The sequence below is a fragment of the Mytilus trossulus genome, chromosome 6 (genome assembly GCF_036588685.1).
Source record: "Mytilus trossulus isolate FHL-02 chromosome 6, PNRI_Mtr1.1.1.hap1, whole genome shotgun sequence".
Lineage (NCBI taxonomy): Eukaryota > Metazoa > Mollusca > Bivalvia > Mytilida > Mytilidae > Mytilus > Mytilus trossulus.
In genome coordinates this window covers 22,818,664-22,890,752 of record NC_086378.1, presented here as the reverse complement: position 1 = coordinate 22,890,752, position 72,089 = coordinate 22,818,664, and the positions used below count along the sequence as shown (strand labels likewise).

At 32.8% G+C, this 72,089-nt stretch overlaps 3 protein-coding genes across 10 annotated transcripts in view; 1 reads left to right on the top strand and 2 right to left on the bottom strand.

Moving 5' to 3' along the window:
• LOC134720943 (monocarboxylate transporter 12-like) overlaps positions 1-8,285 on the top strand; it is a 17,472-nt gene extending 9,187 nt beyond the window's left edge. For both annotated transcript variants that reach the window (XM_063583546.1, XM_063583545.1), the window contains 6 exons: positions 803-1,046; positions 2,309-2,452; positions 3,433-4,161; positions 5,516-5,785; positions 6,728-6,853; positions 7,989-8,285. In XM_063583546.1, the coding sequence (XP_063439616.1) occupies positions 809-1,046; positions 2,309-2,452; positions 3,433-4,161; positions 5,516-5,785; positions 6,728-6,853; positions 7,989-8,191 (1,710 nt within the window). In that variant the 5' untranslated portion in view covers positions 803-808 and the 3' untranslated portion in view covers positions 8,192-8,285. The remainder of the gene's footprint in view (positions 1-802; positions 1,047-2,308; positions 2,453-3,432; positions 4,162-5,515; positions 5,786-6,727; positions 6,854-7,988) is intronic.
• Positions 8,286-12,146: 3,861 nt separating this feature from the next.
• On the bottom strand, positions 12,147-21,540 carry LOC134720939 (monocarboxylate transporter 12-like). The gene is made up of 6 exons (XM_063583540.1): positions 21,036-21,540; positions 20,173-20,316; positions 16,274-16,921; positions 15,180-15,449; positions 14,329-14,454; positions 12,147-13,060 (listed from the first exon to the last, which is right to left on the bottom strand). The coding sequence occupies exons 1-6, from the start codon at positions 21,232-21,234 to the stop codon at positions 12,900-12,902; spliced, it is 1,548 nt and encodes a 515-aa protein (XP_063439610.1). The 5' UTR covers positions 21,235-21,540; the 3' UTR covers positions 12,147-12,899.
• A 16,039-nt stretch (positions 21,541-37,579) lies between these two features.
• LOC134720938 (monocarboxylate transporter 12-like) lies at positions 37,580-71,819 on the bottom strand. 7 transcript variants are annotated; one of them, XM_063583534.1, is made up of 9 exons: positions 71,723-71,819; positions 59,606-59,658; positions 49,215-49,327; positions 47,430-47,690; positions 46,338-46,481; positions 45,159-45,878; positions 43,762-44,031; positions 39,455-39,580; positions 37,580-38,234 (listed from the first exon to the last, which is right to left on the bottom strand). In XM_063583534.1, exons 4-9 carry the CDS (start codon positions 47,653-47,655, stop codon positions 38,050-38,052), a joined length of 1,671 nt encoding a protein of 556 aa, XP_063439604.1. In that variant the 5' UTR covers positions 47,656-47,690; positions 49,215-49,327; positions 59,606-59,658; positions 71,723-71,819; the 3' UTR covers positions 37,580-38,049. The 7 variants fall into 7 exon arrangements, with proteins under 7 accessions (XP_063439604.1, XP_063439603.1, XP_063439605.1 ...); XM_063583533.1 differs by having other exon boundaries at positions 71,727-71,807; XM_063583539.1 differs by lacking the exon at positions 37,580-38,234 and adding an exon at positions 41,403-41,445 and having other exon boundaries at positions 39,454-39,580; positions 71,727-71,813.
• Positions 71,820-72,089: the final 270 nt, after the last annotated feature.

The window sequence follows — 72,089 nt, the reverse complement described above, 5'->3', positions numbered from 1 at the left end:
AATGACAAAAAGCATTATAAACAGTATCAACAGGTCGAATTAACAAGAAAATACGATTTGAGAGTACTCGCAGTTACTGACAGCTAGTTAAAAGCCAAAACCAATTAATAGTAAAAAAATCATGCATCAGAGACTAAAATCGACTAAAACACATCACAGGGATTTAGTATTTTAACGTCATTAATAGTCAAAGAAGACATGACTTGTGCAATGCCAAAAATAAATGTATCGACAGGTAGTAGTATAGTGAAGAGCGACTTCTATAGAAATAAAAGTGAACGTGGCTGTGTCTGTATATTTTAATGCATATACAGTATATAATATACATATGTATGTGTTTGTGCTTCAATGCATATGTGATTTCATGTCCTTTGATAAAGGAAACATTTATACCTTGAATTCAAATTAAAAGAGTAAGTTTTGATTATTAATCTGTTCTACTTGGACTTCAATTTATTTCAATAACAAAGTCTATTCCTTGAATGCCAACACATCTTCAGTTGTTATAAGAGGAAGATATTTAAGTAAATGCAAGAATGTAGGCCTTCAAGAACTATAAACCTTTGTATCCTTCGGGACCATTTACCTGCTTACAAAACAGATATTCATAACTTTATAGATATTTCTGTATGCAGGTGAAAAGTCCGTGAACAGTCGTTTAGTGTTTAGTAAACTCTTGCGTAATATTTAAAATGTCTATGTTGGTAGATACAGCTGATTCTTTACATTATTTGTAGTTCCTTAAATGATTCTGAAATCAATAAGTTTGTAGTATATATCATAAAAGTTGTTCCTTTATTAGGTCAATATGCCGGAGTCCCGGAAAGAAGAGGAAGAAACAGAATGTGATTCAGACGTACCCCTACCCCCAGATGGTGGATGGGGCTGGGTTGTGACTTTTTCGTCTTTTATGATTAGTTTCCTAGTTGATGGAGTATGTTTCACATTTGGTTTGTTCCTGCCGTACTTTTTGGATCATTTTGGTGGCAGCAAAGGAAAAACAGCACTACTTGGATCCGTGATGAACGGAATGTACCTATCGTTTGGTGAGATTTTATTCATTTCCATAATTTATACGTATTTACTCATTCTTTTAGAATAAATGAATTATTTTACATATTGTAATATAAAAAAGAAGATGTGGTATGATTGCAAATGAGACAACTAGCCACAAAAGACCAAAATGACACAGACATTAACAACTATAGGTCACCGTACGACCTTTAACAATGAACAAAGCAAAGTATTTTTCTCTGTTAAATTAACAGAACGATCGACATGCTCTCGGCCTTTATCCTCCATTGTGTATCAAACTATCATGAATTCTATATCGCTGGTATAAACAACGTACATGTAGCCTGCTTAAAATAGATTAAGAAGAGATGCTAGGTCAACTCGGCATAACCTCTGTCAGTATCTTTGTGGTTCACGTTATTAATAAGGCTACGAACATAATTTCTTCACCATTTATCAAAAGATATGTCAAAATATGTACAAAGGATATGATAAAGTAGATATCACAAATGTATCAAGGCTATTGTATAAAATAAAATGAACAAACTGTTTTATTTAATGTGTAAAATTATATTGTATAGTATATGTTTTATGTTTAAACCTATCGAAATACAAGTGGATCTATAGATCAGGAAAAACGTTTTAAAAAATCAGAAGAACTCAATTGTAAATCGGTTACTAGGCAATGAATAATACATTGAAGGCTATATGTTATCTGTGTTATTCAAAAGTTGTTGGATAAACGTCAACAACACTGAAATTAAACTTGACCATCAAAATCATTATATAGTAATGCGATATTGGATTTGCTTACTGTTGAAGGTCGTAATGTGAACTATGGTGGATATAATCTACGTAATTTAGTTCCTGGTAGAAAGTTGTAGCAATTGCAATCATACCACATCTGTTTGTAAAAATGTTTATATCAAAACATGACAACAACAACCAAAACGACATCTACACAAATTAAAGCTCTATAAACGCAAAATCATCAGCAAAGAGATAAACGAATCTACAGAATAAACCTATTTGTAGAAAACAGTTTGGAAGTTTGAATTGATATGTTACTGTGTATACAAATTCGGGCCGTCCACTTAACCTCTAAATTTCAAAGTTTAGCCTGAATAATGTATTAGCCCGAGCACTGTAGTAAATATTTAAATGTATGAATATGAAATTATTGAGTCGGGCTGTTTAGATAGAGCCTTGCTATTTTGAAATGTAGAAAGGGTGTGAACGTTTCCACTTTCTCATGCCATTTTCTAAAAGTTCAAATTCTTAAATTTGATTTCAGGTCCAATTTCAAGTGCATTTGTAAAGAAATTTGGAGCACGTAGAGTAGCTGTATTTGGTAGTTTTATGGCAGCTGCTGGTTTGTTTCTGTGTACGTTTTCTACAAACTTAGATTTGATGATTTTCCTGTATGGCGGTATTGCAGGTTAGTGTTATAAGATTTCGAGACATGTATCTGAGATCCGACTCGTTTCAATTTTTTACCCTGGCATGTACGATCATATGTCATCCTTAATCAGAACGATAGTTGTATGTGTGAGTGTATGCGAGTGGGAGAGAAAGGCTTTTTATTTTTACTTTATGTGATTACATGCTTGTTATGAGCCCTATGATTACGAAATAAAATATCTTTATCTTATCTTTATCTTTATATGTCGCTGTTGTCCGATATCATATGCATTTTTCTGTTTATATTTTATTTTCCATATCTTGAAAGTACCATGCTGTTTTGTTTCAGTTTACTTAACATTATCAGAAGCGCATCAGCACAAATTATTGTATTGTATTGATATACAGATGTGAACTATAGATTTTCGGAATAAAATATTGCACATCTTAAATCAGCAGAATTAGCGATAAACTCCATTTCCACGTAATCATGCATGTATTTCTAATTCGTGTTTTGAACAGAGCATTTATTTATTTTCTTATTTTTTTATTGACAATAAAAGAGCAATTATATGGAAACATAAATAATAAAAAGTTTTCAAGATAACACATGATATAGCTATGGTATGTGGATTGACAGTTTATGCATTACCCTTTGAAGAGAAAGATGCAACATGGACCGTAATTTATTGTATACAAAAATCCCTCTTTTGGTCCACTACAGACGGAGTTGAAGGGGACTTCAGATTTGCACTCTGTCCATCCGGCAAATCAGTGTTCCAATTGCAATTTATAATTTCTAGACGTATCAATAATTGTTTTTCATATGTTGATTAAACTTTTGCGAACATTATATTTTAACATGTTTAAGAGAATAAGGTTGCAACTTTCTAGATTAAGAACTCTCGAAATAACAGAAAGTTGTACTCTGTTGGTCCAAAACCCTGTCTTCAAATACAAAGTTCACATAAACATGTATCTATAACTATGAATAATGCACAACCTTTTATCTTGTAGGAGGAGGTTTTGGTCTAGCTTACTTACCTGCTATAATAATGGTAGGATATTACTTTGAGAAAAGGCGGGCTTTCGCTACTGGTATCGCCGTGTGTGGTTCTGGAATAGGTGGCTTTGTCTTTGCTCCTTTATGTGTTTTTCTAATCAACGAATATTCTTGGCAGGGAGCTTTATGGGTAATTTCCGGTATTGTTTTAAATGGTGTAATATTTTGTTGCTTTTACCGACCTTTACCAAAACGACGTAGAACAATACCAAAGGTAATTAGTGAAACTAACGGCAAATGTGCAAATGGACACACGGATCCGCTTTTACAAACGATAAAAGTAGACTTAAAAGTGGAAAATCCAATTTACAGGTGTAAATCACAAGAAATTAAAGTAGGTCAGAACGGTGACCTAGGAAACAATGTATGCCGTTTAGCAAGGAGTCAGGACATTTATGGTGCACAAAAACTACATGTACATCACAGACATGTAGATACATTAAATCCTTTAGCTAGAAAAGATATATTCTATAGTGGTAGTTTACATCACATTCCAGAATATACCGAGTCTAAAAATGAATGTGAATATGTGAAGAAAATGACGATCAAAGATGAAGAAAAGACGAAAGAATCAAATTCTTGTATTCAATTTTTAAAATCTATTTTGTTATCATTTGACTTTTCTTTGCTGAAGAGTCCAACATTTGTAGTATATGGGATTTCATGTTTTCTCTGTATGTTTGGTAAGTACAAATTATGTAATTTATATATATATAATGTATTATAATAATTTGAGTGCACTATGTAAATGAAAGAAAACAACAACATCAGCGAATTCGTATTTAATTCATTACAATTCCAATACCATGCATGTGTCACTTGTAATCAATTTTCCAAATGGTTAACATTTACTAATAGGCGAACACATTAATAGTGTTTAAACGTGCGAAATCACAAAATCGAAGTAAATGACGTTGAACTTTGTACAAGGAAAAGTAAGCAATAATTATTGTAATTTAAGACAAAGAATATAGCCAAAAGCACGACCAGTGGCAACAGCTTTAACAATGAAATATCAAATACCACAAAAAAAATCACTGTAAATCAAAGTTTAAAAAGGTAACACGCATCCAACAAAAATGTTTAGAGAACTCAGGTGCTTCGAAAGAGGATATAGTTCTATGGCGTGTTGGTCAATTAAAGTAAGCTAGCTAAGAGTTAAGTCACTTTCGGTGAGAGTCAGTCACAAATAAACTTCTGATTTAATAACTAAACTGAGAATACTAATGAAAACGACTATATATCATGAAAAAAGTAAAATCTCAAAAATACCGAACGTCAAAGAAAATTCAAAACGGGAAATACCTAAGCAAATGGCAAAATCAAAAGCTCAAATCCATCAAACGAATGAATAACAACTGTCATATTCCTAACTTAATACAGGCATTTTCTTATGTAGAAAACAATGGATTAAATCCCAGGAATTAAAAAATACCTAAGCGATATTTGGCACATTTTTTTGGAATTTTGGGTCCTCAATGCTCTTCATCGTTGTATTTGTTTGGCTTTATTATTTTGAGCGGAGCGTCACTGATGAGTCTTATGTAGACGAAACGCGCGTCTGGCGTATTAAATTTTAATCCTAGTACAGTTGAAAACTATTCGAATAGATACATTTGTATTATATAAGTATTTTGGTATAGTATAATAGTTTTCCTGTATAAAGAAGCTACCCTTTAATTGAGCTATAACTATTTCATGCAAAGCATGAACTTTACATACCTCTCATAGAAAAAAGGCTTTAAATCCTATGACCCCTCCCATATCTTTCTTGAAGTTTGCCTTTGGTCATGTCTAACAAATCTAATGATTGCTTTAAATCACAATTTTATCTCTCTTGTAGCCGTTAGTATTTTTTTTTTAAAGATTTCATATTTGATAACAATAGCATCTGTATAAATGTACATTTTTAAGTATTGCTCGGAGTTAAAACATACTATGCAAATAATATATCCAGGTGTTGAAATCTTCACTGACCCTTCTTTGTCGTGATTTATATCTTAAACGTATCTTAACAATTATTTTTAATATTTGCAGGTTTTTTCATCCCGTTTAACTTTCTACCAGATTATGCTAAATCGGTTGGACTATCGTCGGGCGAACAGGCTCTGTTGATTTCTTTGATAGGTATCGCAAACACCGTAGCTCGATTAGCTGTAGGGTTTATATCTGATAGACCATGGGCAGATTGTCTCCTTATCAACAACATGGCTTTAATCTTAGCCGGTGGAACAACTGCATTTGTCCCATTTTATAGAATATATGGAGTTTTAATCACATATTCCATTTTGTTTGGCTCTGGAATTGGTAAATATATAATAATGATGGTTTTTAATGAATTGTCAAAGCATGAACTATTTATTTGATAGTCGTCAATAAATTGTATGAAAACTATTGAATAATCAGACATTCAAAGATAAAATTTCTTCAGATGTATAATCATACCCGATACCAGAATGGCTCATTTTGATTAAAATAGCAAGCAATTACGAAATTAATCAAGATTTTCGTTCAAAATACCCCTACACATTACAATTACGTTAGTATATGCACAGCTGGGATATATTATAGTTCGTATAATAGTCACAGACGTACAGATACCATCTGCTACATTGTGTTTGCGCAATCGTTGTCTGCCAATTGTTCGGTAATTATTGGAAAAATATTATTGTGTAGATATTCTACAAAATATTTGATGACAAGAACTCTGTTCGACATAACCGGTACAAAATTTCAGGTTACTAGTACAAACGTAACGCTTTTAAAAAAAAAAGGTTTTGATGAATACATTTAAAGTATCTGTTTGATTTGTCATGTTTGTGGTACTTAAATATCAACGTTTAAACAAAATTTATAATATGCATTGATTATCGACCTTGCATTTTTGTTTGATACTTTAAGTTAATAGGTCTTTTATGCAAGTAAAATAACTTTGTATAAAACTATTGTTTGGTCTTAAAGAAAGACAATACCACAACGACACATAGAAAAAAACAAAAAGACATTTTTAGCCTAGCATACAGTCTGAGTCTCTAACATCAAAACATTGTTTTTCACTGTGTAACTGAGATAACAGAAACACAAACTATAAATTGACTATAATCAATGACAAGATATTTTTTTTACATTCAACCACAATTTTACAAGAAGATAGACCTCACTTCATAAGATAACACATTTGTTTCGTGTTTATTTCAAAATAATAGAAACATTTCAAACGAGAGAACTAACCTTTGTGTTTTATTGTAGCTGCATTTGTATCATTACGTTCCATTATAATGGTAGAACTGATGGGTATAGAGAAGTTATCAAGTTCGTTTGGTTTGGTTGTCTTGTGTCAAGGTTTATCGTCATTCCTAGGTCCACCGGTTACAGGTAAGTATCATAAAATAGGGTTTGAATGGGGCTAATAGAGAATATGAAAAATGTTTATTTCCTCTATCATGGAGATGTGGTGTAAATGAAATATATAAATCGGAAATTAAAACAAAGATTTTAAGTTACTGATTCAAGTTTATATAAGAAAACATTCATCCGAGCATTTTCCATGCTTTATGCGGGTTGATTGCAGATAAACTAATCATAGATACCAGGATTTATATTTTATATGTACGCCAGACGCGCGTTTCGTCTACAAAAGACTGTCACTCGTCAGTGACGCTGTAATCAAAAAATGTTTAAAAGGCCAAAAAAGTAATCGAAGTTTAAGTGCAATGAATATGTCTAAAATATAAAAGTCATTATCGCATACAATTCGGTATAACTACCATATGTCTCAAGTTGCATTTTTATACCAATTTACAATAACTGACTAAAAAGTTTTTTTGATGGATAAGAACCAGTATTTGCAAAAAAACGAATCGAGAAAAATACTGTAAAAAGAATGAATAAATAAAGGACCTCCAATACAGGCCATCATTATTTTCTTTTGTTACATCTTTTGACATCGGACTCGGACTTCTCTTGAACTGAATTTTAATGTGCGTATTGTTATTCTTTTACTTTTCTACATTGGCTAGAGGTATAGGGGGAGGGTTGAGATCTCATAAACATGTTTAACCCCGCCGCATTTTTGCGCCTGTCCCAAGTCAGGAGCCTCTGGCCTTTGTTAGTCTTGTATTATTTTAAATTTTAGTTTCTTGTGTATAATTCGGAGTTTAGTATGACGTCCATTATCACTGTACTATTATGCATATTTTAGGGGCCAGCTGAAGGACACCTACGGGTGCGGGAATTCTTATTATATTATTTTCTTAAATCTACAATGTATGTTTGGGATATTTCCTTCATAAATCAATATCTGCGGTCGGAAATTGAAAATAAATGTGAAAAGACGTATTGTTATGGACTTTCTCAGTCGAAGGAATGTTATAACATTGCTACATGGTCATTGTATGCGAACAACAAACCAATCATATGTCTATTTCAAATGAATATTATACATGCTTTTTAGGGCTAGTATCTTATTAAATTAAATTCTTTAAAAACATTGTTTCCTTTTATATTTTAGGATCATTTGCAGACAAATCTGGAGATTACAGTATAACATTTTACATGGCTGGTGTTTCTCTTGCACTGGCTGGCATTATATGTATACCACTGCGTCGAATCTCAGCGTGGGAAAAAAACAAAAACAAACAAAAACTTGCACAAGAATATTTGAATCAGAATGGAAAAAGTTGTGAAGAAAAGATTCTGCTTGAAAAAAGTTGATGGATGTAAAGAAAAGTGAAAGCTAGTCAAATTAAATCGGTGCATTTATATGTTTCTAAAGTGGGTTCTGGTGAAAGGAGTTTTCAATCGATAAGATATTAAAATTGTTTTAAATTTTACATTTTCATGCATCTGTACATTGTCATTTTGAATACTCAATTAAAAAAAAAAAGACAAAAACAAAATGTGTTTTCTTGAAGAATATTAAATCTAATATAACAAGCCGACAGACATTACATACTAACTGTATGCCGTTACGTATATTTAAAGTATTCCAAGAGTCTAAAATGGTGTGGGTTTTTTCAATTTCTTTTCAAAAAGTATTGTGTGTGTGTGTGTGTAACATACATGTGTAAAAGTCCGATTGTTTTAATTCTACTTCAAGATGAAAGAGTCACAAAAGATTGTATGTACTCCATATCTTTGGAATATTTCAAGCATCCACATATCATTCACAACTACTATAATATAGGTCGCTTTACAATAACTTTTAAGCCCGGCACTGATGTATGTTAACTTTGACAACCCAGCACTATTAGTATAGTTGTCAGTAAGGACACTGGTATACTTTGGGTATCTAACGCAGTAAACTTTTCTTCATCTTCATCTTTTGTTAATATTCCAAAGGAACAGATCTTTGATTGACTGGATTTCCCTCGTAATAAGTGTCGTAGGGGTATATATCGAGTTTTCAAGTGAATTGTGAATTTCTAATATCTATCGAAAGGTTGGCAAAACATCGTGTATCAAAGAAAAAACTCATGTGTGGATGTTCTTGAACTTGAGCTTTTACAATGTCGTCCACCATGAGAAAATGTTTTTTTTTATTATTTTCCCATGACAATGAAATTCATGTCTTACCAAAGATATAGGCAGGTATTAGTGAAGCGATCATAAATTTGGGTCATCTGTAATCACTGGAGATTCACATTAAAGAGTAATTAATAAATTATCCATAACAAATTGGTAAATTTTTCAGACTTTCCAAATTTTAATTTTGTACATGTACCTAGATATTTTGACCATGTGTTATTCGTTGTTGATTATTTGTGGATACTAAAATATTTCAAAGATCTTCAGAATACGTACAGTGTAATTTATGCAATAATATTAAAACATTTGACTTTTCTACACTTTACACAAGTATATTCCATTCCAAACTAAAAGACAAATTGAAAGAGTTGGTATTGCTTTGTTTAAAAAAAAGAATGGCCAACGTAGATAATTATATCATGTCTTCGGGACGGATATATCCTACTTTGTAAAGATCACACTGATTCATACAAAAAAATGTCAGAAACTGACTTCAAGATGCTTGATTTCTTGATTGACAACATATTTGTTACGTTTGGATGACGTCTTTTTCAACAGACTGTCGGCATTACAATGAAAACCAATTATGCCCCTGTTCTTATCGACTTGTTTGTTCATAGGCTTCAAGGCTGACTCCATACATGAACTTCTAAGAATGAAAAATAAGAAGTTAGCAATATCCTTTATCTTTAATTTCTGCTTTATAGATGATGTTCTCTCACAAAATAATTCAAAATTTGGTGACTATGTTGAACGCATCTATCCCATCGAGCTATAAAAGCGGGAGGTTTGGCATGCCACAAAACCAGGTCCAACCCACCATTTTTTTTATTAAAATTTCCTGTACCAAGTCAGGAAATTAGCCATTGTTATATTATAGTTTGTTTCTGTGTGTGATGCATTTTAATGTTATGTCAGAGTTCTCCTATATTTGATGTGTTTCCCTCAGTTTTAGTTTGTAATCCGGATTTGTTTTTGTATTTATCGATTTATGAATTTGGAACAGCGGTATACTACTGTTGCCTATCTTTATCCATCGATTTAGAGATAATGAATACAACCGATACAGTTAAGTCTGTCTCATATCTTGACTTGCATCTAGAAATTGTTATTCAGGGTCGGTTGAAACCAAAACTTTACGACAAACGAGATGATTACTGTCCCAATTGCGAACTTTCCATTTCTATGTAGCAACATTCCAGCAGCGACTGCATACGGAGTGTATATCTGCCAATTGATACGATATTCCCGGGCTTCTATTTCCTATCATGATTTCCTTTATAGAGGATTGCTGCTCACAAGGAAGCTATTAAACCAAGAGATCGTTATGGCATAACCGTTTCACAGATGATATCAGATATGTTTCTTATGCGTAACTACAATCCCCATTCCCTTATCACGAATGCGAACTACCAAATTACGACTATTTGCCGAATTTGTAATAACATAAGCAATACGACGAGCACCACATGTGGAACAAGATATGCTTATATATATTTACCCATCCGAAGCACATGAGATTACCACTAGTTTTCGGTGGGGTTCGTGTTGCTCAGTCAGTCTTTAGTTTTCTATGTGTACTATTACATGTCTGTTTGTCATTTTCATTTTTAGCCATGGCGTTGTCAGTGTATTTTCGATTTATGAATTTGACTGTTCCTCTGGTATCTTTCGCCCTAATTCCAAGGGCGTCTGTTGTTTATGTTTAAGAGTTTAAGAAGTCTGCGTTAATTGGTTGTAGTTATCTGTTGTACTGTCGAATATTTTCGTGATGCTTTGATGTATCCCGATAAAACCCAGTAACAGTGATATATAAGATTGGTATTTTAGCCTCAATAAATCAAACTTTGCCACCCTCTTGATTGGTTTCACTTGATTCAAGTGAAATTCATCCAGTGAGTCCAACAATGCATCATTTATCTAATTGCAACGTCAACTACTCAAACATATTAAACGAATGGAAAACATGTCATATTTCTGACTTGGTACAGGCATTTCCTTTTAAGGAAAATGGTTGATTAACCCTGGTTTTAAAGCTAGCTAACCAACTAAAGTTAAGAAAAAAGTTCAATAATTTTATTACCGGTACCTTCTCCAAAATGTCCATCTCATGGAGATTCTTTACATATTCGTATTCAGAGTAAATACCATAGAGGAACCTTTTGTTTATTGCAAAATCCCGAAATTATAAAATGTTTAGGTTAAACAAATTATTATAGTGGACTAGACAACAAATGATTACAACTTATAGTAATCCTTTTCCTCTTTGCTGGTGCGAGTGCTACCTTGTAGCGGCAATAGCCTGCTCTTTTCCGAAATCAACAAGGGTGTCCTTTACGTGCAAGATATATTTCTCTATATCTCTCTTAACACGGGTCAGCGTTTCTATTTTGGTCTGTTCTTGCCTTAGTTGTATTATTTAGTGTGGCTGGTTTCTCTATCCTATTTTCTAATGTGCACTTGGATACAACAGTGGTGAATCCAGAATTTTTCATACGGGGATGAGCGATCTGACTGACCTAAAGGGGGACGATCCAACCATGCTTCAGCGATTCCCTATATTATCTACCAAATTCACCCACGAAAGGGGTGTCCTCCCCTGGATCGGCCTATGTACAATTGTACAATATTTACCTTAGGAAGTGCCTACAAATTCCACAACCTTGATTACATCTTTAACATCCCCTTGCTTAAAATCTGTAAGCAAATATATGAATTTTTCCTCACATGATGTTTAATTTGTTTCGTTATGAAAAATGAGCGCTAACAAGTAGCATGCCTTTGTCAAAACTATGTATTTTTTTCCGTTTTAAGAAGGAAGGAGTATTGTGCCTTTATCTTAAACAAGGATTTCTCCCCTCAGGAACAGATATATGGTAACCTACACCCGTGGGACACATAAAAGATGAATGCAACGACATTCGGATGATGCCTGGAGCGCACGCTTTCGGATGACAGAGATCAACACGCTGATATATATGGAGGTATTATTAACATATAGAGACTCAGACACACAAATCAGTCAAGGTCATTTTAATACTAGTTCAATGAACTAAAACTTTTAAAGCCCCATAGCTTTGCAAAAATGAAAAACCAAGATTGATACACTACAGTGAACAATCTGAGAAAGTTTTATGACATACGGTCTCCGAAGAATGGCGTCCACATCGTATCATTATACTACAAGAGGAAAAAAACAGTCAAAAGTTCGATAACTACCATTGAAATGTGGATGTCTGACAATATACTATTCAGAAATGATATCCCAAATGCTAATATTTAACTTTTAAACTGATAGATGTATCTCATCACTGCTTACTGTATTATGCAGTTCGTCGCTATATGTTAATATGAATAAAACGCCAAAATCAAAGTATGCCTTCGTTTGTGGTTTAATTGTTCAGAGCTCTGATCAATGTTTTATAAGCTGGTACAAAATATCGCTTACATGTAAATACGCAATACGTTTTTTTTAGTGATTAAGATTATAACACAATGTTGACTAATATACCTCTTTTTTTACATTTTTACCTATTATGTCTGTTTGTTTTGTTCACGCATCGTTGTCAATATAATGAAATATTATGCGATTGTCATACAAGTGAGGGGTTTAGCTAGCCATATATCCAGGTTCAACCCACCATTTTCTACATAAGAAAATGTCTAGGAATATGACAGTTGTTATATATCCATTCGTTTGAAGTTGCCATTTGATTAGAGACTTTCCGTTTTGAATTTTCCTCGGAGTTCAGTATTTTTGTGACTTTACTTCTTGAGAAATGACCAGTTTTGCAAGTTATTTGATATGATGCATAATATATTTCGACTTTTGACTTTAAATTCGGTATGTTCTTCCTTTTTATTTGCAATAGATTTTTTTTAATTTAATAAATAATTATGTTTCTAAAGTCTGTTCCTCCTCTGTTTGTTTCTGTTCAGTTTTACAACACTTTTTACCGAGACGTAGTGATAGACTGGTTACACAACCGCACAGATAGTATGAGGCAACCAGTAAAAATGTGTAGAAGTAAGATCCAGATGTATCATAAATGAAACCTGCAACATAAAAATAATATACAATGAATATTATTCTATTATAAACTAGTATATAGCGGATACGTTTTAATGCGTATCACTTTCGGGGGAACATAAATAAAGAGCAATACAGTGAGATAACATCAAGTGTGACCGATGATTTGTACTATTCACGTCCTTGGTGTGACCACACAACACGAGTACACTGCGAAAAAAGAAAATATGTTAGTCTGAAATGATTTGTATTATTGTTTAGGCTTTAGACTTCTAGTAACTACAAGTACTCTTAATATTGGTACTTCGTGTATTGAATTTTTGTATTACTTGTTTGTGACGAGTAAAGGTATTTCTAACTGATATTGAGAGTTTTTTTTTAAGTTGTTCTGTTTCGCAACTGTCCATGGTTAGAGAAGGATTGAGCATTATAAACAAGTTTAACCTATCTATATATGCCTGTAGTAAATAAAGAAAATGTTTGTTCTGAAAACGACGACGGACGTTAATTGGTAGGAATAAATATAAACATTTAGTCAAAGAGATGAGAAAAAAATGATTGTATATAACGAGTTCATTACTAAATCAAATTGAAAAACAACAAATCAATGGAGTGATCCTTAAAAATTTAAATATCACCCCTTTATTGTTAAGTTTATTTTTCAAATATCTATTATTTGACGTGGTTTGGTTCTTATACATCCCATCATTGTATTATTATGCTATGGTAACTTTTTGTATTCTTGTCTTCCGTTTTTTTTGCAATTAATCTGCTTTGTCTAAATGTCTTTTTATTTTTGTTGTTGACATATTTGTTTGTTTTAATAGTGATTAAGATTAAAAAACAATTTTGATTGCCGTATCCTTATTTTTGACATTTTTACCTATTGTACTGTTTGTTTTGTTCATACATTGTTGTCAATATTATGGAATTTTATGCTAGTCATACTAGTGAGAGTTTTACTATAGTATACTTTAAAACCAGGTTTAATCCATATTTTCATCGTAGGAAAGTGCCTTCCCAAGTCAGGAATACGTCGGATACTATCCATTCGTTTGATATGTATGAGCTTTTGACTTTGCCATTTGATTACGGACCTTTCCGTTTTGAATTTTCCTTGGAGTTCGGTATAATTTGTTATCTATATAACTAAACAGAACGATCACAAGTACAGATCCCTTCTGTTTACTCATGACATTATACTACCTATAAACAGATTTCGTTTATACCATAGCTTTAAATATTGGCTGGGAATGGAATCCTATCGTTCGGTAATAGGTACTAATTATCTTACCCGCTAACGGTGGTACTGGTATACATGATATTCCCTGGAAAAATGATACCCATCCATACGCATGAGACAGATAATCTATTCCTACAAAGTCCACGATCACAATAGTTCTCATTCCTGTGAAAGTTCCTACAAAACAAATACATAAGGTAACCAACTATTTTTTTTATGACATATACAATTGACAAAATCACACTAAATAGTTGCAACAAGAAAACAAAGATCAGTAATGGCGATATAAGCTGGAGATACATGAAAATGTCTTCTGAACTGTTTAAATTTGGCAGAAAAAAACCTTAGAATATAAACATTCGCAGTTACTTCCGTACTATGAGGGACGTTCAGTATGTTCAAATCATGAATATAACGCGTACGGGAGCTAAAATCAAACAAAAATACATCATTAAGGAAACCATTTAGTTTTATATTGTCAGAGGTTATTAGCTTTGTCTGTGGAAGTGCGATCTTTGAAGTCTATTCCATCAAATTAACGATACTCGCCATTCTTTTGTTTTTTATTAAATACATCTCAACGTTATTCGTCCTATAGGAAATTCGGTGTTACCTATTTGGCAACACTTTTAGGAATGTTGGTCCTCAAAGCTCTTCAACTTCGTACTTTATTTGGCTTTTTTAACTTGATTGGATTCGAGCGTCACTGATGAGTCTTTTGTAGACGAAACGCGCGTCTGGCGTATATACAAATTTTAGTCCTGGTATCTATGATGAGTTTATTTACATGATTTTTGAAGATCATTGCAAATATCATGGCTGATTTGGGATGAAATAGTAAAACGTTTTATACCAAAACCTGTATTTACTATTATACAAAAGTCTGAGACAAATGCACTTACCTACACAGAATCCTGAAATTATTGAATATGCTGCTATCTGCCAGAAACTTATACAAAAGGGTAGGAGAAATGTTCCTATAGTTATAACAACAAATGCTGTAAAATATAACGTAATACTCCTAACGTGAAGGAAATCTATAATAAATCCTGTAAATATCCGTCCTAATGTATTAGTTACTCCTATGAAAGACACTAGTAATGCACTTTCTGTTCCTGGAATTCCCTTTGAAGAAGCGAAATCAGGGATGTAAAGAGTACATATGTACTGAACTGAAACAAAACAGAAAGAGATGTAGTATTAAATACAATTTTGATACTTAGTCTATCTCATGAAATGATTATTGAAATTACAGAATCAATTTTAGACTACTTGATTGAGATTTTTTCATATTGACAAGATCAATACATGAAGAAAAAATTCTTCTACATGAAAGTTATAAAATAATAAATATTATACTATTGGAATAGCGAATTTCCTTTTATTATTATTAATACCGTGTCAAATAATTTTTTTATTCGTCTTTGTAAGTTATTACGTTACCTTTTAACTGGTCTATTTTGAAATATTTAAAATATTAGGTATATAATATAATTAATCTTGTCTGCTTTACTCATATGTTTTACGTTTTGTTCTCACATCGTTGTCCGTTTTTAGTGACTGTCATACAAGTGAGAGGTTTAGCTCGTTATATAACCATTCCACCAGTCCATTTTCTACACAGGAAAATGCTTGTAGCAAGCCATAAATATTACATCAGTTATTAGTAAGAGCTTTTGATTTTGCCATTTTATAGGGGATTTCCGTTTTGAATTTTTCTCGGGAGTTCGGTATTTTTGTTGATTTTTGTTTTTTCCATAAATGTACAAATTCACCATTCGAGTTAGAGGGTATTTTATAATTATCGTAAAACTCTGTAAATGAATTAAAAGAGATTTGGCGTATAAATAATTGAATGCGGTAGCAGGCTGGCATAATAAATCTAGTAAGGACTGTATATTCTCATGCAAATATAATTCTGATTCATTTCTAAGGAGAGCACTCCAAAATTCAAAATCCAAGATTATGAAGTAGTCTAAGATGTTAAAAATTGTACCTGACCAAAACACCATAGTAAACAATACTACGATAAAAGAAGGCTGCTTCAATACGTGGAAGTTATCTTCATAATGCCTAATATTTACACAACGAGACTTTTCTTTCTCTGGTTCACTAAATGATAAGTTCTGTTCAGATTGTATTTGTTCGCATGAAATTTGCATGAAGCTACTACTGTATATATCCTTTCTAGATAAACCGTTAAGCAAATATTTGTCAGTTATTTTCACACAATCCATGCTATTGGATTTTGCAGCAGATTCTTCGTATTGAAGACCGTTGCCATTTATATGTTGTAAAGAATGGTAACTATTTTCAGATAAAAGCTTTCTTTTTAGTGGAAGGATGAATTCGTCACGTATTTCTGTTGACACCTTGGTATCGGTATTTTCCTCTTCGGGTCCCAGAAGGGCTAGTGGTCTAAACATCGCCCCACTTACAGCACAATTCAGATAAATAGCTGCTATCAACAGAACAGTCCCTCGCCAGTCAAGCACTTGCAGAAGGATTTCTGTAGAGAACGGATATACAAACATTCCAAAACCAGCTCCACTCATGGCTAATCCCGTTGCCATTGCGCGTCTGTTGTTAAAATATCTGCCTACAGCAACGATTGCCGTCATAAAGGTCACACCCATACTTATGCCTGTAAAAAAATTTATATCAAACTTTAATGTACATTGCATTAACTTTGTTAATGAAGTGAATATGCATTTACTTTCTGTTTTCAAAACATATATTTTTAGCATATATATAAATAAAAAGATGTGGTATGGCGGCCAATGAGAAAACTTTCCACATGAGACAAAATGCCATAGAAATAAACATTTGAAGGTCGTCAGACACCCTTCATCAATGAGCAAAGCCCATTACGCTAAGTCAGCTAAAAAGACCTCGAAATGACAAATGTTAAACCATTTAAAGGAGAAAAATAACAGCCTGACGTGTGTACAAACTATGATGAACAAAAAACATATACGATATATAGCAACAAACGAAAACTTCTGAACAACAGACACAAGCATAATTAAGAGTGGTTAAACTAGTTTTAATCCATTCCCCAACCTTGGAAAGTGGAACTATAGAAGCCAGTTGAAAAGGGAAACACTCATACAAATCAGACTTGTATCTAACAAAAACACAGAGCGGACGTTGCAGGGTACTTATACATTCCCATTACAAAAAATACACTAAGTACAGATCTAAGAGTACTAGCAGTGACTAACAATTAGTTCAAAGTCAATAACAATAAATAAAAAGCCATGCATCTAAGACTAAAAAATCAATCAGTATACATTCAACCTCAAATGGATTAAGTTGTCTGCTGTTTAGTCGGGTTGTTGCCGTTTTGACACATTTCCCATTTCCGTTCCCAATTTTATTAGTGTTTTTTGTTACATACATATATATTATGCCTATATCGGTTAAGTTTGTATTTCCGCTAATTAAGAACTAAATGGGTTCATGTAGTAGGACTGGCATGTTGCAATAGCACATACAGAAATTACACGTTCAATTTTGTTACGTGTACCGTGTACGTAAAATTAATATGTATGATAGTATAAACGCACATCGGTAACATAAATGACATACAAAGGTACCAAATTCACTGCATCCGATTCGCGCTTCTACAATGTCTGAATCAAAAGAAGACTTACAAAAATATTAAACAAATTTGGAGAGTACTGTAATATATGGAGACTGAAGGTTAATGTTAACAAAACCAAAGTCATGGTGTTTTCCAGGGGAAGGCCTTGTGCAGATTTGAAATTTTCCTTAAATGGGGCAGATATAGATATAGTTCATGAATTTAACTATCTTGGTATACTATTTAGCAGGACCGGCAATTTTAGTAAAGCAATAAAAAAGCAAGCAGAGAAGGCAACAAAAGCAATGTATGAGGTTTTAAAAAGAGGGCGCATTCATAATTTAGCTATTGAATGTCAAGTAGAACTGTTTAATAAAATGGTAAAGCCCATTCTTTTGTATGGCTCAGAAGTATGGGGATTTTGTAAAAATATTCAATGTATTGAAAGAATACAATTACGATTTTGTAAATTGTTACTTAAGTTAAAATCATCCACCCCAAACTATATGATTTATGGTGAACTTGGCATTTTTCCTATTCAACTAGATATCAAACTAAAAATGATTGCATTTGGACAAGACTTTTATCTGGAAAGGATTCAAAACTGTCTTATTTATCTTATCAATTATTATACAAATTGTCGGTCGACAATCATTTTGAATCGCCATGGTTAAAGTTTTTAAGAAACGTTTTTAATGATACTGGCTTTTCCTATATTTGAACAACTCAGCTTTTTCCTAGCGCAGATTGGCTTATCCCTTCGATAAAGATGCGCCTACATGATCAATTTAGACAAGAATGGCATTCACTTATGTTAAATTCACCAAAATCTATAAATTATAGATTAATTAAGGAGACATTTCAGTTTGAATGTTTTTTAAATATATTGGAAGATAAAGATATCTATACGCTGTGTAAGTTTAGAACCACAAATCATAGACTTCCTATAGAAACAGGACGGTGGAATGGTATAGAAAGGGAAAATAGAAAATGTTTGAAATGTAATAACAACTGTATTGGTGATGAATATCATTCTATTCTGGAATGTAAATTATTTGAAAATGACAGAAAAAAAACTAATTGATAAAAATTTGTGGCAAAGGCCAAATATTTTGAAATTCAAAGAAGTAATGAGTTGTAATAACAGGTTTAAATTAGAAAAACTATGTAGATTTATACGCCAAATAAATAAATCAGTTGTTCTCTAGGCAATAACATAACCCCTATTTTGTATATTCTGTACATACTGATACATGTGCATGTGTGTATTTAACGATAGATAGTGTATGTATGTTTGTGTGTATGTATGTTTGTGTATAAGATGTTATTATAAATAAGTTTATTTTCATTGCTATATGTATGTATATCTCTGTACCGTTGTACCTTATGGTTTATGAGAATAAAGATTATTATTATTACAAACAATGTATTATCAGTTTTTTTCAAGCCAAAATGATTGGAAATCTTAAACTTTGACAAAACAGACAAAGGACTTCAAGTATAGGTCAACGCAGACAAGGAATCAAAGCTTTGTATGAATGAGTTGCATTTGATTTAATCCTGTTTTCTATGATGAGTTAATTTACAACCACTGGGTCGATGCCACTGCTGGTGGAGTTTTAATTCCCCTATCGTATCACAAGCCCAGTAGTCAGCACAGTCAGCATTTCTGTGCTGACATTAATTATCATTGATATGGTTATATTTAATGCTCTTCGACGTCGCACTTTATTTGGTCTTATAACCTTTTTTGGACTCGAGCCTCACTGATGAGTCTTTTGTAGACGAAACGCGCGGCTGGCGTAAAAACAAAATGTAATCCTGGTATCTATGATGAGTTTATCCTCAATTCCGAATGATTTTTTAAGTCTATCACTGGAAATTTTATATATAGATTATGCTGACTTTCACAGACGCCATCACGAGTTGCTTCCTCGTTATGGAATATCTGTTTTACAGTTAAAGAAGGCCAATTGTTGTAACCTCTTTTGCAGTCCTCTTTTCCTCGAGGGTGGCCTGCCTAATTAGGCTTATCACCGGGTTCGTATTATAATAGAAGCACGATGACTGTCACGTGTGGAACAGTATCTGCTTACCAATACGGAGCATCTGAGTTAGCTCCAGCTTTGGCTTTTCCGTCTTAATATTTCTATCTTGTGTTTTGTATACGTTTTCACGTTTGTCAAATCATAGTCCGTTTGTTTTCGACTTGCATGTACGAGTTTGAATATCCTTTTGATAACTGGCGTCTCTTTTAATGTATTGTTTAAGTTTTTATTCTAATAATCAAATAATGAAGTCAATATTACCTCCCAAAATTCCATAAGCTATGATAAGAACTGTAATGTTTGGAGAAAATGCAGAGACTGTAAATGCGAAGAATCCTATTACAGCACCGGTGATTGTTACTTGTCGTAAGGAAAATCTTTCCAGAAACATACCAACTATTGGTCCTGAAAAAAGTAAATGTTTATATTATACTTGTGTAGGACACATATATTTGGATACTCGATACGTTGAATCATTGCTTGGAAAAAAGTATAATCACAAAACTACTGAACTCCCGAAGAAAATTTAAAACGGAAAGACCCTTACCGATCTTATCAAATGGTAAAACTAAAAGCTCAAACACACCAAACAAATGGATAACAACTGTCACATTACGAAGGAAATATTCCATGTTTGTTTTTCGGTTACTGTTTTGTACATATAACCTGGTGGTTGTTTTTCTCGTTTGAATTGTTATCATTTGTCCTTTTATAGCTTTTTATGCAGTATGAGTTTTGCCCATGCGGTAACATAGTTTCTCTCCTTCTACGTCAGTTTGTGGAGAGTTGTCTCATTTGCAATTATATCGCCCCTTTTTTATTTTATTATACATGTAGCTTGTTATTAAATAGGTATATGAAGGCTTATTATTAAATATCAACATTATATTTTTCTTAAAAATGGCAAGAAGATTGCCTGGATGAAACTTCAAAATAGTAAGCTGTGTATTACATGTATAACATATCCATAGAACCACAATTCTACAATTGCTTCGAAATGATTACACGAAATCAAAACCAATAAAACAATGAAAATAATTATGTTACTTAAAGTAATAATCAATGGATAACCTATACATAAAGTTTTATTTACTGGATAATCATTAAGATATACACAAACATACCTATGAGGTAGCATACTCCAAATGACAGCGAGGCTACCCATGTAGTACTGGACTTTGATGCTTGAAATTCTTCTTGAATTGGTTTAATTAGAACTCCAAACGCAGCCGTCGTTCCCTCTACTATAAACGCTACAATGAAGGTCCCAAGACAGACCATCCAGCCCCATCCCCCGTCAGGTCCGATTTCGTATTTCTTCATACTTTTATTATGTCAGCTTCTTATCCGTACTAATCATTTCTATAAAGTATTTACCATCCTGTAATATTAAACACTAGCTTATGTCAGAACCATGACGTGAGGCATATAAATCCAAGTGTTTTATTAATTTTCCTCTCGCGTGATAACTTAATGATTTAAAATTCATTTATGTTTGTGTGTACTGCTGCATCCATCAAAAATCATCCAACTGTATCTATACACTTTGAATTATTGATATGAACATTTAAATATATTAACCTGACATAGACTTATTTTAAAAAAACAAAAAATGTGTTGGTTGATATATAGACGGATGTACATGTATTTGTGTAACACGGGTTGTACATGTATAAATATGCAGACGGAAAATACTTAAATTTTTATTGTAGAGCACACTACAGTATGTACTTTATGACTTCGCATTCTTTCTAAATTAAGTCATAATACTGCTATTTTCAATTTTCATTCTTATTGACGTTGAGTTTGGGTGGCATATTGACAGTATTACCCACAAATATAAATATTAGAAAAAGACAATATGAGATAACAAACAAACAACGAAAATGATGCGCCCGACGTCAGTTGCTATACAACTACTAGTACTATGTATATTGATTAATAAATAAAAATAAGCTATGTATACATTGATAGTCAGATATTTAACGTCCAATGGCAAATATTTCATGCACGTTCAGGACGGAAACAACTCAACATTAAATACAATTGGTAGGTCATTTTATAGAGGCCGTCCCAGACTAACGTCCGGATAATTTTGGAATGGCTCTAGAAATGATTAAATAGTGTATAGCCATTAAAGATACAAGATACATATATCTTACCTAGGAACAGGCCACCTTCAAACCTTGAAAAGTCATAGTTTTCAACGTACAGAGAGCGTTTGTTAAAAAAAACACAACTTAACTACCACTTGGTTGTTTATTTGTAACTTTTTATATATATCTTTATTCTCATAAACCAAATAACCTATGTTGAAACATTGGACGATATTTGCTCCTTTAAAAACCAACAAAATAAAAAATATTTCACTGAATCGCTACAATTTTCCAATTAGATAAAAAAAAAAAAAAAAAAAAAAAGGTCCCCATCCATTCAAGAACATTTAGATACAGGAAATACCATTAAGTTATTATAAATGACTTCCCGACAGCCTCTATAAGTATACAAAAGCGGCGTGACCGTATCCGTCTTTACGTGTATAAGTAAAATTTAATGAATCTTATACTTGTTAGCTTATACATTGTCTTAAAATTAGGAAAGTTTTTACAAATGCACTTACTCGCGGGCAAGTACCTCCTACCTTCTCTTACTCTATCTATCGACTCATTTATAATGAGAGAGACATAATAAAAATAGAACTATAAGTTACAATTGTAGAAAAATAAAATCACTTGCCTTTTATTTACAAACCATTTGTAAAAATATCAGCAATTATTTGCACGATTTGATTATTTAACCGGGGTCTCTTTCCATGTATCACTGGTATTAAAGAGATAATGGTAACTGCAATTACGATTATCCCAATATGGCGACGGTAGATATAGGTAAAATCTTTACACTCATTTTTCTTACATGTAGCATGCTTTTGTCAATAGTTACTCAGCTGCAAGGTTTATCTATACCATTACATCATATTTGAATCGTAACGGTGCACTGGAATTGTCTAAGCGCTGTGAAAATAGCCGTTGAAAAATTCGGGATGATAATCGTAACTCTATGGTATTTTTCTTCTTTGATAATCGTAATTTTCTTAATCGGATAATAGTAACTGCAGCATAATAAATGTGTCTTTCAGCATTTCAATTGTATTTTGTGTGTTAAAAATGTAATTTAATAGAAAAGTACGAATTATATGGCAAGCATGCAAATACAAAAATGTTCCTTGTTTAGTACCTTCAATATTTTTCTCTACAATATCTTCCATGCATATGTATGCAGCATATTTTTCATATACCGAGTATTTATGAATTTTTAATAAGTTTGTTTCTTATTTTGCGGAATATGGGTTATTCAATTATTCTCAATTTTGCAGTCATTCTTTGAATAAGAAAATTTAAAGCCACATCAATTTTATTTCTTGATTTTCGGGCTTTTGGCCAAACTATAAAAGAACACAAATCCATGTTTGTCAATGAACTCCACGTTACTTAATTTCATAATACACAAAGAATCCCATGTAGGGCCAATCTTACTCTAATCTTATTTAAGTTTTTGTAAATTTATTGGGGTGTAAAAGCGTTGACCGAAGTACATTTTGTATGAAGCGCGGAAGCGCTTCATTCTAAAAATGTACGCACGGTCAACGCTTTTACAACCCTATAAAGTTACAAAAAGAAGCATTCAATACTTATAATTACATTTTTTAGCTAGGATTATAAAAACACGATTTTCATGAAGTTAAATTTAAAAATAAAAAAATCACCTGTGCACTTTATTGTGGGACCTCGTGTCATCATGAATGAATTGTTATTGTCTCATGCAACTGCTTACGGAATAACATGTGATGTGCAATTAGCCAATCAGAATAACGTATATAATGAAACATACATCTAATGTAATTATATAGCTATAAATGTTTTAAGGATGTCATATTATCATAATTCAAAATTAAATTTGATTTTTTTATAGTTTATATCTGAGATACCGAAATTTCAGTGACAGTCATGAAGTAGCCAATATAAATAAGAAGATGTGGTATGTTTGCCAATGAGACAACTTTCCACAAGAGACCGACAGGACTCATCATTAACAAATATAGGTCACCGTACGGTCTTCAACAATGAACAAAGCCCATACCGCATAGTCAGCTATAAAAGACTCCGAAATGACACTGTAAAACACTTTTCAAAGTTTTCCCTTGTTCATCATAGCTTTTAAGTTATGATATCATCCATGAAAAATGATCGAAGTGAAATGAAAACTGTAGCCACTAATTTCTCGTCAAACGGTTTTTGACGAATACTAAAGGTCTTTCCTACTTCGTTATGGCATAATAGGGTATGTTCTAGAATTAAATCACCGGGGGCAGAAATAGCACATATAACCACCTGCAATAAATGAATTTAAACAATATTAACTATATTTACTATTTACTTCAGAAATTAATTTTTGTTTACTGTCTTAATCAGAAATCTGATATAAGGTGACACATGCGTGTCGCCTGACAATTATTATCATGTATCATAATTTCCATCGCTCATTCACATAGTTTGTGGCTTACCTAGTGTTTGGAAATTTCTGTAAATTAACAAAGTTCGTGTTTTCCCATTTCCAAATTTCTTGAAGCTTGTTCACCCTTCCAATTGTATGATATACTAGTATGCAGCTGTTTTCATAAGAACTATTAATTATATATGCATAAAAAGAAATGTCATAAGATGTTGGTACGTTTCGTAAATAATTCATCGCCATAATTTCATAATATGCTATCAGATTTACGTTTTTAGTGTCAATATTAATAAAACAGTTTCCAGTTACGATTATCTTTTTTATTTTTAGATACATAATTACGATTATCTTTTTTTCCGAGTTACGATTATCATCCCGAATTTTTCAACGGCTATTTTCACAGCGCTTAGACAATTCCAGTGCACCGTTACGATTCAAATATGATGACATGGTATAGATAAACCTTGCAGCTGAGTAACTATTTACAAATACATGCTACATTTAAGAAAAACGAGTGTAAAGATTTTATCTATATCTACCGTCGCCATATTGGGATAATCGTAATTGCAGTTACTATTATCTCTTTAATACCAGTGATGTATAGATTCTAACAAATATTTATCAACTATGTGTATATTTTTACCTGCAGTTGACCACACATTGCAATAGCTGACCTTGTCCATATTTTAAATTGAAATTGTCCTTCAACTCTTAGTCCATCCATATTTAGGCATTATAATTTTTTTTAGTAAATTGCATTTTCTTTTTATTACTAGTATTCTCAACTTGACTTGTAACGTATTCTCTCAAAACTGTTTATAATATTTATTTGCCATGATTTGGTGACAATTTCATAAAGAGGTATATAAATATTCTAAGTATTACTTTTTCATCAACCATATTCATCTGTATATTCATGTATTACTTTTTCATCATTCATATTCATTTTTTTATTCATGTTGTGTGTTTTTAAAAGAAGAAAAAAACATATCAAAGTACCACTTTTTAAAAAAGGATGATCGTAATTCAAATGAAAACATTAAATTAATAAAATTGTTGACTTTGACCAGATTTGACGCCTTTTATAATTGACCATTGTAACAGTGGCAGTCGTGTTTCATCGCATCAACCATATGCAGTCTGGCAGCTCGCTTAACACGAACACGTGACACTATCAAGCGGCACTGAGCTGTGTAGACATGTACTTGTAGGTGTATACGTTATTTTTTAAATAGAGTTACAGCTAATACATTAATGCTAGCAAGACAAATCTTTGTTTGACTTGCTTGCTTTGCTTGTATCAATGTTTGCTCAAGCGTGGCACTTAAGATAGGCGGGGTTTCAGCTTGTATACATCATACTTAAATTTTATTGGACGTTATGTTTGAAGTTAAGGACACTAAATTTTATAACATCAAGGATGACAAATATAAAGCGCAAGTGTACAAATGGAAGCCAAAAAAATGTATTTGTATTTTCTCGAAGATATGCATTTTCATCATCCAACTGTCGTCAAGTTTTAGAAAAGCATAATAGCTATTCGAACACACCTACTCTGATTTAGTGATTCATTGCAACGGTATTTCATTTGACCCATATATTTCATCTTTTAGTACTGTGATTTTTTTATGTTTTAAAGTCAACCTGTAGCTTTGATATATAAAAATGATAGAAACTGAAGTGAGATGATGTATCAAATGTTCTTCCTTTGTACGTTTCTTAGACAAATTATTCATCTCAAACACACCCTAAAATAAGAAGGTTCGTTCGATTTTCTCTTTTCAATACAATTGTTACCAATTTTTTGATTTTTTTTTTTTCTTGAGTCACGTAATGGAAAGATAGACACGGAAATAAGTAATCTTAAAGATTGATATGTTCTCCGTCCGTATTAAAAATGGAGGTATTTTCTTCATCCAACTTGATAGATAACCATGTCGTCGACTTGATATCTAACTGTTCTGCTTAACTATGTAATAGATAAATTGAAAACTTATGCAAATGGTTGGGGTTTTTTTACAATAAAACACTTCGTATTTGAGAAGAAAATTGTTATCTTATTTGTTTCTATTCACCTTTTAAAAATTCTTACTAAAGTAAACATAACAGAAAGCACTTATCGCCTTCTCTTTAAACAAAGAATAATCAGTTTGAAGGTTTACAAGCAAAAATTAATCCAAAGTGCGCAATATTCAATAACAATAGTCATAATAAATAAAAGGGATAAATTAAGTCACCCCCCCCCCCCCCCCCCTAACTTAATTTATCCCTTTTATTAGAAAATCAAGTGCACCTTCTTATGTTAGGGTGTGTTGGAGATGAATATTTTGTGTTGAAAACGTACAAAGAAATTTTGCAATTTTGCAAATGTTTGCACCTATCCTAAGTCAGGAATCTGATGTACAGTAGTTGTCGTTTGTTTATGTAATATATACGTGTTTCTCGTTTCTCGTTTTGTTTATATAGATTAGACCGTTGGTTTTCCCGTTTGAATGGTTTTACACTAGTAATTTTGGGGCCCTTTATAGCTTGTTGTTCGGTGTGAGCCAAGGCTCCGTGTTGAAGGCCGTACTTTAACCTATAATGGTTTAATTTTTAAATTGTTATTTGGATGGAGAGTTGTCTCATTGGCACTCACACCATATCTTCCTTTATCTAAAGAAAGAACATTTGATACATCATCTCGCTTCAGATTCTATCATTTTTATATAGCAAAGCTACAGGTTGACGTTAAAACATAAAAAAAAATTACAGTACTAAAACTATAAAAGATGAAATATATGGGTCAAATGAAATACCTATGTAATGAATCACTAAATCAGAGTTCGAATAGCTTTTTTGTTTTACTAAAAGTACTTGACGACATTCTTTTCAGTTGGATGATAAAAAAATGCATATCTTCGAGAGAAAAAACAAATACATTTTTTTGGCTTCCATTTCTACAATTGCGCTTTATATTTGTCAACTTGTGATGTTTTACAATTTAGTGTCCTTAACTTTAAACATAACGTCCAATAAAATTTAAGTATGATGTATACAAGCTGAAGCTCCCCCTATCTGAATTGCCACGCTTGGGCAAACATTGATACAAGCAAAGCAAGCAAGTCAAACAAAGATTTGTCTTGCTAGCATTAATGTAAAAGCTGTAAAAACAAAATTGCATAACCATTTAGAATATATGAGAATTTTTGCTGAATGATTATCAATAATTCATTTTGTACAAGAACATCTAATACAATATAATATTCTAGTAGTGTAATGTAAAATACTTACTTTATATAGTTTATATACATTCAATATGTCTCTCAAATTGCCTTCAGACAAAACACACTACATGAATTATAGAAAGTTAAACATAATATGAAACGTTTAATACACTTTTCAATACACATGAATGTACATGTATATTCTATATATATTACATGGGATGTCGTGGCAATATGACCAAGGAGCTCATATATTAATGTTCTTACATTTTACCTTACGGGTTTACAAAAACAAATTAAGACAAAAAGAGGGATACATGTGTTATGTTTGCATATCAGACAACTACTCACCAGAGATTATAGGACAATAATGCATTTAAGAATTGAATGCCTCTTTTTGTAACTTTATTGGGGTGTAAAAGCGTTGACCGAAGTATATTTTGTATGAATAGCGGAAGCGCTTCATTCTAAAAATGTACGCATGGTCAACGCTTTTACAACCCTATGCAGTTATAAAAAGAAGCATTCAATACTTATAATTACATTTTTTAGCTAGGATCATGAAAACACGATATTTATCAAGTTTTTATTTAATTTACGTGACCACTGGAACAACGCGAGATTGCAGTTAGCCAATCAGAATGTCGTATTTTGACGAAACACACATCTTATTTAATTATATTCTTATACAGCTACAGTGATCAAAACTAACACCTTTAAAATTATTTAGTTAATTTTAAATATTTATTCTATAAAAGCCCAAGAATGACCAACAGCCTGATTAATGAAAAAAATAACAATAAACAATCATGGTTTGTTATGATATACCATATATACGCAGTATCATTGTGTAGAACGCCACATAACAGTGTAGGTGTGTTTGAATTAAAAAGTATCAGACAGAGACCGATTTGTAAGAAAATGTTTCCTTTTTAATGACAAGCCTCTACCCCTTGACATGCAAAATCTGACACCCCGAGCGACACTTTATATTTTGATGAATAATAATGTTAAAACAAATTAATTTTAACTAAGAAACTGGTATTTGGTAGAAGTCCATGAGAGGAATACAATTCTATATAAATAATACGGAGGGTAGTTGTGTAAAGTAGTTTTTTGTACCGAAATTTGCATAAAAAGCCTCAAAATCTGCAACACGGAAAACTAGGGCGAGGTGTTTGAAAAAACTGAGTACTGAAAACGACTGCTTCTGCTTTCAGGAAATAGATTACGTTGCGGTTCATTCCGTGCAATACATTTTATGGTACTGGTAGTTCTTAAAATAAGAAATTTTGATGCTTGAACTTACCTTGTTACTTTTTTGTCGCTTCAAAATTGCCACCCCATGTCAAACATACATGTAGCAGACACCCCGCATGTGGCGTTCTACACGGTAGGTATTGCTTGTTTGAAATAAACTATTAATTAAATGTTGTTGTAATTTTGTTACCTTTCGGCTTGTTTCGAATAAATATATATGTGTTGATACTATTATTACCGGGTAAAATGGCGTTCCATCTATATGGAAATCAAGAAGGAATATTTTGCTCCTTACACTTTTATATTAACAGTCCGGCACTGTGGCACCGTTAAAGTCCAAAATTCCTCTAAAGTCCACTACACAGCTAAAGTCCACAACAATTTTCCGCTAAAGTCTACAACGCCGCTAAAGTCCACAAACTTTCCGCTAAAGTCCACAAAATGACCTCCGCTAAAGTCCACAAGAAAACGCCGTTAAAGTCCACAATAACAAGTTCCGCTAAAGTCCACAAAAAAGCACCGTTAAAGTCCAAACATTTTGTTTTACTATCAAAAGATCAATTCGCTGGTGTTTTACTCCAAATAGTTAATATATCTAATAAAAAGCATGAACCCTTGTCCTTTCAAAGTATTTCTTACGGAAGCGTATTAGGGACATAGTAAGCATAAAATTTGTAGTGAAATATTTTTTAAAGTCGAAATTTTGACATTCCAAATCTTAAAATTTCGACTTAATCTCGAATTTTTGACCTTCTCAAATCTTTGAATTCCGAGTAAGTAAAAATTCACCCAAAATTTTGATTTTTTTTTAAAACTCGAAATTTTGACTTTTCTCAAACGCAAAATTTCGACTTTTTCTCAAACTCAAAATTTCGACCTTACTTCAAACTCAAAACTTCGACCTTACTTCAAACTAAAAAAAATGACATTATGACAAAAACATGAGTGATTTTGATAATAAAGCAGAAAAATACAGATCGGATTAGAAGCGGATACAGAACGGAATTATCGGGATAAATTCGCTTGGAAACGGTTGAATTGACGCTTTCTGAACAATATCTGATTGTTGTCGTGATTAAATTAATTATTTTTACAAATTCTAATTAAAGTTTGAATTTCCATCCAGGATTCACGGGATCTTGATCAGACTTTTAATAAATTTTAATCGGGAATGGTCCTGCCAAGGACGGTAGTAAAAATCGTGAATATGTGACCCCAGCTTTAACTGTCGGGGTGCTTCGTCGAACTATTCGGACCCTTCTTGACCCGTAGGAATCTGTTACGACCTAAAAACTGGGAGTAAAAAACCAGCGAATTGATCTTTTGATAATAAAACAAAATGTTTGGACTTTAACGGTGCTTTTTTGTGGACTTTAGCGGAACTTGTTATTGTGGACTTTAACGGCGTTTTCTTGTGGACTTTAGCGGAGGTCATTTTGTGGACTTTAGCGGAAAGTTTGTGGACTTTAGCGGCGCTGTGGACTTAAGCGGAAAATTATTGTGGACTTTAGAGGAATTTTAGACTTTAACGGTGCCACACGGCACGACCGAACAACAAACTCGAAACTGAATGTAATGTTGCATACAAACAATAACAATATATATAAGTACACGCAATTAAAGTATTAAGCAGATTAACAGATACTAAATAGAAATAACAATAGATTCAAAGAGTAATTAGTGTTCGACACGTATTTGTAAGTTATTGTCCAAATTGTCACAGAGAAAAAAATATAATGATTTATAAAAAAAAATAGAGTTAATGCATTTAAAACCTTTGTCAAAGATTATGACACATAATCCGTGAAAAACACTTTTTTTTTACTAAATTTACGACAATGTCCATCCTAGTAAAACAAATGCTAAACCTAAATATACATTTAAACGATTGAATTAATAAAATGTTGTTTATAAAAAAAACTATGTTCACACTGCAGTCCAAATAGTCTGTTCATACTTTACAAAGTTTTTGCAATAATAATTGTATGTGTGTTACACTTCGTTAATTTAAATTATTATGCTTTTTTGTATAATAAATAGATTTCTACGGAAGCCTTTTAGGGCCATGCTGGGCTACTTTTTATAATTTGATATAACAAATTATAAATTTGATATAACAAATTATAAATTTGATATAACAAATTATAAATTTGATATAACAAATTATGAATTTGATATGTTTTGATTCTTCTGTTATTAACATGGTAACGATAGCCAATTCCATACTAGGGCTTTTCACGCTTAGTTCGGCCATATTGGATAGGGGGCAGATTTTCATAATGGAGGTTACAATGGTGTAAAAAATACGTGAAAACATCATTAAAACAGAGCTGTTGCTTGGAAAGACACATAGGATTTCTCATACTTTCATACTTTTTCCACCTCTTTCAAAAAAATCTGCCCCCTATCCAATATGGCCGAACTCGCGACATTACACTACCATATCCTTTTTGAAGAGCGTACGCAGAACAATTACTTGTTACATTGTACGGCATTGAGTTCAATTGCTGTAAATACAAAAAAAAATGTATTTATTGCTAATGAGAGAATTCTCCAAAAGACACCAATTTACACAGGACATCACATTATTATAGATCAGTGTATGGCCCTCAACAATGAGCAATGCCCATACCGTATAGTCAGATATAAAAGGCCCCGAAATGAAAAATGTCAACCAATTTAAACGAGAAAATTAACAGGCTTATGGATGTACAAATAATTACCGAAAAACAAATATGTAACGCAGCGACACTACTGAATTACAGGCTCTTGGCTTTGGATAGGTCAACACATAATCTGACGGGGTTTAATCAGTTTGAAAGTGCCAACCCTCCCCTAACCGATAACAGCTGTATACGTTGTAACAGTACAACGTAAGAACAAACTATAAAAATAAGTTGAAAAAGACTCAACACGATCAGATGGATCCTAATAGAAATACATGTGTACATAAAGTGAATGTGAACGCGTACTTGTGCACCCAAAAAACAAAAAGACATTAAGTACTGATCTGTGAGTACTCGCACTTACTATGATGAGTTTATTTACTGACAAGCTCAATGTCAATAATAACTAATGCAAAACAAATCATGTACTACATAATGAAATATCAGTCGGTACACATCTAACATCCAATGGATATAGTGTAAAGATGTCAAACTAACTAAAGTATTGAGAAATTGTAGTACAGTGAAAGTACATAATTTAGGTTTTAAATTTACTGTTAACAAAATCAATATTTACACCAATAATTGCAGGTGTGTACATAAATACAAAATAACATTACCATTTGGAACACGGGTATTAGAAAACGTCTTGCTTGAATGATTATCAAATTCATTTGTACTGCACATTTACAACTAGATTGTATAATTCTACTTACTTTTTATGTTGTATGATTTTACTTACTTTTTATGTTATATAACTCTACTTACTATTTACAGCTAATATACATTCAATATATATTTCAAATAGCCTTCATACACACTACAGATACGTGAATTCTAGCAAGTTAACCAAAATATAAAACGTTTAAAATACCGGTACTGTTCAGTACACATGAACGAACATTTTCTATATGCATGATTATAAAAATATCATTTGGCGGGTCAACAAATAAATATAAGCACAAAACACACGTTTTCGTGTGAGAAAACTTTTCGTCGGAGATTAAAAGACACGAATGCATAAAAAAAAATAAAGGAACGTCTTTTAAAAAAATTAGCAAAGTTAATAACGTATATCAATTGTTTATGCTTTAACAGCACAAGAATGACATAATGTGAAACTTTTGAAAAGATAAAAAAAACTTAACAGCATGATGAAATTAGCAATCAAAGGTACCAGGATTATAATTTAAGTCGTCAGACGAGCGTTTCGTCTACATAAGACTCATCAGTGACGCTTAGATCGAAATAGTTATATAGCCAAACAAGTACAAAGTTGAAGAGCATTGAGGACCCAAAATTCCAAAACAAACTGTGCCAAATACGGCTATGGTAATCTATTCCCGGGATAAGAAAAACCTTAGTTTTTCGAAAAATTTAAAGTTTTGTCAACTGGAAATCTATTAAATTGACTGTATAACTGATATTCATGTCAACGCCGAAGTGCTGACTACTGGCAGGGGCGGATCCAGGACCTCTATATCTGGGGGGCACCAGGATATATTCGACTTAAACATGCATCAAATATTTGCAACTGGACGTTTAACAACCATGCAACAATCAAACAATATTTTCTTTTTATTGTATAGCAATATAATATTTCCCACAGAACGTAACCAAAAGTTAGCGTGCAATAAATTCTAATATTGCACTAGTGCAATAAATCTTCAAAATTCATGACGTCATCAACGTTTAAATCTTAGTTTAAACCAATTTTTACTTTCAAATATTATATTGCTATACAATAAAAGGGTTATTGCATGAATATTGGGGAATATTGTCCCTCGTAGAACATATATTGCACTCGCAAGCTCGTGCAATATAAAATTCTACTGGGGACAATATTCCCCAATATTCATGCAATAACCCTATAATATTTCATCACCTCTATATTCTCTTGTCTATAGTTTTTGGCGTCGCTTCTAGACTTACTGTTTTGCACATTATTCTAATATCTGCAAAACACCTTCATATCCTTCTAAATGGCGACCTTTTGCATAGCCTCATATATATGTAGATGGTAATTGAAACAATAACAATAAAAACAAATATAACAGCATGCTTCGGCTTTTAGGGAAATGTATAAGTCCTAGATGATTCTGTTACAAACTAATAATTTTAACGAAAATCAAATAGCATTTTATAAATGCTTATTTTATAGGAAATGTCAGTTTATTTTTCCTGGACATTGGGAAAGCATTAGGGGAAAGGGGAGGGGGAGTAAAACAAATTGTTGATTTCCCTAGAAAATAAGGGGAGAATGAAATATGACATTCCGTTTGAAAACATATCTTCTAAGTTTAAAAAAAATAAGCAGTTTAATTTGTTGCTGAATAAATTCACAAAAATAAAATTTTGGAAAAAACGTACATCATTACAGGAAATGTTTATACCTTTTCTTCAAATACACAGATCAGAAGTTTTACCTGGTAATCGATCTTAATCGGTTTTGTATTATATTTACCAATCAAATTTGTACTATTCCAATCAGCATGTAAATGTATTTTACCAGAGACATATAATACAATTGTATTATATGTCTCTGATTTTACATAAAAGCTTTTGCATAGATACATAACACAAAGGTGTCAATATTGACAACAACGTGTGAACAAACCAAACATACATAATGGGTAAAAATGTCAAAAAAAATACAGCAACAATGTGTTTTGATTTTGATCACAATAAAATCAAACAAAATGATAATGTCAATAAAGAAGAAAAACACATGTGAACAAATCACATTGACAATGCATTGTATGACAGACAAAAAAGACAAACAGAATCTATTACACAACACCAAACATAACACAGAAAACTAAAGACTAAGCACAATGATCTTAATCCAAAAATTCGGGTGGTATTGCCGTGACGGTCTAGTCACATAAAACTTTCAGGTCAGGCCGGGTACATTGAAATAACGAATAATTCAAAAACAAATAATACACAATAATGTGTAGTCTTGTTGTTCAAAAAATGTACAAGTAAATTCACTAATCTATGATTTATTAAAATTCCCTTCCAGGAAACTATTTACATTATATACAGTTTACAAAATGCATATTTCAAAGATTCATTTGTACATAATGTACAAATGAATCCTTGAACTATGCATTTTGTAAACTGTATAAATTTTATTTCGAACGTTATCACAAACGGATTTCATTGCACTCCGTATAAAATAAGCAACAGTGTCCATTACTGTGCACACACAAAAAACTACGCATAGTGTCCAATACTATGCTGACAAAAACCACCCAACAGTGTCTAATACTGTGCGGACAAAAACCACACATCAGTGTCCAATCAGTGTGGACACATATATAAAGAAATACTAGTAATTCCAAATCTATCAGTGATCTGCCCAGATGTACATAGGATAACAAAATCCTTTTTACCGTTTCATAATGTGTGGTTCCTTTCTCACCTTCAATTCCTCTCAATACTGAACATGCTGAAATAGAGTGGCACTTATATACATATTAAAATGCTACTGAAATAATTAAAGGCTATGACCTCTGTGAAATCAGATACATTAAAGAAAACTAAGGCTTTTCTACCTCAGGAATGGACTAGCTTAGCTGTATTTGGCAAAACTTTTAGGATTTTTTGGCCTCAATGCTCTTTAACTTTGTACTCTATTTGTCCTTTTTAACATTTTTTTATTCGAGCTCTTTTTGGACGAAACGCGCGTCTGACGTAAATTTAAAATTTTGATCCTGGTATCTGTGATGAGTTTATATACACACTACTGATAACTATGATACAAAAATAAAATGTAAAAAGAATGAAATAAATGACTTTCAATAGATATGATTAATAATGACTTATTTTACACTCTTTCTTTATGAAGAAGAAAAAAGTAAAATCACAAACAATACTGAACTCCCGAGGCAAATTCAAAACGGAAAGTCCGTCATCAAATGGCAAAATCAAATGATGAAACACGTGAAACGAATAGACAACAACTGTCATATTCCTGATTTGGTAAAAGCATTTTCAAATGTAGAAAATAGTGGATTGAACCTGGTTTTATAGCGCTAAAGCTCTCACTTGTATGACAGTCGCTTCAAATTCTAAAATAAACAATGTCAATACCTAAAATCTATATTTCAAGACCATCGTGTATTATTTGTGAAGTTAATACGGAATATTTATGTTTGTGATTTTACTTTTTTCTTCTTCATAATAAAAGACTGTAAAATTGATGAGACTGTTATTAAAGAGAGAGGGTTAGCGCTATAGAACCAGGTTTAATCCACTATTTTCTACATTTGAAAATGCCTGTACCAAGTCAGGAATATGACAGTTCTTGTCTATTCGTTTTTGATGCGTTTTGTTATTTGATTTTGCCATGTGATTATGGACTTTCCGTATTGATTTTCCTCTGAGTTCAGTATTTTTGTGATTTTACTTTTTTTTAACAAGTTCTTGGTTTCCTCTGGTGATTTTTAGTGAAAGGAAGAGACGTGCTTTAACATACCCCTGGTTCATCAACTTTCTGCTCAAGACACTGGTGCATATAAAATTGTGCTTTTCATACCATGTAAAAAACAAATGTATGTATTTCAATATTATCGTCAGATTATGTGTTTGCGTACGTCATACAATTTCGTATTGTGCATGCTGTTTAAGTGGAAATTATGCCGCCAATAATGCATTCGAAATAGCATCAAACAATCTTAGTTTGAATATATATATCCAATACTGTAAACCAACTTATTTTCGCGCATACTTTATTTGCGTTCAGCACTTTCTAGCCCACTTTGCGGCGATTTACTTTCGTGATTTGCAAATTCACTTCATGTAGAAAGATAAGGAAATAAGTTTTTCGGGACGATTTATATTCGCGTTATGTATATTCTCGCGAAAGTCGCGAAATTAAATCGCTCGCGAAAATAGGTTGGTTTACAGTAATACGCTTATACAATAGCCTTTGTTTAATTCTGGCAATGTAAGTAACGAAATTTTCACACTGCAATAGTATCACAACAGCAAAGATAATGAGAGATAGACCATTTTGTACATATACCAAGGGGAAACGTCCTGCAAATCTTTATTTTTTATTGTTTAGTTGCATTTTATAGCCAAATGGGATTTTGGGGCAAATAAATCCATGATTTTTGTAGAAAATTCACAGCCTTTTTCTCTTATATTTGACAATTCGGTGCTTGTTAAATAGAGGATTATTGCATGCAGTACTAGCAATTATTTCCTTAAAACAAGTTTATAAACATATCAGAAGATGTAACCAATGAACATAAACAAAATGACAATAATACATAAATGACAACAGACTACTAGCAGTTAACTGACATGCCAGCTCCAGACTTCAATTAAACTGACTGAAAGATTATAATTTCATCATATGAACATCAGGCACAATCCTTGCCGTTAGGGGTTTAGTATCATACCATTCTAAAATATGAGAAAAACATAACCCGTGTCATGCCAACAACTGGTTTTTGAATAAATGTGTTTAGTTCCGATGTAAAGACCCTATAAGTGAATCAATATAAACGCCAAAATATGCAATCTCATTTTCTACATTAGAAAATGCCTGAACCAAGTCAGGAATATGACAGTTGTTATCCATTCGTTCGATGTGTTTGAGCTTTTGATTTACATCCTTAAACACTGAGAACAACTGATTATTCAAATATAGATATTTTATTATATTAAAATAAGTGTTACGTAGTTTGTTTATTGAAATGATGATTTAAATAAAATTACACTTCATATATCACAAATGGATATTACATAGTGTATCTTCCACAATCGGGAAATCCACTTTTTACCTGAACATGACAACTTACTGATGATAATTCTTACAGAGTTAACTCCCGTGGTTTTTACTATGACTACATAGATACGATTATCTATAGTTTCAAGTTTTCACTTGCTATATCGAGTATGAATAGACAACAAACACAAAACCGCTGCCTTGATGCATGTATCATATGTTCCTGGGAGTTTGTTAAATATCGCTGTATTATTGTTTTTCAATCGTCATAGTAAAAATATAAGTTCCGTAAACCCAACTGTTTTAGTATAGGCTTATTGTTTTAGTCATACTTGTTGCATAAAGAGTATCTATAATAGCTGAACATTCTTAAACATAATCGTATGTGTGATGATTCTCGTTAATACAAATGATGATATCACACATTAACATAAGCTATCTGATATTTTAACATTATACAAAGTAAACATTCCAACATTTTACCACATATGCTGTAGTATCCCTCGGTTTTTTAATATGAACAAATTAATTTTCTAGTTGTTTACAACTGCCCTATATAGTACAACCATTCTTTCTGAATAATGTGGTAAGAGCCTAAGAATATATAATGTGTTTAGTTCAAGCGACCATTTTTGGCTTCCAAGCTGTTGGTGTCCTATTCACTGTAAAATCGTACAATTTCCTTTGACGTCACTCGGGTCCTTCGTCTTAAACACTTTCGTGAAAAAGCAATTACAGATGCTGTCTTTTCGGTCTATAGTTTTCCATTTTGTTTGCCAACTTCATCAGCTTCCAGAACAACTTCAACTTGAGTTTCTGTAATGTCATTGTGGTGATGTATGAATAACAGAATAGCACACATTATGGCTCCTATTGTATAAAAACAGCCTGTCATCAGGAATGGATAGACGTATGATCCCGTCATGTCATATATAAAACCTAAAATTTTAAATGTTAACTGGTTAATTTTATAGCAACTTATTCAAATATTTGAGTAACTACGTATGACTGATACAGTAACTTACTTCTATGCCATTTTGGTCTTTGGTGGGGAATTGTCACATTGACAATCATGCCACATCTTTTAAATTGAGATATAGTTTGTAAAATGGTAGCGCCAGTTATCCCGGAATTTAATTCAAAATAGGTTTGATCTTTTTTATTGTACTACAAACCACTTGACTATAATGTTTACTTTATGACGTATTTCAAATCGTGAAACAAATTTTATATGCCACAAGATGGCTCAAAAAGTAATTTGGTCAGTTTTTGGGTATGGTTAAGTCGATCGTTTTGCAATATTATTGATTTGAGGAACATGTTCCACATCTTGTCATAGCCAGAATATTATTTAACTTTTTAATACAAAGAACATATAAATAAGATTCTCTTAACCAAAACGTTATTGATGTGTATTGCCTCTTTGATATTCAAGAGTTTATGTATTTAAAGGTTGATGTCCTTTTGAGGACAGTATACATGTATGTCATCAATCACAAGAATAGTATTCTGAACTTATCAAAAAATTGAACTTTGTGATTAACATTCTTATTAGAAATTTCAAAGTTCAATCGAAATATTTTACACGTAAGACTTAAATGTCAGAGAACCGTGCAGAATCAAATCTTACGTCTAATTATGATTAGTGTAGATAAAATTAATTTCAATTTTATTAAAAATTAGTTAAAATTTCAATCTTAAAATCGGAGCTATTAAATTATAACTAGTATGTAATTTTTAATCAATCGATTGTATTATTACAATCTTTAAGCTGTAAAATGCTCTGCACAAAGTTAACTCACAAAAATGCTGAACTCCGAGGAAAATTCAAAATTGAAAGTCTTTAATAAAATCAAGGGCAAAATCAAAAGCTCAAATGTATGAAACGAATGGAATAACAAATGTCATTTTCTTGTGTAGAAATTGGTGGATTTAAGACCGTCGCATAAATTTCCATTACACTGACAACGATGTATAAAATAAACAAACAGACATGATATGTAAAAATGACAAAATAGAGGTACAACAGTCAACATTGTGTTATAATCTTAAACTACTTAAAACTACTGGGACAATTCGACACCAAGTGCCCCTAGAAACCACTGATGCACTGTGTTGCCATATGTTGTTTCTATTGTTTTACTACCATCTATATTTACCTGCTAAAGGTGGATCGATAATAAAAGTAAATCCTTGGAAAAATGCAATGATTCCAAATGCTACTGTCAGTTGATCAATTCCAAGAATATCAGCAATTAGGATTGTACGTAGGCATACAACTGTACCTGGAATGTTTTAATAATAATATAACAAACAAAATTCATGTCATCAAATCTATATAGTTTAAATATGATAAATATCAAGTTTAAAGGAGTCGGTCATAACATTTTTTTTATTTCATTATTTAGTTTATATAAGACATGCTTGCTACATAACATGTATTTGCTTTCATTATACCTGTTCAACATATAATGTTTCGTCCAGAAAAAAATACTGAGTAAGCTTATGTTTTTTTCTTCCTAATTTACACATATTTCAGTACTTATATGCCTAGTGCTAACATGATTGGACAACATTCATCGATATACTCGTTTCATCCTCCTCCCTCCATAACAGGTTACCATATACAGGTTTCTCTTGGAATCATTTTAAAATTAAATATAGTGGTTTTGACCACCAAGCATATTCATGGAAGTTAATTTATAAGTTTTCTTCCTCTTTTTTTTGTACATGTTCAGCAATTATCATGTTTTTTTTTATGAATAGTTGTCTTTTACGTCATCGAGATTAGCAGGCATATATTAAAAAAGTCAAAAAAGTTAACGGAAACGAACTTCTTATCTTTTCCTGCTCAAATAGGATACTTCATTTTTCCATCTCTGATTCATTATAAAACAGCAGGATATTGCAATCGTGATTATCTGGTCTTAAATATGTTATCATTCGTTTAATTTTTATGTATCATATGAACATTTCTTTATTAATTATTGAAGACATTTATCAAAATTTCATTAATGACTGTATAGTCACAAATATAAAGAAAAAATGAATATTTAAGGTGGTACCTAACACTACAGGGAGATAACTCTGTAAAATCAGCTAAACGTTTTAATTACGTTGTGTTGTAAAAGGAATATAAAGCTTCTTAATGATCAAAATTGATGTTTGTCAAACTGCTATATAACCAGTGTAATTTTTCTGACAAAACGATTGGTTCAAAATTTTTGAAATTTTTCATATTTTTGTTAAAGGGTCAAAGTGAGTACTTTTAAAAAAATTTATGAAAATTAAACGAGCCAAATTAATTTTAGTGCAAGTGTTGGGTACCACCTTAATCAAGTCACCATTTACACGGAAGTGAAAACATCTTACTAGTGCATAAATTTCCCTTCTACAAATAGCAACCCATAGACTGTCTCAATGGCACAAATTGTGGCCACTCTGTCCCCGCGGGTACCACCAACCAGTGTTAAATACATGTACCATTGGTATGGTAGTTTTCGTTTTTACAAATCTTGAACTATTCGAATAAAAGATACAATTTTCTATCCCAGTTATAGATGATGCATTTGTCACAACTTTTCGAATACTAGTATTTGGGTTTCAATCCAATTCAAATTCGTGCATGTTAATAAATTTGTTTCGGGCGCCACTGGATGAAGCCTTGTGTAGACGAAACGTGAGTCTGTCGTGACATAGGCCTTGAATGTTTGATAGGTTTACACAAACAAATAATACATATACTATAAATTCAAGGAATAGTCTGTATTGTAGTAAAATCTGTAAGTAACTGTTCAGCGTCGCTGCACATTTTCTACAAATACATGCACCGTTTGCTTCGTCACTAGAATGGAAGTACAATGTACGAACGATAATCATGCTTTCAACAACATATTTAACATGTATGAATATTATAGTCTCTGCATGCATGTTGTTTTATGTTCTGCCGGTGTCTATACGTTTCACTCAAAGCTAAGAAGTGCTAAATTTAAACATTTCGCCACTAGGTCTAATGAAAACTTTTAAAAAGCCTCGGGAATAGGCACACGTTTTATAATCTGGTGATTTTCAGGATGAATTACCTCTATATCTGTCCGCGAGACTTACCCCTACCTATCCACCCCTGTTTCTGGTGACCTAGGTAGCGAACCTGATAAAAAAATAAAACATAGTTGCGAAAAAAATGATTTCTTACCCGTATCAAGCAACATGGAAAGAAAGAGAGAAAATGCATTATAAGAAAGACAAGAGAATAAAGAAATCGGATGGAAGATTTAAGTTGAACATTTATATAATGACAATTTCGGGTAACAAGGTGCAAATTCAACCATCATACATTCAATTTTACTGATAATGTATTCGTAACACTGTTAATAACATAAACGGTTCCAACTTTTAAAAGACGTTACCATGGTCGAAACAATCAGTTAATGTTTTGAGATTAAACAATCTTATTTCGATGATTGGAAATTTAAAAACATTTAAAAATACATGAAATTCTAAGAACATGGTGAGCCTAAATTGTTTTTTTTTAAATGAACTTCCATCTGAACTTTCAATTTGTATTAGATGTCAACCAATTTTTGCTGGTATTTACTTTTCTGATTCAATCCATGCATTTTCTATGCTTATTATATTTAAATCAAACTCCAAGTAAAAATAAATATATTGCTTTCTTTATATCATTTCTTGATAATATACAAATATCGGGTAATATAAGGCCACCTTTAAGGCCTCTATAATTTGAAATTCACAAATGTATTAACAATCCACCAAATTATATCTATCCGATGTTCATAAAACACAAGTCTGTATGACATCATTGTTAACATTTTATGCTGCCTTGCATATTGGAATCAGGGCTAGTAATTAGTTCAAAACACCAAAACTGCCAAAAAAGTCTCATTTTGAGATCTTGTCATTAATATTTAGATGTGGTCAACAGCTTTCCTCCAAAAATATTGTGTAAATGAATATTACAGTGTTAATGTGTGAAAATATTTTTGGAAAAAAAGCGGTTGCTCATATAAATTTATTATGATCGAAAAATATACTTGAAATGACTTATTAAGGCCAATATGTTAATACACAAGAGGTCCAATATTGGCTGTGTCTTTAGTTTACACAAATAATTTCTAGGAAGATTACATTAAGAGATATTGTATGATCGTCAATGAGACACTATACCTGGGTTTCCTTTTATTGATTTTTTTTTAATTTTGGGGTGCTCAACATATATATAATTAAGCCGAAATGTTTCAGTTTTCACTTTATGTGATTTCTTAGCAAATTCATGATATATCCCAAACAATATTCTCAAAAATACACTTGAAATTATCTTTCTTATAATCATCTTAAACGACCCAATCTTAACAGAGCTGTGTAAAAAAACTATGATTATATTGTTTTAACAATTGTAGGCTATTTAACGCAAAATAAATTTAAACAAGAATGTGTCCAAAGTACACGGCTGCCCCACTTGCACTATCCTTTTCCATGTTCCATGGACCATGAAATTGGGTAATAATCTAATTTGGCATTAAAATTAGAAAGATCATACTATAGGGAACATATGTACTAAGTTTCAAGTTGATTGGACTTCAGCTTCATCAAAAATTACCTTAACCAAAAACATTAACCTGAAACTCCCACTTTCATTTTCTATGTTCAGTGGACCATGAAATTAAAGTCAAAAGTCTAATTTGGCTTTAAAATTAGAAAGATCATATCATAAGCAACTAGTGTATTAAGTTTCAAGTTGATTGGACTTCGGCTTCATTAAAAACTACCTTGACCAAAAACTTTAACCTGAACGGACGCACTGACGGATGAACGCACGGAGCTACAGACCAGAAAACATAATGCCCCTCTACTATCGTAGGTTGGGCATAAAAACCTGTTTCAATCAATCGGCCAATTGACGAATAGCAAGTTTTGTCAATTAAAATAACTCCTTGCAACCTTTTGTTTTATATGGTGCAGGACATTCAAGAGTTTCTAAGGATATGGACGTAAACCATGATAACTTTAGATGAACCTTTAGTGCAGAGATGCTACATGAGAGTAATAAATGTTACCTGCAAACAATTAATACATAGACCATTTAGTTAGGCACACATGCACTTAACACGAGTAATGTTTTAAAGGAGTGAAAGAAATCTGAATTGATCTAATGAGTGTTGTATGTTGCAATACAATAGTGACTCAAGAAATTTACAAATTGTTGTTTTCATTTTTTTATATTACTAATTTATAAAGTGCTGTTTTTTCCTATTGGTATTGGTAATTATTTGAGTCTGTGAAGAAAAAACATAATAAACACTTTAGATATACCTTTTAGTGCATGACATACCTTCTAGCTACTATATTTTCCATCTTTGCAAACTTCCTTAACGTTTAACGATGATAGAAGCTTACACTTGATAAAAGAATAAATGCGACATATTTTGATTTCAGTGAGACTTACCCATACATATTCCGAATCCAACAGCACATGTCGCTAGTAAAGGAAAGCTGTTACACCAAGGTAATGCGATATTGGTTATCGCCCCTAGACACAAAGCTCCAAGATAGAGGTGGATACTTCGTACATGGAAAAAATCTACCGTAAATCCCGCCAAAATCCTGACAACGGTATTGGTTACCCCAATGATTGAGATCAACATGGCGGCATGATACCGGGGAATACCCTTTGAAACAACCATGTCTGGTATATAAGTCATAGTAATAGACTGAGCTGAAGTAATAAGAAAGAAAAATGAAGTAATTGTATATATTTGATAAAAAAAAACTTTTTTTTCTTTAATTAAAACCTTGCAATTGTTTTTGTAGAGATTTTGAAAGTTTGAGTAACAATAATTAATCGATCCAGATATTTTGCAAAACATAACAATTCCATTAAGTTGGAAGTAAGGTAAGCAGAAACGTGCCAAGTTCAATAATAAGGAGCTAATACGCTTTTCGTAGCTGATTGCATTATTTACTTCTCCGGAGCGTCCCTGACATCATTATCATTTTGACCAAGTTTTTGTTTCTAATTCGTTTTATCTTAGTTGGATATAAACTTATCTGCTGTCCATGAACTATACATGTTTACTATAACATTTATTCGAATAAAAATATTTTCGTTGTGCCCGTTTCTTTAGCGATATCTGAAGTAGAAAAATGTTCAACGCATAGTGTTTGCAATCCGTTGTTTTAATATATTTCCCGGCATTGCCAATTTCAACTTCGTATTTATTTGGCTTTTTAACTATTTTGATCTGAGCGTCACTGATGAGTCTTATGTAGACGAAACGCGCGTCTGGCGTATTAAATTATAATCCTGGTACTTTTGATAACTATTTACACCACTGGGTCGATGCCACTGCTGGTGGACGTTTCGTCCCCGAGGGTATCACCAGCCCAGTAGTCAGCACTTCGGTGTTGACATGAATATCAATTATATGGTCATTTTTATAAATTTTCTGTTTTCAAAACTTTGAATTTTTCGAAAAACTAAGGATTTTCTTACCCCAGGAGTAGATTACCTTAGCCGTATTTGGCACAATTTTTTGGAATTTTGGATCCTCAATGCTCTTCAATTTCGTATTTATTTGGCTTTTTAACTATTTTGATCTGAGCGTCACTGATGAGTCTTATGTAGACGAAACGCGCGTCTGGCGTATTAAATTATAATCCTGGTACTTTTGATAACTAATTATACAACGAAACATTGATGAATAAAGTAAAGGTAAATGCGTCTAAAGTGAAGGATACCAAAATAGCACCTTTTGACAGTTTTTGCGAAAATGTTGTTTTTTTAATGATCCAGACAAAAGTTACCCAACAGTGTATTAACAAAGCAGTTAGGATTATACTTACAAGTCCACATAACCATGCAGCATAACAGAAGAGTAAATCGTATTTGTCTAAACATCTGTATACAGCTTAGAAACAACGAATCATTGTTTTCTTTGGCCTTATCAGCTGCATCTTCTAGACTGTTTTCAAACTTGAGTTTGCAGTTGTACGAAGGTAAAAAATTGACACTTCCGGAGTAAAATACGTCACTTCGTAATCTTGGTGAGAGAAAAAAATGATATTCTGTTTTCCTGACATCAGTTGGTTTTATCGAACTTAAATGTTGTTCACTGAAAAATTGTCTTTTATCAACATTGTCATTTATATTTGTGTCAAGAAACGACTTTAGTTCTTCACCAATCCCTGAGGTTGAGTTATAAATTTTAGTTGGTGAAACAGAGTCTTCGTTCTTGTATCTGAAAGATAACATAGATCGTCTTTCGTCGGAATCGGAAACAGAGTTTTCCTCTAAACATTTACAAGTAGATTTATCTATGTTTCGTCTCGTTAATGGTCTGAATAAAGCCCCACATACTACAGCATTCAGACACAGAGCAGCTATGATTAATAATGTGTTTCTCCAATCATACATGTCCAATAATAATTGGGTGAGATATGGGTACACAATCACACCTAAACCACTTCCGCTCATTGCTATACCAGTTGCAATGGCTCTTTTTCGAGTGAAATAGAGTCCAACCGCTACTATTGACGACAGGAAGAAAAAACAAATTCCAATTCCTGAAAATGAAATGTAAGATTTACAGTGTGAACTATACTGTTAACAGAATTATCATAATTAGCCATTATAAAATCTAAAGGACCTTGTATACTTGTATTGTTCCTTCACCAAAATGAAAACAACGTCACTTCATTGGTTAAATTTCAAAAGTTTGATTTTGTAAGCCAATCGCAGCGTTTTTTGGTGTAAGCTTATGAAACTGTAATCGAACTACATTAGATTTTAACAGGACGAATTCAAGTTATATACATTCTACTACGCAAAGACCAATAAAATTCTTCATTTGCGATGAAATATTTGAAAAATGTTTATAAAAAGTCACTTTCTGTCGTATACACCTGTGAGGCAATGTTCGAAAATCTTTTTCTCGGATTAAAGATGCTCGACGAGAAATTTTTGAATGTATATCTGTACTATATAAGCAATTTATATAAGTTCAAACTATGCATATTACTCACCACAAATAACGCCATATGTGAAAATAAGAACAGTCAGATTCGGTGAGAAAGCACCCGCCACTGTGCCGAGAAAAGCTATAACGCCTCCTGCTATCGCAACAGTTCTAACTGAATACTTAACAATGAGAAAACTGACAACTGGACCTACAGTAAAAATAATATCCATTTATATATATATATATTTAGTAGATATAGAAAAACATGTTTAATGAATTAAAAGTTGTAACAAGCTCAGAAATTTTAATGTGATAAGACACTTGTAAATATACTCGACCTTTGTTTGTTCTACTTTTTCATGGCTACAAAATGCGCGAAAACCGGATATTTATTCGTTTTGCTCATTCTTAAGTTTCTGGTTTGTGTTTCGTGGACTTTTCGACGATTTCGACAAGGAAAAAAAAGAACGAAGTGTTTTCCTCCATTACAGTTTTTTTTCCCAGGTTCCTCTCATGTTGTCTGTCCTTCATATAATGCATTGTCCCTGGTTTAATTTCTTATTGCTTTTTGTGCTATGCAACAATATATATACGAGAAACAGACGTCTTTAAAAAATGTATGACAAAACTGATTAAAATTGTCTGGCTTCAAATTTGTTACGACAGGCGCACGTTCGGTTACAAAAACTCATTAGTGGTGCACGAATCAAAAACGTCTGATTTTTTCAATTTACATTTGAACTTTTTTCATTCTCTCTTTGAAATTAATGTAGGTTATGCTTCAAAGGCAAAAAAAAATCAACCCCGGCTTGAAGTGAGGTTCAGCCAGTTCTATTGTTTAATGTATTTTTCTGTTTATGAGATGGTATTTGTCTGTTTTCTTTGAGACGACTAGGAATTGTTGCTATTGAGTTCCATTCTATATATCATGTCATTTGGTTTTGATTGGTTGTCGTGTGATGTACTTACGATTCGATTGGCTAGAACTGATATAGACTTTGGGACACGATATAAAACTACAGTAAGCGTATTGAAGAACCGATCAACATTGAACTAAAAATATGTTGACGTAGTTCAAGACACCGCAATTATGACACTTTCAAGAAATTTCAACTTTTTCATATTTTCCCTGCTATCTGATTAGACTTATACTCACCCATCATCATGCTTAGTCCAAGTTGGGATGAGCTCACCCATGCTGTAGCTGCTTTTGTTTCACCAAAATATTTTAAAAATGCCATCATCTGCACTCCCGATGAAAACATAGTTCCATCGGCAATAAAATTGGCAAAAAATGTTCCAATACAAACAATCCACCCCCATCCTCCGTCCGGGGCTAAATCTGTATTGTCTTTTTTATTTCTAGCGCCAGTTTTTGCCATTCGTTTTACTCTGTTTAACTCATATTATGTCCAATCTAAATGAGAAATTAAAGTTTAATAGCGACTTTATTGTACTTTGTACGCAATGCATACTTGAATATTATAGATTCCGGACTTGCGACATTACTAATACAAACGTTCTACTTAACGGATTATCAAGCGTATGGTGCATAATGAATATGATTCAAATTGGATTATCCTTCTTTGTCACAAAACAATATGAACATTCGTTTGCATTATAAACGGAGTTGTATTTGATGGTCAGCGGAAAATATTTCATGTAGATTAGTACGAGTAACTGCGATATGTATAGGACTCCTACGCTTAACTAAACCAGCACGGCTTAGCTTTTTGGTGTGCTTGAACTGCTAAATAAAGGCAACAGAAATATATCGCTGTTCGAAATTCATAAATCGATTGAGAAAAAAAAACCAAATCCGGGTTACAAACTAAAACTGAGGGAAGCGCATCAAATATAAGAGGAAAACTACGACACAACAGAAACACAAAATTAAAATGTAACACACACAGAAACGAACTATAACATAGCAATGGCCACTTTCCTGTCTTGGTACATGACATTTTAAGAAAAAAATGGTGGGTTGAACCTGGTTTTGTGGCATGCCAAACCTCCCACTTTAATGGTAAAGGTAAATATAACAGTCAACAGGAAGACATTCATCCTGTTAGGACACACATTTTGACTACGAACCGACAGACTCAAGTTTTGTTTTATTTCTTAATGCCACGTTCTGGATGAGCATGCATCAACTATCAGTGTTTAAGTCTTCGACTTGGATAGCAAAATTCAATCACTCTTAAACAATTCAAATTGACTGAACACACACACAAAAATCACCTGATGTATAAATATAGTTATTCAAGTATTTGCTAGCTTTTATAGAAAGTCGTTCCTTGTATTTATAAACTGTTTGAAGTTATTGAACTTTTGTAAGTACAGTAGTTCAGGATTTACAGAAATTGCAAATGAGGACATTAAAATGAAGGTCAGATCAGTTCAAACGATGCATTTAAGATGAAATCTGCACTAATAAATAATGAAATGTGCAGATAAATAGAGTTATGAGATCAGACGAATGTTGTGAAGGTGGCCTGCATAAATATAGTGCTCTTTTAACGTATCTTGTTAAACGTTGAACAACATATGAAAACAAAATAATAAAACAACAAATAAAGAAGTTGGAAGTATCGTTCATAAATAAACAAAAATCGTAAATGCAGATAATTCTTTAACTCTTGTAACTAGTTACAAACATTAAAAACAAAACTCGGTAGCCCTGATAATTGGTACTATGTCTTAAAGGGTATAAAGCATGTTAAATATGCCACTGGCATGTAAAGTCTTGTTGGGGCACAAAAATATAATGAAACCATTCAAATAAACAAATGCTATTATTTGCAGATCATTTATAAAATTGATGAAAATAGTGCATTAGCATTAAGTGTGTTCCTACTCGTTAAAAGTGATGAGATGAAAAACATTAAATGTTAAATCTTAGACACATTTGCCGGTTATAGCTATGAAGATTTGTACTTACTGAAAGTGTATGTATAAGTTTATCCTTTATCATGTACTATATTCGTGTTAAGTCGGATTACATTTGTTGACTTACACAGTTGGATGAGAATGCAGCTGACAGATAGTAGTAACCTAAAAATGAGAAAGAAAAAAATATTAATTTCTCGGTATGTGAGCATAGTTTTTATGACCCCGATCTGAACTCGATGGTAATATTTATTCTAAACTGAATTATTTAGATATTGACGATATGCTTACTCGTGTTTAATAGTAAAAAGTAAAATCACAAAAATACTGAACTTAGAGGAAAATCAATTCGGAAAGTCCATAAGCACATGGCAAAATCAAATAACAAAACGCATCACAAACGAATGGACAAGAACTGTCATATTCCTGACTTGTTACAGGCATTTTCAAATGTAGAAAATGGTGGATTTAACCTGATTTTATAGCGCTAACCTTCTCACTTTAATGACAGTCTCAGCAAATTCCGTTATATTTACATTGATGCGTTAAATAAACAGAAAAAATAAATAAAATAGTCAAAATATGGGTACATCAGTCATCATCGTATAACAATTTTAAAAGGAACAAGTAAAACGTTTATGTTTAATACCTACAAACGAAATTCGATTAAACTAAATTTAGAATTCATAGATAGTTGATTCAAAAATTAGCCATATCCAAAAATCATGTCTATCGAATAAGTTTTAATTCTAGAGATGAAATGGTATAAAATGTTGATAAACAAAAATAATTACGTTGGCACCTTTTTTGCAAGACTACATGTTAATATGTTAGTTAAAGGTAAATACTTACAATGATAACCCTCAGACTGTTTTGATATACGATCTTTAAGCAGTAACTGTTTATAACTTCTTATTTATATATAAGTATATGTCACATGTCTAGGTGACTTTAAACTCATTTCTTAGACGTGATATATTAGATTTCTTCAATTCAAAATTAAATCAGAAGTGCATATCATAGAATTTAAAAGGCATCATTTGTGTCTACGAGTTTTATGTAGGAGAGAGTTTGAAAAACCCTAATGCTCTTATGAGTTCAGTAACTAAGCATGCGCATTGTATGTAGTTGCGTTAAAAAGATTTCAAAATTATCAGGTTTAATACCGCATGCAAACTACTCTCAAAGTCTATACACATACAAATAGAAAGGGTGGGCGTTTGTACCTTTAACACAAAAAAAATGCTATTTTTAAATTCCAATAATCAAAAAGTGCAAAGATATAAATAAATAAACAATATTAGGTCATGTCAGAAAAATATAAACTTTTTTGTATGAGGCTGAGAAACTGGGGAAGAGCGAGGTTCTACCGTGCCCTTCCCCAGTTTGAGCCGAATACAAAAGAGTTTATATTTTTGTGACATTTTAACTTATATTGTTTTTTATGGCAACTAAAATTAATAAATTGATAGCTATTCTAATTGTAAAACTAATTTCAAACTTATTTTCACCCCTTAATGAACCCCGGATTGTGGAATAAAGTGATCCGTGATGAAATTGACATTGCACAAAATATAGCTGTGTGACTATATTTTTATTTTGAAATAAAAACAACTAGTTGCAGTATGAATACAAATATTATAGTTTGGTGCTTAAAGAGCATTTCACTTCGATCTACTAATTTATTCCGTCATTGAAAAAGTGCGTTCAACTTACATTCATATGATATGATTATATAATAAAAGTACAGCATATAAAATAACGTTGATAACTATCTATGTTTGACCGCCAGCGTACTTAGTTCACGTGGGCGATAGTATAAGGGAATATCCTAATTTATAGCTAAGCAGGTGAATTTAATAGCAAGAGTAAACTGGTTGGCTTGGAGTTTGTGGTAGGGTGATATGTCTCTCATGGTAGCTGAATAAGTTGGGTCTAATAAACGGATTGTCCTAAAAAAAATATTGAATAACAAATATTATACATATATCTTTAAGTTCGGAAAAATAACAAAATGTGTTCACTGAGAGTCAACGAACCTTTGTTTTATGCGAAATTTTCAGCGCTTAACTTCTGAATATATATATATATGACTTTTGAGATATTTTAAAAATAATACCGAGCCTGGCACTGGTCCCAACCCAATGTTTAACATTCACAAAAAGTGATCATGATTGGTGCGTTATACCTAGCAAAGGGGAGGGGTGGTAGATAAACCTAAGTTTTTGTAAACAGTTTAAGATGTGCAGAAATTAATCGCATTAATCTTTGCATGAAGCACATAAAACAAGATATATTATATAAATTTGTAATTGAAATATAAGCAAGCCTTGTAACGTCTTTCTTTTACGCCGAATAATGATTACGAGGATCAGAGATACCTCAGTACACTCGCAAAATACATGCCGCATTGTTCTCTTGGGTGTGTTATGTATAAACATGCACCCATGTCAATTTTAATGAATGCGGTGTTTCCAGTTCTTAGAGAGTGCTACCTTTCCTCTAAACGATGACATAAGTAAGCTAACACATGATGCAAATTATTGTATAGCAATATAATATTTCCCACAGAACGTAACCAAAGGTTAGCATGCAATAAATTATATTATCATATGTTAATAAATTTTGATATTTTATGTAAAATAATCCTGCTATCAAATCCAATTTAATTCTTAGTTCATTTCATGACAAAGTATACGATGTATGTAGTACATGTAACTATAATTCATCACTAAGGTATTCAGTATAGTGTCAACTAAGGTATTTGCGATGAATACTACGACTGCACTGGTAACACTGACGAAGATTTTCTATCCAAAAGCTAGGCCACGGTGACCAAATTCCACGACTATATATATTTCGTGTATGTGTAATGATATAATCAGCTAACAGAAACATCCTTAGTTTAGCGCAAAGTGTAATTTGGTGTGAACGACCTGTCATTCAATTTAATACTTCTTCAGTTCCTATAGTAGACTGCTTATCATTTTGTTATTCTAATTACGGGGCACGAATGTGATGATGATGGGTGTGAAATTAGGTGTCAGACCACCAATTACTCCTTCCAATTTAGAACGTGAAAGTAGGCCTACTCGGACAAAGAAAAAGTGCATTTGATGTCATTGTTTACTTAAACTAAATACAAATTGGCAGAAATGAAACTTTTGGTGAAAGAAAAATATATTAAGACCATTTTGAGCAAAAATTTACTTGTCTATGAGTTAATTTGCACTCATTAGTGAGCAAATTTAAGATTTCGAGAAAACCAGGGATTATTTTTAGTGGTACCTCTATTCGGGAAACCTCTTCTTTCTTATATGATTTTAAACGTGTGTTAAAAATTGGCATGTAGAAAGCTGATACACATATAATTCATGATATACCTGGTTTTTATGAAGTTAAACTCAATGTAAAATATTTAAAAAGCTTTGAAAATTGCAAAATTTGGTTGAACAGACAGGGATTTTTAATTGGTGGTCTGACACCTATAACGTCCACGGACAAATTAAATGTGCTTATTTCAAACGAGATAGCACATCCTATTTTTCACGGATATGTTGTTTACCGAGCCCTCTGTTTCTGATGAGCTTAGCCCTTTTCACTGTTTTTATAGAATCTTCATATGTTGTACTGTTACACCGCTGTCTCCGATTTTGAGGGCGTATTGGACGCTTGATAAAGTTGACATGTTTAACTCCGCCTGTAACAAGTCAGAAACCTGTAATTCTGAGGTTGCCGTTTGTTGTTGTATATTATATTTGTATATCGTTTATTGTTTTGAAGACAAGTAGGATGTTTTTTTCCCGTTTGAATTGTTTTACATTTGTCATTTCGGAGACTTTTATATATAGCTGACTATTCGGTATGGGTTTTCTCATTTTTGGTGACTTATAGTTGATAACGTCCATGCTATTTGGTCTCTGATGGAGAATTGGCTCATTGACAATTACACCACACCTTCTTACCATAAAAAGTGAAACTGATTTAATTATAATTCAGGGAACTATAATAAAGGGGACAGAAAAAAACTTTATTTCTAGAAAACCCTCTTTCTTTTACTTTTGTAAAAATCTACCATACGAATTTCTACTTTGTTGATTGGGGCATTATTGTTTCGACAAATATAATTAAAAATAGAGCTGCACTACTTGAGAATGAATTTGTAGTCCGGAAGTTTTCTTTATATATAATCACAAAACTGGACACTGGGTCAATTATTATAGCTGACAAGGTTCTGTTTAAACATATAAAATACACATAGATAAACTTTGCTGATATAGATTTATATAGATTCAAGGCTGTATATAGAATATATAAAATAAGAATATGTGGTACATGTATGAAGTCTTCTTGTTTAAAGGATTATTCTTTGTTTTTCACCTAGTACAGACTATTTATTTAACTGTCTGTGTATTTATCATAATTTGATTCAATTGCAAAATCCTAATTTTATTTAGGTTGCATAAATCGAAGTACAAATGTCTTTTAATTTACTTTGGTAAATTCTTCTCTTTAAAGTGCATTGCAACTTTCAGTTATCATGAGTATGTAAGAACTTGAACATATAGGAAATTCAATATATCAACTTTTAAATTCGGATCACTGAAGATTATGATGACATCTACTAGTATATTATGTTAAATTGAAACAAATCCATGTTTATTTCCTCCGTACATATATCTTTAAATGCATGCATCGGATATATACCGTGACAGTACGTGGGTTTATAATTTATGTTTTGTATAATGTAAATAGACTACTACGGATATTTATCCTGTATTATACGTTCAACAGTGCACAAACCATGCATATATTACAGGCTAATAATTACATTAGATGTAAGTTTCACTATAATACATTATTCTGATTGGCTAACTGCACATCACGTGTTATTCTTTTAGCAATTGCATTACTCAATAAAAGTTTAAGTTATCATTCATGATAGATATCACGTGGTCTCACAATAAAGTGCATAGATTGATTAAATAAAAACAAATGTTAAAATTCGTGTTTCATGATCATAGCTTGAAATGTAATTATAAGAATGGAATACTTCTTTTTGTAACTTCATAGGGTTGTAAAAGCGTTGACCGTGCACACTATTTTAGAATGACGCGCTTCCGCGCTTCATACAAAATGTACTTCGGTCAACGCTTTTTCACCCCAATGAAGTTACAAAAAGAAGCATTCAATTCTTTAATGCATGTCTTGAGACGGACACATGCAAAATGTGTAAGGGTCAAAAAGTCTTATATCTTGCTTACTATTGCTTTATAACAGGGAGACAGATTGGAGAGAGAAAAACGTAAAGAAAAAAAGTCATAAAACAAATAAATTTATATTACCGTGAATTTAATACCACTCTAACCATGAGTATTTTCAAATTTCAAATTGACATCAGTGGAGGATTTAGGGGAACAGGTGGACCGGACACCCATCCCCCTTTTCTCCTTAGTGGGGTTATTTTGGGTTTACCAAAGGATGACCTGAGCGAGCCCCTCTTGGGCAGTCAGTGTGTTCCCCTAATGAAAATTTCTACTACTATGCTAGCGGTGTTAAAAGGAACAGGTCTTACCCTTTTTCATATGATTCACTTCTAATGTTCACAAGAGACTAATAATTCGAACAATTTGTCACCTCTTTACAGGAACACGATTCTGAAAATAAGTTAACATACTTCGGACTTGTATGATATATATAAAAGTCCAAGGTCAGTGACTGACAACTGATTTGGGATCTTGTTATCAACCTGTAATGCTCATGTTTAAAGTTTTTATCTCATTACAAATTCATTGTTTGAACAAAAGGGTTGATGTACTGTTACATGTTGTGTACGTAAAAAAAACTGAGAGGCAATTATCCAGTAGGACATGAAGACTTTACATACGACATTGGTATCGTTCAAATGACTCCAAACATGTGATTATGGAATAATGTTGTCTAAAGGTCCCTGAACTGTAGATCGGATGACCTGTTTTAGTCACACTGATAATTACATTTAATGTATCGAAACAAAAATATTGGGGGGACGGGATTGTGAGGGTCTTTATGATAAATCTGGTTCGGGCAAATGCTTGACAACGGTTAAATTGATAGTGAAGACATAATATGTATTCATGGAAACCACTACTAACTGGCTGTTAATCAAAATACTCTGATAAATTTTGAGGATTTGATATAAATGTTCTCTTACTATGTCATGGATTATCTCATTCGGGCGTAATGTTTTCTTCACTTTCGGTAGCCAAGGGTAACATCCAGTATTCTTCTCTCAAGACACTGGATTGGGACCCACGGTTATCGAATATGTGTTTTGTTTCGTTTACATCCATTTCATGGGGAGGGACGGAAACAAGCTTTTATATTATAACGGTAAATTGTCTATAGTAAGAACAAGCTCGGTAAAATGCTTTGCTACATTCGTCTGATGCGTTTGAGCTTTTGATTTTGCCATTTCATTAGGGATTTTCTTTTATGAATTTTCATCGGACTTCAGTATTTTTTGTGATTTTTCTTTCTATATGCAATTCGTTTTGAAACTCAGCAATAGATTTATAATAAAGCATAAATAGAAATGATTCTAATAGCGACACGTAAATAAATAAATCCACAGTAACTGGAGATGCTATTTATTAACTTCGTCGTGTACTGGTTACAGAGAGATAACTCTATTATTTTTAAAATCAAATGATCGTACATCTATGAAAAGACTTAAAGAGTGTTAAGCAGCTTTAAAGACGTTAAAATAGAAAGAAAGAAAGAAAGAAAGAAAGAAAGAAAGAAAGAAAGCTCATTTCTCAACTTTTCCGCAACACTTGATAAAATGAATTTTAACAAAGTATTGCAGTAAAAATTGAACATCCTTTATGACACATTAATTTAAATTCTTGGATTCGGTAATCATTTTCATAATACTAATGAAAGAATATTTTTCAATTTTACAGAAAAATGGACAAGCGAACAAAAAGTTCTTCATTATATCTTTAATCTAAACAGTTATGAAAAATTAGCGTCTCTTCATTTCATAAACTATTCTTAAACGTTATTTCGTACGGTCAACATCCCAGGCAATAACTGTTTTAATCGTGATATTGAGTGCATATGAAGTGCTAACATAATTTACATTGCAATATCTATATTTGATTAAAATGCTTTAAGTAGAATTTAGCCATGCCTTTGAATTATCTTTAAATTATTGTTTCAATAGCCCATGCGGGTTTTTTCTAACCTTTTTTTGGAAAAGGGGGGGGGGGGGGGGTCAGCTTTCAATCCAATCAGAATAAAAAAAAATATTTATCACTTCAAATAATTTCTAATTTGTTTGTTTCTTTTGTTCTTTTATTTGTTTCTTTTGTTCTTTCGTGTCTTTCTTTTGTTCTCTTATTTCTTTTTGTTTTTTGCTCATTTGATTTACGGCCAGATGCAAATACTTCATGCATGCTCAGGACGATGCATTCATTATAAAAAAAATCGTAATTTTGTCTTACCAGTTTTGATTAACACATGCGTCTACTGCGCCTTCTGCTCTCAGAATGATTTTGATTAGCGCCATTTATTACTCAGAAACACAAAAAGTATACGCACAATTAATTGACCTTGACATGCTAGAAAGTTACAATACACGGAACTTGTGCTAATTAGCGGGTGAACTATTTATAAAAACTGGAAAGTTTCCACGTGCAGAGAGTAGCGTGAACGTAATTACCCCAGTACGTTCTTTTCTAGTTGTTAATAGTGTGCCAGATGAAAAAGTACAATGGGAACTTTTGACTTGTAATTCCGGAAAGTATTCCAGGAGATAAATTATAAATTACCAAAATGAATAAAAGGAGGGGTGGGATTTACACAAATGAGACAGACGCGAATAAGTTGAATTTTAATGTCACTTTAAACACTATTGTGTTATTTCAAGGGGAACAGTTTGTTTTATACACGGGGGGTCAACTTCCTATTATTGTGTATACGGGGATGTGCCAAATATATGGGTCATAATTTTGCGAGATTTTATATAAGAATGACCCTCCTTTTTAATGATATCCTATATTAAAATGCATTTACGTTTAATAACTGTATATTCTATATATCATATATAAATATGCTAAATTGAGTATCTTACATTACAAAATATATGTGCACCAAACGATGTCAATTCATATATAAAAACTTAATATTTATGAATTATGAGTGATGATGGGTTAGTGCTTATATAAGCATGTGTCATATTTTAAATATTGTGTATATAAGTATAGGTCATTCTTTCTTAAATTTTTATATAACTATAGGTATTGAATTTCAGTGAATTTTATATTAAAATGGGTACATTTTTTAAGGCAAAAATGGCACACCCACACCAAAAAAATATCGAAGTTAACACCCCCCCCCCCCCCTCCCCCCGTGGTTTTATAATTATTTATATACCATAATAAATGCTTACCAGTATCGCATAGCGAGTCGCATAGACACTGTTAAAATTGTTATATTCAGATATTATATAGGGTTTTTTTCCCCCAGAGACAAGTGCCTATGCAGTAACGCTTAACACTTATTATAGTGATATACTTGTATATGTAGTGTACAAGTCTGTTTTGCTAACAACAATCCCTTTGTACGTTATAGATACAGCCAGCTCAATCGGAGTTGATTAGGATAAATTAGGATAAATAATTTAAATGTTCGCCATAATTGGCAACCATATTCTGCCATTACTTGGTAAGACAAGTTTGTTTTCTTGCAGTTTGCTGAGTTTCTACCAATGAAATTAAACTTTATATTCACAATTATTGCGATATGTTCTTTACACTAACACTATCAATTTTCGTCTTGAGGTTTCAATATATAGCAATATTTTGTTTTACTACTGTAAAATGTCGCTGATAGCCAGTCTTCAGTCTGTTGACTTAATTCATAACATACATGCAGTGACGGACCAAAGAAGGACGTCGAGGGGCTCTTACCCTCTTTATTGTGGACGAGCATTGCCTTTGAATTGGAATATATGGTTAGACCCTCCCTTTTATCCTTGGTTGGACCCCCTTTGAGTAACAAGTTTTGACTTTCAACAGATTTATAAACCTTTTTTTTTATACATTTTATTCATATCTCACTCTCAATGATTTAACATTCATTTGAATTTCGCTTTTAAAAAGATAGACTTCAAAAGTTTTGATGGGCGTTTTCTCTATAAAGCCGAAAAGGAGAGCGCATAATCTGTCGGTATATGAAATGTGTGCTCGAAATATTGAAGGTACAAAATTCGTACAATACATTTTTATTTTCAGATAAGTATCCATATTGTTTATTTTAATATTATGAACTTAAATATATTTATAATTTTGAATCAATTTCTATGTATCAGTTATGATTCAGTCTCGTAGAAATAGAAGCAAAAATATTTAATACAGTAAAACCTGACTAAACCGAACCCTTTCGGGAGTTAAGATTTTGTTCGGTTAAATCAGGTTTCACTGTACACGATTTTTTTGTTTTACACACTATTCATTAATACTTTTATCACAAAGCGGATTTGAATGGTCGCTAGAACCTTTAAAACGAAGTCAGCACAATAAATAATTAAAACATCAAATATTTCAGTCAGCTATGTTGGTCACATTTAATTATAATATGACGTGTTAAAACTACAATAAAGTATAGCTTGCATCAATTATTTCTTAAATACTCTAGCTTTCAACTACAAAAAAAACTGTGTGGATGGAGCATGCTTGATAGTTATTAAAATTGAGAATAGAAATGGGGAATGTGTCAAAGAGACAACAACCCGGCCATAGAACAGACAACAGCAGAAGGTCACCAACAGGCCTTCAATGCAGCGAGAAATTCACGCACCCGGAGGCGTCCTTCAGCTGGGCCCTAAACAAATATATACTAGTTCAGTGATAATGAACGCCATACTAATTTCCAATTGTACACAAGAAACTAAAATTAAAATAATACAAGACTAACAAAGACCAGATGCTCCTGACTTGGGACAGGCGCAAATTACTCTTATTTCGACTATTATAAAAGGTAGAATGGGACAACGTTTTATACATCTAATGCATGCTATGTAAACTTGGTTTAAAAAACCGAAAACTAAAAAACAAAAATGTTTTTTAATGTTGTAGTCCCCTTCAATCAAAACATCAATTTCTTAGACACTTAAAAGATTTGTGACTTATAACGGTTTGTTTTATTATTAATATGAAACTTTACAAACCAATTCTCATAAAATCTATATATCTTCAGCTAACACGTTATTCCCTCGTTTGACCAACTTTTACCGGGACCAAATATTTTTCGGAGTTGTGCGAGTTATAATACTTGGCGTAAAGAGTTTTATTGACGATATAGATAAGGCCGAAAGATTTTAAATAATTTACAAGAAAATGATATAAAATAAAAATTAGAGCTAATAGAAGTTAAATGGGGCACTGCATATACACTTACCTCAAAAATGTTATATAATATCCTTTTACTAGAACTTCTATATCTTCATAAACCTAGAAAAAAACACCAACAACTCATTAATATCTTAATATTATAGCACCAATAGGAACCCTCGCACAATATAAATACATACAACTTTTCTTAGTTTCAGTGTGATATCAATTGACATTACAATGCGTCTTAATTGTTTGAATAATCAGAAGGTAAGACATTAACCTTTTAACATATGTAGCAGTATTATCATTTTCCTTGAAATATTATAAAAGAGAAAAGAAAACAAACAATATTCTCCTGCCATTTGTCCTAAAAGTTTTACCTTACAATTTAATACTTTAAAGTATAGGACATGTTTTTAAAAAAAAAATATCGTTTACCAGTCCAGTCCTGTTTCAATACTTTTCTATCAATTGAAGTAAAAGACTGAGTACTTTATATGTGTATATGGTTTAACGCTAGTTATTTTGGGCCCTAATATACATAATTATAGCTTATTGTTTGGTGTGAGCCAAGACTCCGTGTTGAAGGCCGTACATTGACCTATAATGGTTTACTTTTATTAATTGTTACTTGGATGGAGAGTTGTCTCATTGGCACTCACACTTTATCTTCCTATATCTATACATGTATTTTATGGAGTTACAAAAAGCCTGGTACTTTAAATTACTAGTACAAGACTAGTTCTGCAACATTAGGATAAGAATAAGTACAGCAGTTATAGAATGTACTAAATCAGTACATTATTATTTATGTGCTGTGTCAACCTGTAAAGTTATTGTAAAACTATCTTTGCACAATTCAAGGTTGCACAAAACTTTATTCAAATTTAAAAAAAAACTTACATGTATATAACTTAATTTATTTTACACATCCAAATTGTTAATTACCTCACTGGAAAATAAGTACTGATAAGTCATTTGGAACTTTATTTTTGATAACTTAATATTAATTATCTTTTATAAATATACTCAAGAACTCATAAAACGCACCACATGTATATTATATTGATGTACATTGGGTCGTGAGTTCGACTTTCAGTCAATGGAAATATCAACATCTTTAATATTAAATGATTTTCTGAACCTCTGAATGAAAAGATTGAAAATCCCAACTTCTTCATCAGGAACAAATCAACGAATACTTTTAAACTCGTGCAATGCTCCTGTAGGTATAGGGGTCACTCCGTGAGGGTATGGGTGTGATTAACAGAATAGAAAAAAAATTAGCAAATTCTACGGAAATGCACCCAAAAAAATAAAGGATACAAAATAATAACAAAATACAGCTGAGCGAAGCGAAAAAAAAATTACGATCTAATGCAAAAAAATCATAAAGTGTAAGAAACTTGATTTTTATTTAGGGTTTTAAAGAGATCGGTTTCGTCGTCTGCGTCTTATCAAGTATTCATCACTCGGACTTCGGATTTTATAAAATAATCAATTAAAAGGGTCCATTAGAAAGAAATCTAACATCAACTCCAAATTTCTACAAATAAAAAAAATCATAAAGGACAAAAAATTAAAGAAATGAAACAAGACAACCCCTGACGAGGTCGCTGTAATAAATGACACAAGACAACCACTGACGAGGTCGCTGTAATAAATGACACAAGATAACCACTGACGAGGTCGCTGTAATAAATGACACAAGACAATCACTGACAAGGCCGCTGTAATTAATGACACAAGACAACCACTGACAAGGTCGCTGTAATAAATGACACAAGACAACCACTGACGAGGTCGCTGTAATAAATGACACAAGACCACTGACGAGGTCGCTGTAATATATGACACAAGACAACCACTGACGAGGTCGCTGTAATAAATGACACAAGACCACTGACGAGGTCGCTGTAATATATGACACAAGACAACCACTGACAAGGTCGCTGTAATAAATGACACAAGACAACCACTGACGAGGTCGCTGTAATAAATGACACAAGACCACTGACGAGGTCGCTGTAATATATGACACAAGACAACCACTGACGAGGTCGCTGTAATATATGACACAAGACAACCACTGACGAGGTCGCTGTAATAAATGACACAAGACAACCACTGACGAGGCCGCTGTAATAAATGACACAAGACAACCACTGAAAAGGTCGCTGTAATAAATGACACAAGACAACCACTGACGAGGTCGCTGTAATAAATGACACAAGACCACTGACGAGGTCGCTGTAATAAATGACACAAGACAACCACTGAAAAGGTCGCTGTAATAAATGACACAAGACAACCACTGACGAGATCGCTGTAATAAATGACACAAGACAACCACTGACAAGGTCGCTGTAATAAATGACACAAGACAACCACTGACGAGGTCGCTGTAATAAATGACACAAGACAACCACTGACGATGTCGCTGTAATAAATGACACAAGACAACCACTGACGAGGTCGCTGTAATAAATGACACAAGACAACCACTGACGAGGTCGCTGTAATAAATGACACAAGACCACTGACGAGGTCGCTGTAATATATGACACAAGACAACCACTGACAAGGCCGCTGTAATTAATGACACAAGACAACCACTGACAAGGTCGCTGTAATAAATGACACAAGACCACTGACGGGGTCGCTGTAATAAATGACACAAGACCACTGACGAGGTCGCTGTAATATATGACACAAGATAACCACTGACGAGGTCGCTGTAATATATGACACAAGACAACCACTGACGAGGCCGCTGTAATAAATGACACAAGACAACCACTGACGAGGCCGCTGTAATAAATGACACAAGACAACCACTGAAAAGGTCGCTGTAATAAATGACACAAGACAACCACTGACGAGGTCGCTGTAATAAATGACACAAGACCACTGACGAGGTCGCTGTAATAAATGACACAAGACAACCACTGAAAAGGTCGCTGTAATAAATGACACAAGACAACCACTGACGAGGTCGCTGTAATAAATGACACAAGACCACTGACGAGGTCGCTGTAATATATGACACAAGATAACCACTGACGAGGTCGCTGTAATATATGACACAAGACAACCACTGACGAGGCCGCTGTAATAAATGACACAAGACCACTGACGAGGTCGCTGTAATATATGACACAAGACAACCACTGACGAGGCCGCTGTAATAAATGACACAAGACAACCACTGAAAAGGTCGCTGTAATAAATGACACAAGACAACCACTGACGAGGTCGCTGTAATAAATGACACAAGACCACTGACGAGGTCGCTGTAATAAATGACACAAGACAACCACTGAAAAGGTCGCTGTAATAAATGACACAAGACAACCACTGACGAGGTCGCTGTAATAAATGACACAAGACAACCACTGACAAGGTCGCTGTAATAAATGACACAAGACAACCACTGACGAGGTCGCTGTAATAAATGACACAAGACAACCACTGACGATGTCGCTGTAATAAATGACACAAGACAACCACTGACGAGGTCGCTGTAATAAATGACACAAGACAACCACTGACGAGGTCGCTGTAAAAATGACACAAGACATTCACTGACGAGGCCGCTGTAATAAATGACACAAGACCACTGACGAGGTCGCTGTAATAAATGACACAAGACAACCAGTGACGAGGTCGCTGTAATAAATGACACAAGACAACCACTGACGAGGCCGCTGTAATAAATGACACAAGACCACTGACGAGGTCGCTGTAATAAATGACACAAGACAACCAGTGACGAGGTCGCTGTAATAAATGACACAAGACAACCACTGACGAGGCCGCTGTAATAAATGACACAAGACCACTGACAAGGTCGCTGTAATATATGACACAAGACAACCACTGACGAGGTCGCTGTTAAAAATGACACAAGACAACCACTGACGAGGTCGCTGTAATAAATGACACAAGACAACCACTGACGAGGTCGCTGTAATAAATGACACAAGACAACCACTGACGAGGTCGCTGTAATAAATGACACAAGACCACTGACGAGGCCGCTGTAATAAATGACACAAGACAACCACTGACGAGGTCGCTGTAATAAATGACACAAGACAACCACTGACGAGGTCGCTGTAATAAATGACACAAGACAACCACTGACGAGGTCGCTGTAATAAATGACACAAGACCACTGACGAGGCCGCTGTAATAAATGACACAAGACAACCACTGACGAGGTCGCTGTAATAAATGACACAAGACAACCACTGACGAGGTCGCTGTAATAAATGACTCAAGACAACCACTGACGAGGTCGCTGTAATAAATGACACAGGACAACCACTGACGAGGTCGCTGTAATAAATGACACAGGACAACCACTGACGAGGTCGCTGTAATAAATGACACAAGACAACCACTGACGAGGTCGCTGTAATATATGACACAAGACAACCACTGACGAGGCCGCTGTAATTAATGACACAAGACAACCACTGACAAGGTCGCTGTAATAAATGACACAAGACAACCACTGACGAGGTCGCTGTAATAAATGACACAAGACAACCAGTGACGAGGTCGCTGTAATAAATGACACAAGACCACTGACGAGGCCGCTGTAATAAATGACACAAGACAACCACTGACGAGGCCGCTGTAATAAATGACACAAGACAACCACTGACGAGGTCGCTGTAAAAAATGACACAAGACAACCACTGACGAGGTCGCTGTAATAAATGACACAGGACCACCACTGACGAGGCCGCTGTAATAAATGACACAAGACAACCAGTGACGAGGTCGCTGTAATAAATGACACAAGACAACCACGTACGAGGTCACTGTAATAGAGCGTGCGAGTCATGCATATGTGACGGGATTTTTTTTTTTATATTTCAAACCTCCACCTTTGACTTTAAAATTGCGTAGTTTACTCATTCTACTGAAAATTTACTTATTTTTCGGAAAATTTACTCATTTTACGAAAACAAAAGAAAACACGATAAAATTATGATAGTAAAAAAAGACTCACAATTGTGTACACAAAACTTGCACTACGTTATCAAATTTTTTGAATAAACATTATATATAAATTTCTAATTATTACTGAGATCTACTTACCAAAGTAGATATACTTAGTAAAAACCAGCAACTTAATATTGGAACAGTCAAAAACGAAATATTAATAATATATCTGTGTGTTGTTAATCTAGTTGTTCATTATACAATATTATAGTGAAAAACCACATTAATCCAGATCGCGCTGGTAATGTCCTCCTCTTCACTGAAACCGCTCATGTGCAGCTTCTTATGTCGCATATACATTTACCACGGTTAAATAAAAAGTTCAAATCAGCTGGTTCAAATACATTCAAGGGTCAATTCATTGCAACCATATCTAGGTACGGAAAAGTTAAATTCCTTGATATATATTTTTGCGAGTAAATAAACTTATTCAAGAGGCCATGCTCGGGTACTATTGAAAACCCCATTGTGTTGTTGACCTTTTATGTTTTATATGATGTACTATTCCTCGGATCAAGCATATCTGGTTTTCCAATTTTTGTATTTAGACTCTACTTCCATGCCGTACATTAAACAGCAATGGCGATCAGTGTTTTTCAAACACCTTGAATTAAAATTCCGTTGTTAATCTTGGTCGTGTCTCCTAAATGTTGTTTCAGAGAGACACGTTGAACGCCTGACATATATAATAATTCATCTCTTCTTCAAATTAAAGATTTTTACTAGTGCCGTCAACCTATTCTAGTGCTATATCTTACACCAAATCTTATAACTGATGTTCAAATTATTTGTATTTGTACACTCATTAGTTTGTTGATGTACCTAGAAGTAGGTATAATTTGCACCATAAAGATTACATTATCTTTTTTTCGGATTGAAAGTAAATGCCATCCATGAAACTGAGGTTCCACGACAAGCGTGTGTCCTTCGCTCTTCTTTGTATAAATCAAATCGCTTTGTTTATTATTTCTTATGTTACAAGATTTTACAATCGAAGTCGTTCAGTTAAAGTTTGTTTTACTTACAACTGTACGTATTGTCTAGTGAAATGAGATACTGCACAACTCTCGAAAATCCATCATCTTTTTTTTATATAAAAAAGAAGAAGATGTGGTTTGATTGCCAATGAGACAACTATCCACAAAAGACCAAAATGACACAAACATTAACAACTATAGGTCACCGTACGGCCTTCAAAAATTAGCAAAGCCCATACCGCATAGTCAGCTATAAAGGCCCCAATAAGATAATGTAAAACAATTCAAACGAGAAAATTAACGGCCTTATTTATGTAAAGTGTGTTATTGCTGTAGACTTCTTCTTTGATTGTAATCGAATTTTAAGTTTCTATTTATTTTTATACATTTGTAAGTATGTGTTTTTTTAATTCCTACTCTCGTGTACATCTTTATTTCTAAGGAATTTTGCACAAATTTAAAATAAAAAAGTCACATCAAACTTTACCAACAAATAGAAACTTCCAATGACGCAAAATATGAAGTTTGAGAGCATTGAGGACCAACAGTTCTGGAAGGTGTTAGTAAATACAGCAATGGTAATGTTTTGGATAGAACATCCATTGTATGGCGTTCATTATCACTGAACTAGTATATATTTGTTTAGGGGCCAGCTGAAGGACGCCTCCGGGTGCGGGAATTTCTCGCTACATTGAAGACCTGTTGGTGACCTTCTGCTGTTGTTTTTTTATTTGGTCGGGTTGTTGTCTCTTTGACACATTCCCCATTTCCATTCTCAATTTTATTTTGATCAATTTATAAAGGTATTGTAAACAGTTTATTTATTAAAATCTTCAATCATATGTAAAAAAAAATCACTAAGGCATATAGTGTTAAAATTTGTAAGTTGTCCAAAGACCGGGTATATCGGAAATTGAATACGAAAACAATCGTATCATATCCTTTGAATATATTTTCAAAATAAAAAAAATACATTTTAATAAAATAAAAAATGCTATTTAGCGCTTAATTTTGCTGATTGCTTTTAAAACAAAATTTCGAATGTAAAGCTCTGGTTTTTTTTAAATTTTACCAAAGGATGTTCCAAATACATCAATTATTGAATAAATTTGTCACCGAAAGACATACACCAAAGTTTTAATTTTGGTTAATCAAAATTCGTCTCGTATATTCAACATTTTAAAACAAATGCTCAGTATTTGAAACCAGTCAAGACTTTCTTTTTTTTTTTCTCTTGTTCTTTTTTTTTTTGTTGTTGCCTATTTATCTAGATTCTATATGTTTGTTTTCCCTATATTCTGCTCATTGATGTCTTTTCTGTAACCCCAGTCATACCCCCTTACATTACAAGACGGTCAGTTAATTCATTTTGAGAGCAAAAACAAGAGCGTTCTATAGTATAAACAACTGACCTTGCATGCCACTTGATTTGTGTATTATGTTATGTATCTTGCATTGTAGTATATAAGCAAATTAGGAAACCAGATCGATCTGGCTGTAAACATATAAGTATTTCTTTTAATTGTTCACGTGTAATAACTGCTGATGTTGTTTTTTTCTGATGCTTAATGTGTTGATATTTAGTTCATTAATTTTCCTTGAAACAGATAATTATGTTTATAAAAACTGCGTTAATTGTTTTTTTTTCCGCTTTTCGTGAGAGGACGAATCGTATGGTGCGACAGGGTATACTCAAACAAAGTGAAACATATTTGTTTGCTGATAAACAAGAGATGACAACAACTATATTTATAGTATATTTCATCATTTAAATGACTTATTTATTTTTGTCTTGTATATAGTTTAAGGTTAATAGGGTAAAAGGTAAATATTGTTATTACAATTTCTATACGACCGTCATCCTTTGTGATCTTATTCTGGTATTCGGACAGCTTCAATCGAAAAAGTGAACAAAACCAGCGCGATAAGCCATCTGTAATTTCATGATTTCTTAAGTGCTGTAAATAAATGCACCAAGCTGAGTGACGCTGATTTGATCTTTCCTGTATTTTTCTTTTTAAAAACTGTGACAACTTTTGGTCACAGTACATGCACTCAGAAAACGTCACTAACATTGTGAATAAAGTCTTAGTATATTATATGTTTTACCATTTTTATCATTTGTCTGTCGTTGATATGTATTTGTTATCAAGTATATGTAAATAGTCACAACCATTCATATAAAAGGGAGATTTTTCCAGTTTTCGGACAAAACTCTAAAGTGCTTTGAGCAGATTTCATGAAATTTTGATGACTATTTTATATCTTTTAAAATAACCTCCCTCTAACTCTTTTATAAATACCCGAAAAAGCGACGGGCGTATCATGAGCTCACGGCGCAGCAGTTTATTTCGTTTTAGTCATGACTGTGTCAGTCAGACTTATGAGTTTTGTTAAACTATTTGGAACCTTACAACTCTGTTTTTCTTAATGTCTGAGGCGAATTCACATTCGCAGAAAAATCAAGCAGTCATTCATTGGCACCGTTAAAGAGGATTATATCATTAGGTGGTGCAAAACCACCCAAACCTACAATTATGTGAACTCACCAGAATTGTATGTTAAGAAGGGATAGGAGGAGTTCTTATCCCGAAATCCCGGGCTTAAAAACACGAAATCCCGAGGTCCCGAATTTAAATAAATTAAATCCCGACATCCTGGGCTTAAAACACGAAATCCCGAGGTCCCGAATTTAAATAAATTAAATCCCGACATCCCGAAATTCGCAAAAAAATAAAAACATTTTCCCGCATCCCGAAAGGGTCAATTCCGAAATCCCGAGCTTAATAACAACCGAAATGAGTCTCCAAACTCGGAAATTAATGGAGATGGTGCACTTCTTTATTTATTGAGTATAGATGTTTAAAGTACTTTATGCATTACATCTGCGTATCAGTATTTCAATTATTATGGAAAAGTGAACTGCAGGTTATCACATGACTCCTCTCCATTAAAAAAAAGAAAGAAATGACAAAATAAATGGTCACATGACTTAGGATATTAAACAGAAAGGTGAAGGTGAAACTATATCTAAACAGCTTTAATTTCAAAAATAGTCCTGAGTTTTATAGATTTGCCTCAAGTAGACAAAGTCAGAGGCGGATTTAGGGGGCCCGGCCCGGCCCGCCCCCCCCCCCCTTTGGGAAAAAATGGGTTGCTTATATAGGGAATCACTGAAGCGTGAATGGAGCGGGCCCCCTCTTAGGTCAGTCAATGAACCCCCACTTATACAAATTCCTGGGTCCGCCACTGCAAGTTCATTGCGTAATAATTTAATCATTCGTGTAATGTATCTGTTCGAATGAATTGTGTCCCAAAAAGTTAAATGATGAGTGGTTCTTTCAAGTTTTCACTTATAAAATATATTAAATTAAGACTATAGATCTATACTGAAAGTCTGTTCTATTTATGAAAAGACAGTAAATAATAAACTTAATCTTACCAAGAACTCTTAATGGGGTCAATTGACTGTTTTGGTCATGTTGAATTATTTGTAGATTTACTTTGCTGAATATTATTGATGTTTATATATTTTTTTTCTCTATCTATTTACTAATCAAGATAGTAATAACCAATAACTGCAAAATTTCCTTGAATTACTAATTCAGGGCAGCAAGTTGAAATTTCCTTGAATTACTAATTCGGGCAGCAAGTTCTGTCTAACTTATGTAAACGAAAGCATCAAAATAAAATTAAACATCTATCATTTATTAATAGTGTTTGTCAAATGAATGTCATTTTTGCAAGACCAGTAGATATGGGGCCGGACCAGTAGAGTTTTCAGTCCACTGCTCAGTACACAAAAAAACTTAAATTCGACCCCTGCCAGCAACCCAACAAACGGTTGTCTAACGCGTTTGAAAATTTCATGACAGATAGATCTTAACCTTATGAACACGTTAACCAATTTACAGATTTGCTCTATTGGGCCAGGTGAGCTCAAAAGAAAACAACGCATCTATTAAGAAAATAAATAACGGCATACTTTTAATTGCTTTTTCTTAAAACTATATTTCAAGATTTTGATAGAGTCTTAATTTGAATTGACATGATTCATTTGACATCGTGCTATTACCGAGGAAGGATATCTGTTATCCGAAATGTCTTACATATTGTTCGTTTTATTGTGTTTTTTGGTGATGCTGTACTCTTTTAGACTTGTAATATGTACTAGGTAAAATTAGCTAAGACATTTCAAGCTATTGCAGATTGAATTGTATCAGCCATTGACCCAATCTTATATACATATGACAATGATCATGTTAGAGTCACATGCTAGCTTTGTCAAGTAAATACCTTTATTTATAAACAATCTTCTCCATGACTTTATTGCATGTTCAAAAAAAGAAAAGTATATTTTCTATGTGGACTAGTTAACATTACAAGTTATAGTCATTTATAATTCTATGTACAAGAAGTTGCTTTTGATGATGTTATCAACGCATCCAAATTTGTATTATCAAAAATGCTATTTGACGCTCATTTCTATATAAATTGCTATTTGATGCTCAATTTTATATAAATAATATTTGACGCCCATTTTTATATACATTGCTATTTGACGCTCATCTTTTTATATTATTTCATAGATTTATACTTATTATTACGACGATTCAATATGCTTTAACATTATGTCTAGCTGATGATAACTAACACGGCTTTGGGATGTTGCTCTACTCTGGAAGCCTAGCTGACCTTAATGTTATGTGTCACTAGGACATTAACAATTCGATTTGTCACAAGTACAAAATGTCAGGGCCTCGCAAGCGGTGTGAACATCGCTTACATTTGTAAAATAAAAGTTTTGTATACAAGCAATTATAGTTTACAGCAATTTTTCACAAGTTTAAATATATGTAATTAAATCCAAAATTTAAGTTCATAAATTTTGTAAGAATACTTATATAACTTTTCAGATGTTTAAACTAATTCAATAATAAGAAGTCAGTCTTTGTTTAAAAGTATCGTTCTGAGACCTATTTCGCAAAAGATCATCGGGAAAACATTTTCGTAGGCTTTAACATTCACCAGTTACCGAAGACCAATTTTAGATGTGTCAAATTTCTAGAAAACAGAAAAATAAAGAATGTTCCCGGACATGGTATATACTACAAATGACCTCGCTCGTAAATATGTAAGGTCGATGTACTTACTTGTACCTACTGACAAATCGTGTTTTCTTTTAAACTTAATGACATTTGTTTTTTCATATATGTTGTCATTACAGTCTTTCAGATTCGCAACAAGGTTGTATTTCATTTGCGCCAAAAAATGAAACTACATTTGCACCATTTTACAGGTACCATATAACGCAAAAATTTAAAATATTCATGACTACATCATGAATAATATGTTTTAATGTACATGAGTACATCAGAGTCTTTGCTCACAATTTACAAGTCTTTAGTGAGAACAAACGTTTGGTTTTACTCCTATGTAGAGTGCTTTCTTGAAGGTTTTATGATTTCGTAAATTTATAACACAACTGTGATTAAACACAAGTATGAACAATTTAAATAAAATACAGAACTCTGAGCATGTTGAGTATAACGAATAGTTATCAAAAGTACCAGGATTATAATTTTATACGCCAGACGCGCGGTACATGCACCGTACTGCAGTCATCGGTCGAACTTGTCGACTTAGGTGTCCTAAAGTTTTACACCTTCCTTGACCAATAGCACTTCAAGGCTTATTTCTCCAGTGAAAAACTTTAGTTGCATCATTATTAGTTATTGAACATGTATAGGCTTTATCGCCTACAAAAGTGACGGGTTGTTATCCCTGTGTTATCCTTTTGTTATTATTAAAAAAAGATATAGGGGATTCAGTCAATATAATTTATAAAGTATATGAGATCAATATGCACACACACAAAAAAAGGTGATGGGACGACTATTTAGAACCTTACGTTTGTGCGAGTTGTGAAAAGAGGGAGGTCAATACGATTACCAGTCAAAAGTAAAGCAATTGTGTTCAAGAATTATAAAGAGCGATTGTTTAATCGGAATCAAAACAAAAATTTTGAAGATTTGTTTTATCTGTATTAATTTATATTTGACTGCCTGCCAATTTGGAACTTTTATCTTATGTTTGCCTAGTTCTCTACCTTCTAAATCCGCATGTCCCCCTCCTTATAATAACTTTTGGTTGGTCGTTCCTTACATGTTCACATTAATTGTACTTACTTACTTTCTTTTTTCATTTTCTTTGTTGCTATATTTATCCGTGAAATAGATATTTGTATTATGATACTCATGGTATATCGAACAGCACTGAACTGATACATGTAAACATGATAACTATAAATAGGTCAGGATGTCAACAAAACATGTCAACGTTTTGAATTATTTGTTTTTTCAAATGTTTTAAATTAATTATCTTGATGTGTTTAAAATGCAAATACTTTGTTATGATTCAATTATTTGAAAGTAAAAGAATAACCATCTTGCTACATGTAAGCATTAACCCATTACGTACGGACTCAGTTTAAAAGTGTTCGTGTGCTTATTTTTAGTAAGGAGGGGAGGATGAAGGGCATTTAAAGTTAGTCAG

Excerpts from the sequence above, each read along its gene's own strand:
- LOC134720939 (XM_063583540.1), bottom strand. The coding sequence starts at position 21,234 with ATGAAGAAATACGAAATCGGACCTGACGGGGGATGGGGCTGGATGGTC. Across the intron at positions 15,450-16,273 it reads TACTATGGTGTTTTGGTCAG|TTCAGTACATATGTACTCTT; the intron begins GTACAATTTTTA and ends GTTTTGTTTCAG. Across the intron at positions 14,455-15,179 it reads AATTTCAGGATTCTGTGTAG|GAACTTTCACAGGAATGAGA; the intron begins GTAAGTGCATTT and ends TTTGTTTTGTAG.
- LOC134720938 (XM_063583534.1), bottom strand. The coding sequence starts at position 47,655 with ATGGCAAAAACTGGCGCTAGAAATAAAAAAGACAATACAGATTTAGCC. Across the intron at positions 44,032-45,158 it reads CTGCATGGTTATGTGGACTT|CTCAGTCTATTACTATGACT; the intron begins GTAAGTATAATC and ends TTATTACTTCAG. Across the intron at positions 39,581-43,761 it reads TGGATTCGGAATATGTATGG|GTACAGTTGTATGCCTACGT; the intron begins GTAAGTCTCACT and ends AAAACATTCCAG.